This window comes from Lynx rufus, unplaced genomic scaffold (genome assembly GCF_022079265.1).
Source record: "Lynx rufus isolate CCGP_SWC_20201006 ecotype Redwood Valley unplaced genomic scaffold, mLynRuf1.p SCAF_16, whole genome shotgun sequence".
Lineage (NCBI taxonomy): Eukaryota > Metazoa > Chordata > Mammalia > Carnivora > Felidae > Lynx > Lynx rufus.
The window spans coordinates 57,890,240-57,962,328 of record NW_025814830.1 but is presented as its reverse complement, the minus strand read 5'-3'; the positions used below and the strand labels follow the sequence as shown (position 1 = coordinate 57,962,328).

The 72,089-nt window shown below is 44.1% G+C and overlaps 1 protein-coding gene and 1 non-coding gene across 2 annotated transcripts; one reads left to right on the top strand and one right to left on the bottom strand.

Annotated features, from left to right (window-relative positions):
- Positions 1–36,250: 36,250 nt before the first annotated feature.
- On the top strand, positions 36,251–70,821 carry PRDM7 (PR/SET domain 7). Its single transcript, XM_047077431.1, has 13 exons — positions 36,251–36,418; positions 54,756–54,809; positions 54,941–55,059; positions 55,963–56,116; positions 56,523–56,646; positions 56,965–57,072; positions 62,418–62,467; positions 65,398–65,554; positions 66,190–66,291; positions 66,506–66,777; positions 67,202–67,269; positions 68,458–68,725; positions 70,558–70,821. The coding sequence occupies exons 1-13, from the start codon at positions 36,251–36,253 to the stop codon at positions 70,819–70,821; spliced, it is 1,908 nt and encodes a 635-aa protein (XP_046933387.1).
- On the bottom strand, positions 53,829–53,934 carry LOC124511982 (U6 spliceosomal RNA). Its single transcript, XR_006962020.1, has one exon. It is a non-coding gene; the product is annotated as a U6 spliceosomal RNA (small nuclear RNA).
- Positions 70,822–72,089: the final 1,268 nt, after the last annotated feature.

Genomic DNA, 72,089 nt, shown 5'->3' with positions numbered 1-72,089 from the left:
TGGCAAGTCTTTGGCAACTCTGAGCTTCACTTCATAGCTCTCTATTCCTACTCATTTTTTTTTTAATTTTTTTTTCAATGTTTATTTATTTTTGACAGAGAGAGACAGAGCATGAACGGGGGAGGGGCAGAGAGAGAGGGAGACACAGAATCGGAAACAGGCTCCAGGCTCCGAGCCGTCAGCCCAGAGCCCGACGCGGGGCTCGAACTCACGGACCGCGAGATCGTGACCTGGCTGAAGTCGGACGCTTAACCGACTGCGCCACCCAGGCGCCCCTATTCCTACTCATTAATACAGCACATAAATATAAAAATCCCACACGAGATGAACTCAGACTCTTGTGATTGGGACTGCATAAGCGTATTTCTTTTCAGTGTACAAAGCCAAGCCTGATCAACTCATCACAACTAAACACATAAGGATGATGCAGGGGTTCCTGACTTGTCTGATTTCCCCCCAAGAGTCCTGAACTCTCAATCAAGGCTCGGGCCATGACATTGCCATAGACACATCTTTCTTGGACATGGTGTTATTAACACTGTACAATGACCTACTGGACATTTCTACACTTCACGAGGGAACTCCTGCCACCTGCGTCAAAAACACCAGTTGAGAAGAATGCAAAATACACTGATGAAAAGAAAATGATGTGAATTGCCCACCTTCAGAATATTGTCTCCTGGGAAAGGAATGCGGGGAAGGGATGGGAAGGGAAAAGAGGGAAAGGAAGGAAAACTGAGTTCACAGGATTCAGTAATGCCGGCACCCCTGATCTCCTGCCAGACATAAACTCCCATCTCATCTGCACCAAGATACCATCTCAGTACACCTGAATTCTCCTCCAAATATTTCCTACCCAATGTCTAGAGTTTAACCAAAAATATACATACATATGGCAGTCATGTCGCTATGATGGGACTGAAATGTAAAGGACAATGAAAATTAACCCTGAGGTTTCCACAAAGTGAAGGAAGGTGCAGATCACAGATATCGAAGCAGAAGGGAGAACACACAATTCTCTACTGATTACTATGGTAAAAGTATAGTTGGTGTTAAATGTGCTCAAAGAAAAATTATCCCCGCTGTCTGACGCATTCGTTCTTACAACAGCGTTTGTAACAATTAACTCCTGAAAGTCTTACTCTTCTGTGAGCTTCTGTGAGCTTCTTTGTCCACACATTCCATCACGAACGTCTACATTCTTCTTCAGCATGTCCCATCTGGCGTCCTTTGACCCTTTCGCACACCTAAGTGCATCACAGTTGTCCCCCAGTTCCTTTTTGCTGTCAAGCATAAAAAAGTTTACTTGAATGTGTGCACCTGTTCCCACGAGTCAGCCCAGGAGCAGGGAGAGGAGAAAGGACAGGTTTCCCAAGGCAGGAAGCCACTTTTTACTTTCCCAGACCAAACTCATTCTACCAAGTGAGGTTTTCTTCCAAGCAACACCTCTTCCAGGTTACATTTACGAGATGTCAAGATTCCCGGCATCGAATCCTTGATGCGTGTATTCGTATCTCCTGACTTTAAGACAGATTTGAGAAAGGTGGAATGACTATAGAAGGACGTGAATGTACTTAGCACTACTAAAATGTAAACTTAAGTGTTTATGCCAGGAAACTTTCTAATGCATGTATTTTACCACAGTTAAAGAAAAGAAACTCAAAAAGGAACTAATGATGTTCATTTCTGATTTATATAACATTTGGCAGTAATTTTTTTTTTATCTGATTCTTATGGATCTTAAGCTGAGCATTTTCTTTCTGCACAGGCTGTTTCTTCAGACTTCGATTTCACTTTGCTGGTATGAACTTTGTCAAGGGAGAGGTGAACCTGAGCAAAACATTCTCTTTAGTGACTTCTTCCCAAGAAGAAGATCACTCAGTAGATAACATATACATCGAATATTCTAAGACATGAAAGATTTGTTTTTCTTCAAAGCTAAAGTGTAGGGGCGCCTGGGTGGCGCAGTCGGTTAAGCGTCCGACTTCAGCCAGGTCACGATCTCGCGGTCCGTGAGTTCGAGCCCCGCATCAGGCTCTGGGCTGATGGCTCAGAGCCTGGAGCCTGTTTCCGATTCTGTGTCTCCCTCTCTCTGCCCCTCCCCCGTTCATGCTCTGTCTCTCTCTGTCCCAAAAATAAATAAACGTTGAAAAAAAAATTAAAAAAAAAAAAAAAAAAAAAAAAAAAAAAAGCTAAAGTGTACAATGGAAATCCTGCAGGAAACAGAGGGAATTTACTTCTGAAACTTCTGAAGTGTTTACTAAAATAGCACCTTTCAAGTTCTTTGTAGATTTTTCCTTTCCTCGATTTGCAAGTAGGATAGAAACAAAACGTGTACTATGCTTTCCAAACAAACACTGGACAATGTGTCACAAAGAAGCATTGTCAACAGAACATACCCCAGAGCCAGTCCCTGTATCATTAAAAACAGTCAATCCAGTTTAGGCCAAAGAGAAAAGCCAGACACATAAAGAAATGAAGGATGAAGAGAACAGTGGAAGGTGTAAATGTTTCAGAGCAACTATCTTGGTTTCCAGACAATGGAACTGTGACTGGATGACAATGAAAAAGCGAAGAAAGTGTAAAATCTTTCAAGCCAAACAGCTCCAATGAACGACTTTTCTCTATGGAAGAGAAATATTGTCACCAGATTCTCTTTCAAAATTCTCTGCATTAAGAGGAACAGAACTGTTCAACAGGGCAAGAAACCTCTAGTGTTCTCTCCTGGCAGCACTGAATGATATAAAAATTAAGCCAGGGTTATGAAAACAAATTCTGCCTAACTTTACCAAATAAAAGAGGTACTGTGGTGTTATTGCTGGAAACAGCAGTGAACAGCATGGAAGGTTGAGCGGTTCAATTCACCCAATGACCAAAAGGGCACAAACATCAAATTATGCTCACTCAGGAAGCCCCGATTCTTGACATTCTGATTTCTCTCAGATTGCAACGAAGCGTGTACACTTGGAATGATGTCATTAAAAAATTCATTAGTGCGCTCAAGTGTCTCACCATTATTCTTCAACAAAACACATAGTCATCAGGAACACTTACTCCTTACTTTTACTTCCATTTTTAAAGGACAAAGAAGGAATTTTAACACTTTTTTTAAAATGTATTTTTTGAGAGAGAGACAGAGCGAGTGAGCAGAGGAAGGGCAGAGAAAGACAGAGGGAGAGAATCCCAAACAGGCTCCCCACCGTCAGCACGAAGCCTGATGCAGAGCTCAAACTCACGAACCATGAGACCATGACCTGAGCTGAAACCAAGAGTTGGATGTTTAAGCGACTGAGCCAACCAGGAGCCCAGGACAAAGAAGGGATTTTTATCTTACATCTTTGTGCTTCGTAAGAGGGAAGCTTATTTTGCCACATAGTTTCTTGAGCACATTTCTTTGCTCCACTGATCTACACAAATATGTAATAAAGGATTCAGAATTCAAAAATATTAATTACGCTGACATAAAAACCTATCTCTGGTGGGTAAGTCATTACAGAAATAAAGAATGTGGTATTTTGCATATGTGATAATTGCTTTGAATTTAGCCTGGTATAAAATGGAATGAAATGGGACATCAGGATGAAAGAGGAGATGGCAAAATCAGGGAACCAGGAGTGAACACAATTCCAGGTGAAATCATGAAAATGAAAAAAAGGGTGGGGGGATGGTTATACCTGCTGTTCACAAAAGGGTATTTTTTTTCTGCATGTTTTGCATTTCCTTTCATGTAGTACTTAATCTTCTCAGAAATTTGATCTAAATTAACCAAAAAGGTAAAACAGCAATCTCTTAAGATTAGTACCAAAACCAGTAAAATCAAATTACCCATTGTGTCAACAGCAAAGGTGCATGATCTGGCACTGTGGTCACATATAACATTTTGGCATTACTGTCATCCCTGAAGAAAGCAAGTTTTAGTTAGTGGCATTTTATTTTTCTTTGTCTCAGTCTCTCCTTCTTCCTCTCTCTCTCTCTCTCTCTCTCTCTCCTCTTTCTTTTTTTTTTTTTTTTTAGAGAGAGAGAAAACAGAGTGGGTGAAGGGTAGGGAGAGAGAGAGAATCTTAAGCATATTCCAAGCTCAATGCAGAGTCCGAGGCAGGACTCGATCCCATGACCCTGCTATCATTTCCTGAGCCAAAATCAAAAGTCAGATACACAACTGACTGAACCACCCAGGGATCCCCTAATATCCCATCATTAAGCAACATTCTTCTTAGAATATATGAACAGTTCAAATTGCTCTGACATCACCAGAGGAGAAATGGAGAAAAATCAAGTATCCTACATACTTATGTTCTGTCCTTCATGATCAAATAAACAAATCAGTACAATTACTTTAAAAACAAAAGTCAAAAAGAAAAAATAACCTACCTAATTTCATCCAGGTTTTCCCCCACTTCCACTCACACTTTAAAAATAAAGAAAGGGACTCCTGGGTGGCTCAGTCAGTTGAGATCCAACTTTAGCACAGGTCATCATCTTACCACTCACGAGTTCAAGCCCCATATCGGGCTCACTGCTGTCAACACAGAGCCTGTTTCAGATCTTCTGTCCCCCTCTCCCTCTGCCCCCTCCTCACTTGCACTCTCACTCTCTCTCAAGAATAAACAAATCCTTCAAATAGATAAATAAATAAATAAATAAATAAATAAATAAATAAATAACAATAACAATCAGAGGCGGGCGCCTAGGCGCCTCATCAGTTGATTTTGGCTCAGGTCATGATCTCACGGTTGGTGAGATTGAGCCCTATGTGAGGCTCTGTACTGAAAGCGTGGAGGCTGCTTGGGATTCTCTCTCTCCCTCTCTCTCTGCCCCTCCACCACTCATACACACACTCTCTCTCTCAAAATAAGTAAATAAACATTTAAACAACTACTGAGAGAGAAATTATTCTAAATGTCACTTGTTTGGCCCTCAGAGGCCTCCAATGTCTTTCTGCTGCTCCACAAGGTCCCGTCCCTGAGAACCAGGGTGGGATGCTCACTCAGGTGCATATGGCCTTGGAATCAAACACACTTGGGTAAAATCTCAGCTTTACCCCTTAGTAACTAGAACCCTGGATAACTCCCCAAATCACAAGATGGCAAAAGCCCAAGATACAAATGTTACCACCTGCATCACTGGTAAACACCATGCAGGAAACACTCAACTTACACGTGGCTAGCACATGGACAGCACCTAGAACAGGGCCCAGTACTCCGGAATCTTCTGACAGGCATTGAATTCTATTGTTCGGTCCCGAGCTGCAAGCTTACCTTCTATTTGTACAATGTGAGAGCTCTGCTGCCCTGAGGTTACCCTTCTCTATACCAGCAGTGCTGTATTCCCCATAGCAACACCAGCATTTGAGGACCCACTATGTGCCAAGTCACTTAATCAGCACAGTCCGTGAAGCCCATACACAATCCATTAGCCCCATTTTGCATCTTGTTCACTTCAACTCAGCCTCCACTGGCATTAGAGGCTCTCTCCACCCAGGACTCCTAACACATGTTTTAAACCTCTCTAGTGACACACTCTTGGCCTGGCAGTATCTGACCTCTTCTCTAAGGCTTGAGCTTCTTGACAGGCTCAGACAGTGCCTTAATCTGTACATTTCCCCCAGTAGTCAGGTCACACCAAAATACTCCTGCCACTGGATTCTTAAACATTTCTGACCAGAGTTAAACGCATCCACTTCTAATTGTCTATTTTTTTCCTCTACTTCATCACCTCAATTGGTGGCAACTCAATCTGTGTTATCACATAGGATGCAAACAAGGAAAAGTCACTGTAAAGAGTTAAGGGGCTAACTAGACCTGATAAGTCAATGTCTTTACTTCTAGCTGAATGAGAAACCACAGTGAACAGCTGTATTAAGAAGATATTAAAGGGCACCTGGGTGGCTCAGTCACTTGAACATCCAACTCTTGATTGTGGCTCAGGTCATGATCTCATGGTTTGTCAGATCGAGCCCCACGTCAGGCTTTTGAATCTTTTAAAAAGAGATTTAAAAAACAATAGATTACAAGGAAAATAGAAGCCTGAAATCTTACCTTCATATACTCGACTCTACCTAGAAGAGGGATAAAGAAAATTAAATTGATGTAGAAACATTATTTTTTTATAAAAGTATAGTTCGTGAAAAAAAAAGTCAAAATCATAATCCAATGTGGTATTATAATAAAGGTGTGGCTCAGCAAAATAAATTATTTTTTAAGTGTTGCAATTCTAGTATAGTTAATATACAGTGTTATGTTCAATTCGGGTGCACATATCGGGATTCAACAATGCTGTACATTACTCAGGGCTCATCATGGTAAGTGGACTCTTTAATCCCCATCACCGATTTCTCCCATCCCCCCACCCACTTCCCCTCTGGTAACCATCACTTTGTTCTCTAAAGTTAGGAATCTGTTTCTTGGTTCATCTCTTTTTTCCCCCTTTGCTCATTTGTTCTGTTTCTTAAATTCCACAAATGAGTGAAATCATATGGTATTTATCTTTCACTTAGCATTATATCCTCTATATCAATCCATGTTGTTGCACATGGCAAGAGTTCATTCCTTTTTATGGCTAATATTCTAGTGTGTGCGTGTGTGTGTGTGTGCCTGTGTGTGTGTGCGTGTGTGTGTGTGTGTGAATGTATATACCACCTCTTCTTCATCCATTTATCTATGGATGGACACTTGGGCTGCTGCCACAATTTGGCTATTGTAAATAGCGCTGCAGTAAACATAGGGGTGCGTCGTAGACTCTAAGTCTAAAGTTCTCTTTTGGCCAGCAAAAGAGCGGACGCAGGATTCAAACGAGACATGGCTAATGTCCAGGAAAAAGACAAGAGCCCCGAATAAGGGTCCTTGACCCGTATTTATTCAGATCAGAAGGCTTGCAAACATGATGGGAGTGTACAAAGAGACAAAGAAACAAGGAACATTAACTTGTGGATGTGAGGGGGAAAGGGGGATTTTGAAGATATACAGTGTTTGGGGTTTGGGTCAATATAAAACAAAATCCAGGTGCCGGGCAGATGGTTGTTAACAGCAGACAGGGGGCGCCATGCCTGTTTATCTTTGCCAGCCTAGGGGATGAGACAGATAGGGGGAATAACCTCGGGGTTAATAAGCCACCTTTTCTTTTGTTAACCATCTCTGCTCTGGCTGCTTTGCCTGCAGCGCAGTGGTCCAAAGTCCAGTTCACCAACTTACCTAACCTGGCCCTATTCTCCTATGAAAGCAGCTTTCTGCTATAGTACTAAATTTGGGGTGTTTCGCTCTGAATATCTAATCTTGTTATTCCTGTGTATTGGGCACCTTTGCGCCATTTCTATTTCAGGCCTTTGCCTCTCTCTATTTTTGGGGGATCAGCACCCCTTCCCTATTGTGGGGTGCCTTTGCACCTCCTTATTCCTGGCACCATTGTGCCTCCCTATTCTCGGGGTGTCTTTGCACAAACCCCTATTCTTGGAGTGCCAACCTGGTTTACCGAAACTCGGGTGTAAGCATTTTATTGACTTTGTATTTCTTTGTGCCTTGTTAACCCACTGGCATAAGCCCGGGGGATTCCTGAGCTTATCCCCCACAGTGCAGCATGGTGACAATGGTTAACGATACTGTGTACTTAAAAGTTGCCAATAGAGTTAAGTATTTTTACCACCCCACACCCCACATACACAAACAGGTAACAATGTGAGGTGTTGGATGTGTTGACCAAACTTACTACGGTAATTATTTCACAATATATATGTGTACCAAATCATCACATTGTACATCTTGAACTTACATAATGTTATTTTTCAATTATAGCTCAATAAAGCAAGAAAAAAATCAAGTCAAGCATCTACTTGCTTATACAGCCTTTCTGGGACACTTTTCCCATTCAGTGAGAGTTGACTCAGTTCTTCTGTTCCAACCACACTACGGAATAATAATAATAACACTAATAATATGTTCTAATAATAACACTAATCACATTTTATTACACTTATTTACCTATATGCCTATCACCCACTAAGAGATTATAAGCTCTTTGAGGACTATTTTATTCATCTTTACACCTTTTGTGACTAAAACACAGCTTGACATAATTAGATTATAAAAGGGGAAAAATAGGTTACAAATGGGAAATGAATAAATAAACTTTGCTTCTCCAATAAAAATTCAAACTGGAAAAAAATTGATGTGGGAAATTTGGCTCAAACTTCTCAAGCATGCCTTAAAAATTGTATTTGAGGGGCGCCTGGGTGGCTCAGTCAGTTAGGCATCAGACTTCGGCTCAAGTCGTGATCTAGCGGTTCGTGGACCAAGCCCTGCGTCAGGCTCTGTGCTGACAGCTCGGAGCCTGGAGCCTGCTTCAGATTCTGTGTCTCCCTCTCTCTCTCTTCCCCTTCCCTGCTTGTGCTCTGTCTCTCAAAAATAAATAAACATTAAAAAAACAATTAAAAATTCTATTTGAGCTGACAACAAGGTATAACTTTTTTAAAAACCAAGAGGGAGACAAGAGGTTGTAACATATCCTGAGGTCACTATGCCTACATACGTAATGCTCTTAAAGTCTGAGGCAATGAACACAATAAAAAAATAAAATCTGTTTATTCTCTCGGGAAAAATAACTTTTTACACAAATGACTGATATCTTTTACATGGGAATAACTCCTCACTTGTCAGGAATTTTCTATTTGGTAGGGTGCTTGTTAAAAACGCAGATTCCTAAAGCCCATGCCAAACAAGCTCTATTGGATCTGAGTCTCTGAGCAGGTGCAACTGTTGCAAGGTTCCCAGATGTTTCCCGACATTTGAGCATGGCTTCTCTACCTGTGGTTTATTGTCAGAGTCCCAGTTCTACTCCTGGGGGGCTGGGGTTGTTTTCCCCTCTTTCCTGACAGTTCTTAGAACTGGAGATTTTCTTGTCTGATGCAAACCTAATGGCCCAATTATACACGACTTTCTATCCCCAAATCTTATTACTGCAAAGCACATGTTTGCTTTGAAAATTACTTCCAAGTGAGAGATAACCCAAACATTCCCTGGTTTATCCGATTAAGACTCTAAGCCCTTCTGATTACATCACACCTGTCCTCTTCCCTCTGCACTAGCAGCATCCAATTTGCTTCAGGGCACAGGTCTATGGGCTTGAATCTGTTCAAACCTAACAGCAGAGCTGCAGAAAATATACATATATGTCATTATGTGGTCATTAATATCAGTAAGTGAATCAATATAAGATTTTGTGGTAGCAAATTATATGCAGTACCTATTGGACCTAAGTGGTAGAATTTTTCTTATCAATCAAAGCAATACTATTATGGTATTTTCAGCAAACTTATAACAATGTAGAGGTTAATTAACAAACAGTGATCCTCATAGATGTCAGTTCACCACGATATTATTTTATTCTCTTAGCAATGGAGGTATAAAGCCCTCCAAATCAGACAATAGATTATGTTACAATTTTATTGCTGGTCTCATGGAACTTTTCCAACAATCTATAAGGTTTTCTGAAGGTGTTAGAATTGCATCCATTTGAACAACAGGAAGTATATGGGTTTCTATTTATATCTATCATGAGTCAAATGTTAAAACAATAGCTTTTTCTGAGATGAGTGCCACAACTGCAAAATAATCCATATCCAATGGAGCCTAACAGAGAGAATTCCTTACATTCTTTTCTTATCAGAGAAGTAATCTCTGCTTTGAGGGGGCTGGGTGTTTTTATCTACCTTTTCACTAATTTTACTAGGAAACAAATGCATAGATTACTTCCACATATATATTCACAAAGCTATAGAACAAAAGAGCCAGAAGGGACTTTAGAGGTCAACCTCCTTGTTCAAGGTCAGTGGCAAAAATGGGACTATAACCAGATCGGCTCTTTCTACTCTTCCATAAATTCAGTTCCCTTGGTTTAACATGTGTATATTAGATACCAGATTTGTATAAAGGAAACATCTTTTGAAGCATAATGTTTATAAAGAACAACTGTCCCAAAATATCTGCCACAAATCCTTCCTTCAATATGACACCATCTCTTGATAAAGTTTTTGTTAAAACAAAATGTATACCCAGTAGCAATAACATAATCTGAAAAGAGAAATTCTTTGTCCACCCATGACTCATTCATTTGTCCAGTCAATTATCAAGCATATAGTAAGAGTCTTACCATGTCAGGCACAACTAAGTCTAAGGGTAAGTAGATCAACCAGAGTTGGTTCCTATCCTTGAGGAATTTACTGACTAGTGGGGACAGACAGAGATATCAACTAATGACTAACAGCATACAAATTATGATCAAGACAAGGAAATGTTGAAACAGTGGTTTAACATTTGCCTGAAGGAAGTCAATAAGATAACATTTGTGATGGATTTGGAAGTACACTTGGTCATCTTTCTTTAAGGTTTGAGCGCAATTAATGGGACACTATCTCTGCTATGCTTGGAGTTACCAACTATCAGGTACTGTAACAGAAAGTTCACTCATTCAGAATCTCTCAGATTCTCTTCTCTTTCATACATCAAAACAGCAGTGGTTTCAGTTTTGCCCTAACCCAGTTTGATAACTGGAGATTTAAAACCTGGCATCAGCAGGCTGTGTTGGAAACATGGTACTGGAGGGTTCAGAAGTGATCTCAAGGAGTAAGGCAACATCTATTCACAGCCGTAAAGATTCTGAGGATGGAAGAACGCACTCCCCAGCATTATGCTCACAGAAGAGGCCAGGACTCTGAGGATCAATGCTCTGTCATTCCCTCGCCTATGCATATTCGTAAGGCAGAAGGCAGCCCCAGAGTGGTGAGGTCAAGTCAGGTTTTTAGAGACTGCCTGTCACCTCAAGGGTTAGTGATTATGGAGTTCAGGCTGTGAGAGGAAACTTTTTAGGAATAATTGCAAGAACTGAACAGAAGACTGTAGGTGGCTGTGTTCCTACAGAGAAAACTTTTCCCAAAGGCCCTATGAGAACAGCTATAGGGTTCGGTTGAGATGATGTCTTGCCTTAATGGGCCCAGTTTTCAAGGCTTCCCTGAGTCCGTTTTTCAGTTTACCAGCCCACTTGCTTACAGGAGAGCTATCTGGCTGGGTTGGGACTAGTTCCAGGGTTTGCCGCATCATAGAAACAGAGCGCTCTCTTTGCTTCTTGCCACAACTCGGAACTATTTGTGATCCCATGTCTCACCATGAAGATAAGAGTTTTCAACTTCCCCGACACTGCTATGCACCAGAAATGAAATCATAACTCAACCTTTCTTCCTGAAATATCCACAGACTCCTTTATGCAAATTTATCCATCCTTTTCGAGAATACTTGGACGCCATCACTAAGAGGAACTGGCTTCCATAAGTCAAATGGAAGTCTCTATTCACCTTTTCTGCAGACCTCCTTAACACAACCTCTATCTCTAAGCAGCATAACACAATGGTTGAAAGCACAGCCTTTACAGCCATATTCCTTGAGTTTAAAATATCCTAGCTCCACCACTTACTACCTGTGTGAATTTAAATGTCCTGTGTCAACTCATCTGTAAAATAGATGTTACAATAGCTCTTACTTCATGGGGCTGTTATGGTACCTATAAAATAGATAAAGCATTTAGATCAGAGTCAGCATAATATAACTGCTAGTGATTATTATTATTTTAGTAAAAGCAACTAGGAGCTGTTTTCATAAGAGAGGATCTCTGACAGGATGCTGTATTACAAAAAGATTTAAAAATTGCAAAACAAACAGCGTTCAGGACAGCTCAGAGGAAAGAGTTAATATAAAGATATGAAGGTATTCAATCTTCAAACATATATTTATTGAAGCCCTGTTCAAAGCAATAGGGATACAGGCATTCACAAAACAGACCACAGTCTCTGTTCTCTTGGAGCTAATACTCAATAGGGGAATTGGGGAACAGATAATTTACCAAAAACATAAGCAAAATGATATAATGTATGAGCTCAGGATGAGTATTGTAGAAGAAAATAAATGGGCATGAGAATTCAAAGTTGGGAAAGAAGGTGTGATTTAGTTAGGGTGGTTAAGAAAGCTTTATTGACAAGATAGCATTTGCTCCAGGGCCAGAAAGAGGGAAGGCTGCAATCCATGTGTATAGTTGAGGAAATACTTTCCAAGTTTCTTGCAAAGTTTCTGAGATAAAAATTTGGTGCTGTTTGAAAAACAGCAAAGAGGTCAATATAGGTGGAGCAGAGTAAGGGAAGGAGAGACTGGTAGAAGATAAGGTCAAAGACTAGCAAGCATGGGGGCAGATAATATAAGATCTCGTAAGCCACAGGGTAATGACTTTGGGTTTTACTCCAAGAGAGCTGAAAGACAATGCAGAATTGTGAGTGGAAGAGTCACATAGTCATACTTCAGTTTTTAAAGGACCATTTTGGCTTCTGTGTTAAAATAATAATAATAATAATAATAATAATAATAATAATATTATGTATCAAAAAGGGAGAAAGCAGGATACCAATGAGAAGGTGGCTATAATGTTCTAGATGAAGAATGATGGTAGCTTGGACCAGGGTGGTAATTTCAGAGAGGATGAAAAGGAGTCTGATTTAGATATATTTTAAACGTAAGGCCAACAGTACCTGATGACAGAATGGATATGAAGGTAGGGTATAAAACAAAGTGGGGAGTCAAAAAAAATTCCAAGATATTAAAACCCAACACCTGGAAAAATAGAATTTATATTTACTATGGGAAGAGAACTGTGGAATGAGAAGGTTGTAAGAGGATCACGATTTTTGTTTTGAATGTAATGTGTTTGAGATGTTTGTCAGACATACAAGCAAGGACATCAAGTAGAGAAATAGGAGACAGGAGTTCACGGGGAGGTCTGGGCTGGTGATTTAAATTTGAGGATCATCAGGGGGAAAGGTATTTAGGAGAGTGAAAACAGTGAAAAAAAAGGGATGTAAGGATTGAGACATGCAGCCTCCAATATTTAGGGTTTGGGGTGACAACAGGAACCAGCAAAAAGAACACTGAGGAAGAAGAGACTTGATCGATATGGTATACTGCAAGCTAAGTGATGAAGCTGTATCAAGGAGAGTGTCTTAGTCAGTTATGATTAATATAATAGAATACCACACATGGATGGCTTAAAAACAGTACAAAGTTATTTCTCAAAGTTCTGGAGTCTAGAAGTCCAAGATCAAGGAGCATCATTGTCAGGTTCTGGTGAGACCTCTCTTCTGGGGTGTAGATTTCTCTTTTATCCTCATGTGGCAGAAGCAGAGAAAGGAGGCAGGCTCTCTCATGACTCATTACAAGGGCACTAGTCCCATCCCTAAGGACATCATCCTCATGACCCCATCTAATCCTAATTACTTCCCAAATGTCCCACCTCCTAATACCATCATGTTGGGGAGTAGAGCTTAACATATAAATTAGGGTAGGACATAAACATTCAGTCCCTAATAGTGAACATTTGCATGGATCTAATATTATTGATAGGTCAAATAAGATGAAGACTAAGAATAAAGAAAGAAGTCTAGTATTGCCCAAGGGACTTAGCAATATGGAGGTCTTTGGTGACCTTGAAAAAAAGAAGCCTGATTTGAGTAGCTTCTAGAGGTCATGGATGAGAGAAACTGGAAAAAATGAATGTATCTCCAATTTCGACCAAGGGGAACAGAAACATGGAATGGTATCTAAAAATGACCAATGGGATCAGGAGAGGAATATTTTTCTTAGGGGAAAAGCAATAACATGTTTATATGCTTTGGGGGATGATGCAGTCAAGAGGGGGAAATTGACATGCCAAGGAGTTGAGATTGCCAACATCCTAAGGAAGGGGGAATGAATTGAATGTAGTGAATCTAATGGGATCTAATGTAAGGCTAGAGGGGCTGGCCTCGGGCAGGAGGATGGACAATTCCTCTCTAGGAGCAGCAAGATATATCTCCTAACTAATTCTGCTTTTTCAGTGGAATAGAGAACAAAGAAATCAGCTGAGATGAACGATCAAGACTGATGTATTAGAGGGGCGCCTGGGTGGCTCAGTCGGTTAAGCATCCGACTTCGCCTCAGGTCATGATCTCACGGTCTGTGGGTTCGAGCCCTGTGTCAGGTTCTGTGCTGACAGCTCAGAGCCTGGAGCCTGCTTCAAATTCTGTGTCTTCCTCTCTCTCTGCCCCTCTCCTACTTGTGCTCTCTCTCTCTCTCCCTCAAAAATAATGAATAAACATTAAAAATTTTTAATGATGATTAATGATGTATTAGAGATTGGAGGAGTGAAGGAAAGCTATGGAACAGTCATGTAGGTGAGTGGACCAGAGAAATGCAGTAGGATGGCAGGGTGGCACCACCACCCAATTAATATTAGCACTTAGGAATTTCAATGAAACCAAGCAGCTGGAAAAAGCAGGGACGGAAGAGGCGAGACTGAAGAGTTGGAGGTTTCATGAACAGTATAAAAACTAACACAGTAGGGGAGGAGCCAAGATGGCGGAACAGCATGGAAGTTTTTTTTTGCGTCTTGCATCCATGAAATACAGCCAGATCAACAATGAACCATCCTGCACACCTAGAAAACTTATTTGAAGATTAGCACAACAATCTGCACAACCTGAACCACAGAACTCAGCAGGTACACAGTGTGGAGAGGTGAATGGGGGAAAGACAAGCCACAGAGGGCTGGGAGCTGTTTTGGCTTGCAGAGAGAGGATGGAGACAGGGGCAGAGAGAATATGGGAAAAACACCCCCTCAACAGCAGCTGGAGAGAAGATGAAAAAGTGGAAACAGCTACAGGGACTGAACTAAAAAGGGAGAAAGGAGAAAGGAGAAAGGAGAAAGGAAAAAGGAGAGGGTTTAAATTCCATTAACACTCTATAAACAGGGAGAGTGCAGAGTCTAAAACTCCACATCTCAATACCTGGCGGTGCTCTGGTGGGAAAGGAGAATCCCAGAGCAGAGTGGGGTCTGAGAGGTCCTCAGACCACCCAGGGAGCAGTTCCACTGCTGGAAGGACATTTGGTAGAGGCTGTGTGGCCACCTCGTCGCAGCAGACCCCAGCAAACAACCACATCTTCTGGTACTGGAACAGGGTCATTGAGGGTGAAGTCTGGTGCCAGATGTGTGTTGTGATTTGCCATAATCCCTGAAATGCTGCTGCTACAGGATTGCATGAACTTTTTCTGAGGCGGGCTGGCACCCGGCCACAGTCTCTGGGCATCAGAAGCAACATGATCCTCGGTGCGGCTGGCACCTGGCCATTGCTCAGTAAGATCCTCCTCCAGAGGATCTGAGCAGGTCAAAGCCACAGTCCCTCAGAAGTGAGAGGTCAGGAAACACAGCCTCATCTGAGATAAAACTCAGGAGGGAGGTGCACCTGGCAACTTGACGGCTTGGTCGCAGAGAGTGTTAAAGCAGGGAGTGGACAGAAACCAGAAACAAAGAACGGGTGTGTGGTTTCTGGTCAGGGAGAGCAGAGTTCCAATACTAGAGACTGGGTTGCTGGGTGATGCCATTTTCACCATTCCTGTGCATGCACACACACACCTACGAGCACCACAACAACCCACCCTCGTAAGCTAGACAGCACCATCTGGTGGAGAACAGATCCATTACACTAAGCCCCGCCTGACTGGGCCAAACTCACTATTCAGGAACACCACAAATCTCTCTGCCTGCTTAGTTTACAGACTACAAAGTGCTTCATAGTTTGACTTGTAGGGGAAAGTGGTGTAATTTCAATCGTATTTCAGTCTGTTTGCTGGTCCATCTATTCAACTTACTTATTTTTATTTCTTTTCTTTTTCTTCTTTTTTTTAAATTTTTTTATGTTTATTCATTTTTTGAAAGACAGAGAGAGACAGAGCACAAGCAGGAGTGGGGCGGAGAGAGAGGGGGACACAGAATCTGAAGCAGGCTCCAGGCTCCGAGCTGTCAGCACAGAGCCGGAGGTGGGGCTTGAACCCACGGACAGTGAGATCATGACCTGAGCCAAAGTTGGACACTCAACCAAATGAGCCACCCAGGCACCCCTCTTTTCTTTTTCTTGAATACATAAAGGGAAAATTTTATTTTTATTGTCACTTCTTATTAAAAATATTTTCTTTCTTTTTTCTCCTATATTTTTTACTTTTTTGTAATTTTTTAAAATTCTATTTTACATCCATCATTTCATTTTATTCTATTTAATTATATTCATTTTCTCAAATTTTCAAACGTTTTCCTTTCTTCCCCCCTTTTTTTATCTAATCTATCAAGCTCCTTTCAATAGCCAGAAAAAAACACACCTAGGATCTAGCATCATTTATTTGATTTGTGTGTGTGTTGTTTTTAATTTTTTAATTTTAATTTTTTTTACCTTATTAATTCCTTTTCTTCCTTCAAAATGATGAAACAGGAATTCACCCCAAAAGAAACAGCAGGAACCAACGACAGCCAGGGACATAATCAACACAGATACAACCAAGATGTCTGACCCAGAATTTAGAGTCATGATAATAAGAATACTAGCTGGGGTCAAAAATAGGTTAGAATCCCTCTCTGCAGAGATAAAAGAAGTAAAAGCTAGTCAGAATAAAATTTTAAAAATGCTATAACTGAGCTGCAATCTCGAATGGATGCCACAGTGGTAAGGATGGATAAGGCAGAGCAGGAAATCAGCGATAGAGAGGACAAACATATGGAAAATACTGAAGCAGAAAAAGAGAAGGATACTAAGGCCAAAGAGCACCATTTAAGAATTAGAGAATCAGTGACTCATTAAAAAAGAACATCAGAAACATGGGGGTTCCCAGAAGATGAAGAGAGAGAGAAAGGGATAGAAGGGTTGTATGAGCAAATCATAATGGATAACTTTCCTAACCTGGGGAAAGACACAGACATCAAAATCCAGGAAGCACAGAGGACTCCCATAAGATTCAACAAAAACTGACTGTCAACAAAGCATATCATAGTCAAATTCACAAAATACTTAGGCAAGGAAAGAATCATGAAAGCAGCAAGGGAAGTAAAAGTCCTTAACCTACAAGGGAAGACATATCAGGTTTGCAGCAGACCTATCCACAGAAATTTGACAGGCCAGAAAGGAGTGGCAAGATATATTCAATGTGCTGAACCAAAAAATATGCAGCCAAGAATTCCTTATCCAGCAAGGCTGTCATTCAAAATAGAAGAAAAGATTAAAAGTTTCCCAAACAAAACTTAAAGGAGTTCATGACCACTAAATGAGCCCTCAAGAAATTTTCAGGGGGACTCTCTGAGGGGATAAAATATGAAAAAAAGAAAAAACAAAAGACCAAAAGCAACAAAGACTAGAAAGCACCAGAAAACACCACCAGAAACTCCAACTCTACAAGAAACATCCTATCTTTTGTTTGTTTGGCAACAAACTCCTATCTTTCAGTACTCACTCTAAACGTCAATGGACTAAATGCTCCAATCAAAAGACATAGGGTAATAAAATGGAAAAGAAAACAAGATCCATCTATATGCTGTTTACCAGAGACCCACATTAGCCCTAAACACACCTTCAGATTGAAAGTTAGAGGACGGAGAACCGTCTATCATACTAATGATTGCCAAAAGAAAGCCGGAGTACCCATACTCATATCAGACAATCTAGATTTTAAAATAAAGACTGTAACAAGAGATGAAGAAGAATGTTATATCATAATTAAGGGGGTCTATCCACCAAGAAGACCTAACAATTGTAAACATTTATGTGCCAAATGTGGTACACTCAAATATATAAATCAATTAATCACAAACATAAACTCATTTATACTAATATCATAATAGTAGGGGACTCCAACACCTCACTTATAACAATGGAAAGATCAACTAAACAGAAAATCAACAAGGAAACAATGGCTTTAAATGACACACTGGACCATATGGACTTAACAGATATATTCATAACATTTCATCCTAAGCAACAGACTATACATTCTTCTCCCATGTACATGGAACGTTCTACAGAATAGATCATACACTAGGACGCAAATCAGCCCTCAACAAGCATAAAAAGATCGAGATCATACCGTGCATATTTTCAGACCACAACACTATGAAACTCAAAATCAACCACAAGAAAAATTTTGGAAAGATAATAAATACTTGGACTCTAAAGAACATCCTACTAAAGAATGAATGGGCTAACCAAGAAGTTAAAGAGGAAATTAAAAAGTACATGGAAGCCAATGAAAATGATAACACCACAGCCCAAAACCTCTGCTACGCAGCAAAGGTAGTCATAAGAGGGAAGTATAAAGCATTCAAGCCTTCCTAAAGAAGAAAGGTCTTAGATACACAACCTAACCTTACACCTTAAAAATCTGGGAAAAGAAGAGCAAATAAAACCCAAAACCAGCAGAAGACAAGAAATGATAAATATTAGAGCAAAAATCAATGCTATCAAAAAAAAAAAAAACCAGTAGAATAAATCAATGAAACCAAAAGCTGGTTCTTTGAAAGAATTAACAAAATTGATAAACCACTAGCCAGTTTGATCAAAAAGAAAAAGGAAAGGACCCAAATAAATAAAACAAAGAACGAAAGAGGAGAGATCACAACCAACACAGCAGAAATAAAAACAATAAGAAGGGAATATTATGAGCAACTATATGCCAATAAAATGGGCAATCTGGAAGAAATGGACAGTTTCCTAGAAATATATAAGCTACTAAAACTGACACAGGAAGAAGTAGGAAATTTGAACAGACCCATAACCAGTAAAGAAATCGAATTAGTAAGCAAAAATCTCCCAAAGAACAAGAGCCCAGGGCCGGATGGCTTTCCAGGGGAAATTCCAGGGGAATTCTAACAAACATTTAAGGAAGAGTTAACGCCTATTCTCTTGAAGCTGTTCCAAAGAATAGAAATGGAAGGAAAACTTCCAAACTCTTTCTATAAAGCCAGCATTACCTTGATTCCAAAACCAGACAGAGACCCCACAAAAGAGGAGAACTATAGACCAATTTCCCTGATGAATCTGGACACAAAAATCTTCCACAAGATATTAGCCAACCAGATCCAACAATACATTAAAAATATTATTCACCATGAACAAGTGGGATTTATACCTGGGATGCAGGGCTGGTTCAATATCCGCACAACAATCAATGTGATTGATCACATCAATAAAAGAAAGGACAAGAACCACATGATCCTCTCAATAGATGCAGAGAAAGCATTTGACAAAATACAGCATCCTTTCTTGATAAAAACCCTCAAGAAAGTAGGGATAGAAGGATCATACCTCGAGATCATAAAAGCTATATATGAACGACCCAACACTAACATCATCCTCAATGGGGAAAAACTGAGAGCTTTCCCCCTAAAGTCAGGAATAAGACAGGGATGTCCACTCTCGCCACTGTTATTCAACATAGTATTGGAAGTCCTAGCCTCTGCAATCAGAAAACACAAAGAAATAAAAGGCATCCAAATTGGCCAGGCAGAGGTCAAACTTTCACTCTTCGCAGATGACATGGTACTCTATATGGAAAGCCCTAAAGATTCCAACAAAAAACTGCTAGAGGTGATGCATGAATTCAGCAAAGTGACAGGATATAAAATCAACACAGAGAAATCGGTTGCTTTCCTATTCACCAACAATGAAGCAACAGAAAGAGAAATCAAGGAACTGATCCCATGTACAATTGCACCAAAACCATAAAATACCTAGGAATAAATCTAACCAAAGAGGTGAAAAATCTATACACTGAAAACTATAGAAAGCTTATAAAAGAAATTGAAGATGACACACACAAAAAGAAAAATATTCCATGCTTCTGGATAGGAAGAACAAATATTGTCAAAATGTCAATAGTACCCAAAGCAATCTACATATTCAATGCAATCCCTATCAAAATAACACCAGCATTCTTCACAGAGCTACAACAAATAATCCTACAATGTGTATAAAAGCAGAAAAGACCCTGAATAGCCAAAGCAATCTTGAAAAAGAAAACCAAAGCAGGAGGCATCACAATCCTGGACTTCAAGCTGTATTTCAAAGCTGTAATCATCAAGACAGTATGGTAATGGCACAAGAACAGACTTTGAACAGAACACAACTATACTTTGACAAAGCAGAAAAGAATATCCAATGGAATAAAGACAGTCTCCTCAGCAAGTGGTGCTGTGAAAACTGGACAGCAACATGCAGAAAAATGAACCTGGACCACTTTCTTACACCATACACAAAAATAAACTCAAAATGGATGAAAGACCTCAAAGTAAGACAGGAAACCATCAAAATCCTCGAGGAGAAAGCAGGCAAAAAACTCTTTGATCTTGGCCACAGCAACTTCTTACTCAACATGTCTCCAGAGGCAAGGGAAGCAAAAGCAAAAGTGAACTACTGGGACTTCATCAAAATAAAAAGTTTCTGCACAGCAAAGGAAACAATCAGCAAAACTAATAGGCAACCGATGGAATGGGAGAAGATATTTGCAAATGACATATCAGGTAAAGGGTTAGTATCCAAAATCTATAAAGAACTTATCATACTCAATACCCAAAAAAACAAATAATCCAGTGAAGAAATGGGCAAAAGACATGAACAGGCACTTCTTCAAGGAAGACAACCAGATGGCCAACTGACACATGAAAAAATGTTCATCACTCATCATCAGGTAAATACAAATCAAAACCACAATGAGATACCACCTTACACCAGTCAGAATGGCTAACATTAACAACTCAGGCAATAATAGATGTTGGCAAGGATGTGGAGAAAGAGGATCTCTTTTGCACTGTTGGTGGGAATGCAAGCTGGTGCAGCCACTCTGGAAAACAGTATGGAGATTCCTCGAAAAATTAAAATAGAACTACCCTACAACCCAGCAATTGCACTACTAGGTATTTATCCAAGGGATATAGGTTGCCGTTTCGAAGGGACATATGCACCCCAATGTTTATAGCAGCACAATCGACAATAGCCAAAGTATGGAAAGAGCCCAAGTGTCCATCAATGGATGAATGGATAAAGAAGATGTGGTTTACATATACAATGGAGTATTACTCGGCAATCAAAAAGAATGAAATCTTGCCATTTGCAACTACATGGATGGATCTGGAGGGTATTATGGAGGGTATTATGCTAAATTAGTCACTCAGAGAAAGACAAATACCATATGACCTCACTCATATGAGGACTTTAAGAGACAAAACAGATGAACATAAGGGAAGGGAAACAAAAATAATATAAAAACAGAGGGGGGGGAACATAAGAAACTCATAAATATGGAGAACAAACAGAGGGTTACTAGAGGGGTTGTGGGAGGGGGGATGGGCTAAATGGGTAAGGAGCATTAAGAATAAATGTTTTTAGCTTCATTTCTTTTTTGAGAGAGAGAGAGAGAACACAAGTGGGAAGGGTGCAGAGAGAGAGAGACACAGTATCTGAAGGAGGCTCCACGTTCAGAGCCTTCAGCACAAAGGCTGACCCAGGGTTCATACCCACAAACCGTGAGACCATGACCTGAGCCGAAGTGGGACACTTAACCCACTGAGTGACCGAGGCACCACAAAAAACGTCTGACCTAAAAGGAACATCATTGCTACATAGCCAATGAAGAGATGCAGAAGGGGCACAAGCGTGACCCCCTCCTGCCATGAGGTGGGGCAGAGCACATGAGTGACATGCTTCTTTGCCATGGCGACCACGCAACCGTGACCCCCCCCATGACCCTCTCCCCCCCCCCCCGCCCCACCGCTCCTCGGGTAGGGGAGCAAGGCACAGGCGAGATCCCCTCTTTCACCAAACCGGGGGTGCCTAACACTTACCCTAACACTTACCTTAACAGTTGCCTGCTCCTTTAGCTATGAAAGTGAAAAGAGCCATTCAGGAAACGTCATATTTAATAGTAGCATCATTACTCCCTCGCCGATAGCGGGAGGGGGGGAGGTGCAAGCATGATACCCCTCCCTTGCTGATGTACGTGTTTCGAGGCTGGCCTAGAAGGGCAAAAAATATGATTTGTGTACTGTAGGCAGCTGTTAGGGATGTGGCAATAAGCATTCATAGTAGGCCTCAGGCATTGGCATATGATCTTAAGATCTGAATACCAAAAATAAACAACCAACTCCTAAGTTAAGACTGGGTAAATTTCACAATAGAAGCAATGCTAGTATGTGCAACAAGAAATATTTGTCCTTGCATCAGCTTATATCAGAGTGAATAACCACGGATAGTTAACAATGAGATAAAAATAACCTAACTGTAAGTCAATATCAAACCAATTGTTGGCCCAAAATAGATAGGCAATCAAGGAAAGATGAAAAGAAGTAAAAGGAACTCAGCAAACACAAACGCCGCCTGTTTACCAATAAAATCACCTCTAGCATTTCTAGTTTTAGAGGCCCTGCCTGCCCAGGGACATTCGTAAAATGGCCGTGGTATCCTAACCGTGCAAAGGCAGCAAAATCACTTCTTCCCTAAACAGTGACTCATATGAATGGCCACAGGAGGGTTTAACAGTCTGTTCAAATCGGTGAAATGGACCTTCCCGTGAAGAGGCAGGAATAGGACAAGAAACAAGAAGACTACGGACCTGATTTAAAATGTTTTCAGCTTCAATTTTTTTTTTCAGAGAGAGAGACAGAAACAGAACAAAAGTGGGGAGGGGGCAGAGAGAAAAGGAGACACAGTATCTGAAGAAGGCTACAAGGTCAGAGCCGTCAGCACAGAGGCTGATCCAGAGATCAAACCCACAAACAGTGAGACCATGACCTGAGCCAAAGTAGGACGCTTAACCCAATGAGCGACTGAGACACCGCAAAAAACGTCTGACATAAAAGGAACATCATTGCTATATCACCAATGAAGGGACACAGGAGGAGTACCTGGGTGATCCCCTCCTACGTGAGGTGTGACAGAGCATGTGAGTGACACCACTCCCTCCCAAAGCGACGGCCCAATCGTGACCACCGACCTTGGCGGGGGGGGGGGGGGGGGGGGGCACACGCCGAACCCACTCCTGTGCAGTGGGAGGCGGGTGGAGGGAGCACCAAACCTGGAAACATTCCGTGCCCAGGGGGGAGGAAGAATAACCCGAGTCTTACCCTTGCCCTGATGCTAATGATCACCCTAAACCTTCACTTTAATCGCTAACTGTAAACACTAAACCAAACTCCTAAATCGGACCCTTAACCACTAACCCTAACCCTTAACACCTAACTTCTAACCCCTAACCGCCTAACCCTAACCCCTAACACTAAAACCTAACCCCAACCCTCTAATCCTAACTCTAACCCCCAACCCCTAATGCCCTAACCCTCCAATGCTAACCCTAACCCCCTAACCCTAACCCACTAACCCTAAAACTTAACCCTGACCCTGACCACTAACCACTAACCACTAACCCTAACCCCAACCCCTAGCCCCAACCCTAACCCTAACCCCCAACCCTAACCCCTAGCCCTAACCCCTAACCTGAACCCCAAACCCTGAACCCTAACCCCAACCCCCCATCCTTAAATCCAACCTTCCCTAACCCTAACCCTAAACCCTAACCCTTAAACGCTCACCCTGATCCTGACCCTTTACCCTGACTTTATACCCTGACTTTCACCTTGATTCTCAATTTACTCACCTCTTCTTAAGCCTGATTCTGACCCTTAATCCCTACCTTTATCTTTTACTTTGACCATAACCCTGAATGTCACTGTAAGCTTTACCCATCCTCATCCCATCCCCATAACTTATTCTGGACACAGCCATAGTTCTTTAAACCCTAATACCTTTCCCAGTCATATAACATCAATACAACACAAAACCAGGAAAAAAAACATATTTGTATCCTTTTAAATACAGATCTAACAATCCTCCAGAGAATACAGTGATATAAAAAACCAAAGCACATAAAAGAATCACGCACCATAAGCAAGTGTACCCCAGACATTTAAGGGTTATTCAACACGCTGAAACCAAGCATTGTTATGAATTGTTAATTGGTTGTTAATCAATTGTTAATTGATACAGATAAAGCTCTAAACAAAATCCAATGCTAGTTCATGACATAGACACAAAAAAGTCAGAATAAAGAGTAATTTGTTTAAAAACGTATAGCAAACATCATTCTCAATTTTGAAGACTGTAAGGTTTCCTCTGATACCGGGAACAAGGCCAAGATGCAGGCTTTTCACCCATTCCTCAGTACTGTACTGAAAGTTCTACCCAGAGCGATGAGGAAAGAAAAAAGGCATCCACATGTGAAAGGAAAAGGTAGAACTACATCTATTCAGAAACCAGAGAGGACATCATCTTATATCAAGAACTTCCCCAAAAATCAACAAAAATTATTGGAGTTAGTCACCTAATTCAGGAAAGTCACACAGCAAAAATTTTGATGCACAAATATCTCACTTATTTGTATACACTAACAATGAACCTTATGAAGAAGAATTTAAGAAAACAATTCCATTTTGGGTAACATCAACATCAATAAAATACTTGGGAATAGATGTAAAAAACATTACTGAAAGAAATTAAAGACAATCTGAAATGTACTATTGCTAAATGGCGATAGTACACAATGCAACGTGTAGATTCAATGTGATTCCGAGGAAAATTTACAAAGGCCTCTGGGAAGAAATGCACAAGCTAATCCTGACAGTCATATGGAAAATCAAGGGACTACAAAATAAACAAAACAATCGAGAAAATCAAAGGTAGAAGCTCATACTTGCCAATTTCAAATCTTCAAACAAAGCAACAGTAAATAAACATTGTGATACTCTCATAAAGATATACATACAGATCAGTGGGATTTAATTGAAAACCCAGAAATACACCCTTTCATCTATGGCCAACTGAATTTTGACAAGGGTGGACAACATACGATTGTGGAAACAATGGTCTTTTCAACAAATGGTGCTTGACCACTGACTATCACACACACAGAGGAACGAAACTGGACCCTTACCCTCACACCACATACAAACATTAACTCAAAGTAGATCAAAAGTTTGAATGTAAGAGGCAAACTTATAAACTCTAGAAGAAATAAATGGAGATAAATCGTCATGAGCATTGAGTTTAACAATGCTCTTAGAGCTGATACCAAAGTGCAAGCAAGGGGAAAAAATAGATAAATTTCGTTTCCTCAACATTAAAAACCTTTGTAGATCAAATGGTGGTATCCCAAAAGAGAAAAGGCAATGCCTAGAATGGAAGAAAGTATCTGCACATTATTTGTCTTGTTATACATTATTCTGTTATACAGAATATATAAAGAGCTTGTACAACTCATCATCATCAACAACAACAAACACGTTTTAAAATGGAGGACTCAGATACACCTTTCCCCGGGGAGATCATACCAATGGTGAATAGACGTGTAAAAATGTTAAACGTCATTAGTCCTTATGGAAATGAAGATGTAAACCACAGTTAGATACCCTTTTACACACACTAAAATTGCCGTCATCAAGAAAACTACAAAATAACAAATGTTGGCAAAGATGTTGACAAATTGGAACCCTTAAACGTGCTTGTGGAAATGTAAAGTGGTGCAGCCTGTGTGTAAAACAGTTTGGCATTTCCTCAAAAAGATAAAAACACAGAATTACCATATGGCTCAGCAACTCTACTCCGAGATGGGTATCCGGATGAATTGAAAACAGTAGTTGAAAAAAAGAGCACGTGCACAAACATACACAGCAGCCCTGCTCACAATAGTCAAATGGTAGAAACTATGCAAATGGCCCGCGGTGGGTGAACGGATGAACAAACTGGGGCAGACCCGTGAAAGGCAATAGTATTCCGTCCCCTAAAGGAATGAAGTAACACGGCGCGGCCGCAGGGAACAGTACGTGGCTCCTCAGGAAGCTGACACAGACGCCACCTCTGCACACACGCCCGGAAATTGAAAGCGAAGCCTTGAGCCCACATTTCCTGTTCCCGGGTTCAGAGCAGCCTCTTCCCAGGAGCCCAAACGTGGAAGCAACCCGAGCGACCGCGGCCAGACGAATAAATAAACAGGGTGCGCTCTCTGCGCGACGGAATGGGCTCGGCCTCACCAAGGGCGGGACTTCTGACACCTGCCGCGACACGGGCTGAGGCTTGCAGTCGTCGTGCGGAGGGAAATACGCCAGTCACAGGAGGACGAATACTCTCTTCCTGCCAAACACACCCGTTTTGCTGCTGAGAACCGGCGGCGCTCTATTTAAGGTAAACAGAACTAATAAGTAAGCGCACCCGCAGGCTACGAGATCAACACACAAACACCACGTGCACGTCTACACACTCCCGACCACCCGCCGGAAAGAGACGGTCCCACGTACAACCGCAACGACGTGCCCGGGAGGAAATCTAAGCCAGGAGGCGACAGGCCTGCTCTCTGAGGACAGGACACTGGGGACAGAAACGGAGGAAGTCGCTCAGGGATGCAAAGCCACCACTCTGTGCCCCTGGACGCGGAGGAACCGACCCCAGTGACCACGTCCGTCCTGCCCGGGGCGACCTGCAGATGCGGGGCCGTCGCACCGAATTCCCCACGACGCCGTCGCGGACACGGGACGGACACCCCGACCCGCGCGCGGAGGCGGGAGGGACCCCGTGGGACCAGAGCGGCGGGAGCGCGAGCACCGCCCGGGCACCTGCTCCCGGACCGCGAACCGCGCGAGGACGCTGCGGGAACCGAGTCGGCGCGGAGCAGGAACACGGACGCGCGGCCCCGCGGCCCCGGAGCCCGAAGCGGGAAGACCCGACGGCCGCGCGCACAGCCCCCTCGGGGACACAGTGTCACCGCGCACGATGCCGCGCCGGGCCCCTCCCCCTCCGGGTCCCCTGAACACCAACCCCCCTCAGCGTCCCCGCTCCGGAAGCTCCTCCTCCCCCGGCCTCGCTTTCTCCTCCTGCTCCTCCTGCAGCGGATCCTGAGGAGACGGGTTCTTGTCGGAGTGGACGCCGCCCCACGTCCTCCTCAATCCCCCCACATCGGGTCCTGAGGAGACCGTGTTCTTGGACGCGGCCCCACCTCCTTTGGAATCCCCCACAGCGGGTCCTGAGGAGGCGGGGCTTCTGACAGTGTAGACGCGGCCCACATCTTCCGAAGCCCCCACGGCGGGTCCTCAGGAGACCCGGTTCCTGTCCCTGCAGCGGCGGCCCCACATCCCCCCGAATACCCCCCCAGCGCGGGTCCTGAGGAAGTCAGGAGGCGGGCTGAATGCGCGTGCGGGCGCCGGCGTCGGGGAGCGGGGCTCAGGCGCCCCCTGCAGGCGGTGGCGGTAGTGCAGGACACGCTGGGCTCGCAGGTCCGTGAAGGCAGCGCCCCCTCCTGGCCGCCCGCTGAATCCATGACATCTTGGAAATTGAAAATTAAGTGGAGCCCACTATCCCCCGACTCCGCCAAAAATAGTTAAGGAAGAATTAATTGGAAACCATATGAAGTGAAATGTACACACAAACTTTACAACCTACACCAAAATCCACTGGAAACTGTAGATAAATTTAAAATGCAAACACAAGGGGCAGCCCTTCCTGCCCACGGATCCTGTCCCTGTGCTTTTTTTTTTTTTTTTCAACGTTTATTTATTTTTTTTGGGACAGAAAGAGACAGAGCATGAACGGGGGAGGGGCAGAGAGAGAGAGAGACACAGACTCGGAAACAGGCTCCAGGCTCCGAGCCATCAGCCCAGAGCCCGACGCGGGGCTCGAACTCCCGGACCGCGAGATCGTGACCTGGCTGAAGTCGGACGCTTAACCGACTGCGCCACCCAGGCGCCCCCCTGTCCCTGTGATTTAATAAAATCACCTTTTTGCACCAAAGACGTCTTCAAGAATTCTTTCTTGGCATGGGTTCCAGACCCTGCGAACCCCACTATCACCCCAAAAACTTCATCATTTATGTGGCACCCATGATGTGGGGCAATGAGTCTTTTCATCTGGATTCTGGGCTGGTGCAAACTTGATGCATACTCTTTCCTTCCTTTACCCTCATTTCAGGGCCTTTTGAGAAGTATGGTGTTATTGCAACACTTTCATGTTGATCACTCAGGCTGCTATCCCCTCAACCGTGGCTACTCTACGGGGAGGAGAAAGCCTGCCCTACGGCTGGAAGTTAGTACCCTGGCCAGAATGGTAACATCGTTAAGAAACTAAGATTGACTATGAAGCATGATGCCGATAAGGCCCCTTGGAAATGTTGGCCTGATACCTTGCTTACAGAGTTCCCAGCAGCCTTATCAGGTGAGTAAAGAAGTCACTTCCTGGCAGGTGCAGGAATCTCAGGATACTGTGGGGACCTCATGAAGAGGAATCTACCCAAAGCTGAGGTTTTGCAGGCAGGTCTGACGGCAAGTACTTGACTTGGCTTCTGGCCTAGAGAGGCTACTAGAATTTCAATCTAAAGGTTCCTTCTGAAAGAGGTTCCAGCAAAGCAAATTTTCAAAGATCTATATGATCAATCACTAGTCTTGCTGAGCTTATGTAAATAATGAGGCCAAGTTTGTGAAAACTGGACTTGTTTTACAAATGAATTAGTCTTGATTTGGCTTCTTCTGGAAATGAGGGTTTTGAAAGAGAAAAACTATGTTTCAATAATGCACCTTCGTGGATGTAAAATTCTAGTTCTGATAGTCTACAAATACTGTTTGCCTAAGCTGGACAACTTGAGATAAACTCGAAAAAAAAATTGTCACAATAGCACAGGTATGGACAGTCTTCTTGCTTGTTATTCTGTGCAGATAGTAACAGGACCTCATGGGCATATGATTGCTTAAACAACTAAAAATGGGATGGACTCCTCCAATAGTTGCATATGGAAAGTCTTTTCTCACTGTAGACCTATAAATAGTCTACACTATAAATATAAATACAAACTATAAATATAGTGCTTTATTTAATTATTCACTTGAGGCCAGGTTAACTGATACATATCTAAATGAATATGCAAGTCATAGCCTTCCTGATCCTGATCTGACAGTTACCAGAAACCCACCCCATATAAACGCAGGAGACATGATATATTTAAAGGATTGGAAGTCCAATACAGCAGGGGTTTTAACTCCAAAACGGAAGGTGCCCTTACTGGGTTATATTATGTACTTCCACTATAGTAAAATTAGAAGGCCATTCTTCATGGACTCACATATCGAGAATTAAACCTGGACCTTCCTCACAGGAATCTAGTATGCATGCTGACACGCATTCTAATTCCTGTGAACCAGTGGAAGACCTCAAATCTCTCTTCAAATGACAGTAATGGACTGAAGGAAAATTACCGAAGTTTTTTGTTTTTGTTTTTGTTTTATGTTTAGCTTCTCTTTCCTATAACATGAACCTTATTTTGTTGTCTTTTCCTGTGTCTTCCTGGCTGGTGCTGTTACAGAACCAGGCTGGAACGCTGGCAGAAAAACCAAGCGGCACTAGGAGATCTTGGTGGGTTGGAGATTTATTTAACACTGGCAGGCTCAGAGGAGACCGTTTCTCCAGAGATCTGAGCCCTGAATGAAGGGGGGAAGGGGAATTTATAGTTGTCAGCTTCCATATCTGTGACGGGTTTTTGCGCCCCCAGCAAACAGGGCAAGAAGAACCCGGAAGAGGGGTCTCCGAGCTAGAGACCAGAGCTTGTTTTAGTCCCATTGGCCATCTTATGGTGTAAAACTTTATTCATTTTCCCAACATTCTGCCCTTTAACGCCTTCTTAAAAATCTTTTATTAGGCATCACTTTTTGCTCTAGGGGTTGGTACCCTCTGAAGGCTAAGATACGTGCTACAGTTTGGCGAGAAACAGTGTTTTCAATAAAACGTACCAGGGTATTTAGTTTACAGGGGCCAATGGTCACAAGATTGATTCCTCAAGCTTCTGCCGTGTGCAGGCCAGCCAGCTTCTGGGGTGTGGCTGGAGCAGGGCTGGAGATGTCAGGGGCCAGTGTCTTTTTGAGGGTCAGTTTAAGCGGGTTGACTGGATCTGGATCACTTCACCAGGTTGAGGGTTCCTCTGAGTTGGCCTTCTTAGCTCTGGAGTGATGGACCCATGGGTTGATACCTGAAACTGAATCCTCTATTTGGTTGTATGTCTGTAAACCTCCAAGTCTTCAAAAGGGGCGGGTTTCTGGGAACTGTCAGATCAGGTTTAGGGAAGATATGGTTTGCATATTTAGAGATCCATCCTGTTTTCCAGTTGTTTAAATAATCATATGCCCATGGGGTCTTATTATTATCCCCACAGAATAACAAGCACAGAAGATTGTCTATATGTGAAATACTGTGACAATTTTTCTGAAGTTTACCTCAAGTTGTCTCGTTTAGGCAAACAACAAACATTTAAAGGCAAACAGAACTAGAATTTAACATCCATAACTGTGCGTTGTTGAAACATAGTTTTCCCTCTAAACGCCCCCCCCCCTTCCAAAGATAGCCAAATTGAGACCAATGCATTTGTAGAACAAGTCCAGTCTTAACAAATCTGGCCTAATTGTTTACATAAGCTCAGCAGGAATAGCGACTGATCATGAGGATCTTTTAAAGTTTGCTTTGTTGGAACCTTTTATAAGGAATCTCCGGGTTGAACTTTTAGTAGCCTCTCCAGGCCAGAAGCCAAGCCAAATACTTGCTATCAGACAGGCCTGCAATACCTGTAGAATTGAGCGAATTCCTCTTCATGAGGTCCCCAAGATATCCTGAGGTTCCTGCCCCTGCCAGGAAGTGACCTTCTTTACTCACCTGGTGAGCCTGCTGGGAACTCTGTAAGCAAAGTATCAGGCCAACATTTCCAAGGGGCTTTATGGCTCCATGTTTCACAAAGCCAACCTGGAGCCTGCTTCAGATTCTGTCTCTCTCTCTCTGCCCTTCCACTGCTCATTCTCTCTCTCTCTCTCTCTCTCTCTCTCAAAAATAAATAAACATTTTAAAAACTTTACAAAAAATCTTCTAAATGGTTACTATTATGTTTTGTAAATTGAACCATAAAGTCATGACTGAAGTACTAAAACATATCATGACATGAAAGAAAATGGAAAACATACTAAATTACAGAAGCCACACAGAAAAGCCTGCCCAGATTGGAGCCCTCTGTGATCTTTAAATCCATCATGGTTGTGAAGTGAGTGAAAGTCTCAAGAACAGTAAAGTGGGTCACAACAGGAAGAGTCATTGTCACAGAGTTTGGGCAGGTGATGACAGTTGAAGTTGCCTCTGGATTAGATTACAATGAAGAAACCATAATGATTTCCCTGTGTGGGAGTTCTATGACAGTTCCTGGGGAAGGTGTCATGTTTTGAGTAAAAAACAAAGAAGTATGTCATAAGAAGTAGCAACTGTGTAAAAAGACAGCTGGTGAAGCCGAGTGTAGAGATAAAGAGTATTTCTACTGCTATGACAGACTTTCTATATGTTGGAAATTCATGGAAACTACACTACTTCTCAAAACAACTGGTATATTAATCTGGTATATTAGTAACATACCAGAAAAGTGTAGAACACATCAAATTTCATGATGGAGGCCAAACCCTACCTGGACACAGTTCACAAGATGCAACACATTACTAAAGGACACCGTGGTAGAATTATATTAGTGGCCACTATGCTGTGGATGTTGTGAATGACCTAGGATATGGTAGAAACATGCCATTTTGAGTTCCCATCTTCCACCACATCACTCCACCAAAAAAAAAAAAAAAAAAAAAAGTTAAAACAAATAAACAAACTCAGTGAAATTGTAGTATACAAAATCAAGATACAAAAATCATTACATTGGACAAACTCATAATGAACCATCAAAAGAAGTTAAGAAAACGGTTAGGAAAAAACTTAACCACAGACATGAAAAACGTATACCATGAAAATGGTAAGACATAGATGAAGAAATGGAAAGATATTATGTGTTCCTGGATTATAAAAATGAATATTATAGAATTGTCATTTTATCCAAAGTGATGTACAGATGCAATGTAATCCCTCCTGATCAACATTCTAGTACCATTTTGCACAGAACTAGAAAAATCCTAAAACGTGTATGAAACCACAGAGGACCATAAATAGCCAAAGTATCTGTATAAAGAAGAACCAACCGGGAGGCATCACATTCCCTGATCTGAAGCTATATTACAAAGCTACAGTAACCAACAGTATGTTATGGGCTAAGAGACAACCAATGGAACAGAATGCAGAGCCCAGAAGCAAATCCACACATATGTGGTCAATTAATTCCCCCAAAAAGAACCAACAATACACAATGGTGAAAAGACAGTCTCTTCAATGAATGGTGCTGGGAAAACTGGACAGCCCCAAGCATAACACCAGACCCCTATCTTTCACACCACACAACAACTAACTAAAAACCCACAACAGTTAAGAGGAAGGAGGAGCACCAGTACGGAGGGCAGGGCTGTCCTGAAGTCAATGAGTCCTGATGTCCTGATGGTGGTATTCATTCCAGTGAGGACATTGGCGGGACCTGCAGTGGTTCTGATTGCCTCTTGAGCTCCCCTGATTAAGTATCAGCAAAGACAACACTGGACTCAGCTGTCTCCTGGTGATGTTTCCAACTCTGAAACAATGATTTTACAAAGGAACAAGAGAATGTGCTTCAGAACTTTCCTCAATGAGGGAAGGAAGAGGGAAATTGAAAGGGATGAACCCTAAGAAGCTTTTCCTGCAAGGGCCCCTGTGGGGAGAGGCAAGGACCAGAGAGCGGGGAAGTGATGGACAACATACCAAGTGCCTCCCTCGCACGTGGGAAAGGCCCTGTTCTGAGGGCATGAGGACCAAGCACCCACTTCCGTGCCAGGGGGCTCCTCTCTCAGTCCTGCCTGAGGATGTTATCCTGGAGAGGGGTGTTCCAAGTTTGCACATGCATCTCATGGTTTAGGGACAGAATCCTGATTGGGAACCCCTTGCCAAAGTATGTGATCCAGGTGACACCTTGGTCATCAGACGTATCAGAGGTTACCTACAACGGGGCCCTCCCATGAAGGCTTCCGAGAGGTGGGTCAGAGAGGGATAAAATGGGCTGGGAGGGAAGGTGCACGCCTTACCCATGAACACCATCTCTGGGCCCCTCCAAGTATCAGAGTCTTGGGGGATTCCAGCCATTGAATCCGATCCCTTCCCCTACTCACTCTGACCCACCCCCCACCCCAACAACTGTCTCCTCACCCTTCACATTGGGATCAGACAAGTTCCTTAACACATCAGGCATTCAAGGAATTCTTGTTGACCACCAATGGGCACAGCTTCTGCCCAGGCACTGGTCCTCCAGATACATCATGCCAAGCAGGCATCAAGGGAGATACCAGAGCGGCTTGGGTAGGCGGGAGCAGCGTACTGGGCTGGACTAGTTCTAATATTCTATTTTTAACACCTCCTAAGTGCCTACCTTGGCACAGGCCCCAGCCAGTCACTGGGGTTACAGAAACAGAAAAGCCCCACTCTGTGCAGGAAGGGCATTGCAGGGGGCCCACTGAACCCAGGCCCACCACTGACCACACAGCCCTGAGCATTGCCATGACCTCTGAACACACCTACAGCCTGCCCATCCCCAGAGCACCCAGGCCCGGGGTCTTAACCATGCGGCATCTTTCCTCAAAAACACGGGCCTAAAATGCCCCCACCACCCACTACAGCCCTCAAGTTTCCGGAAAGCCCACATATTCTGTTGGATATCTGCGGGCTAGAGGGGGATAAGCCAAGAAAGTGACACCCCTGTGGAGTCAATGCTGAGGAGACTGTCTTACTCAACCCCATGAGTCCTTCCCTCTGGACCCTTGGACCCCTGGACCTCAGGGCTGGAGAGCAGGGCTGGGCTGAGAGGCTCTCTTTGCATTGTTGCCGATCTTTCCTTCCTCAGATGTGGTTTGGAACCCTGGAAATAAATGCTGAGATTGACTTTTTCAAGCGTTTTCCTGAAACAGTGGTTGAGGCCAAAGATGCCTTGATGCTGCCATGGATGGGCCCACAGTGGGGAGCAGTCAGAGCTGGGGACAACTTGCTGCCCTCCACATCCCTGAGCAGATGTCCCTCACTGACCTGGAATGGAATTTCTCAGTATCTGCTGGTGGCAGGAGGAGGTGGGATCAGGGTGTCCAGGGGTTGTTCCAAAACCATGGACATCTCTCTACACCAGCCCCGTGTAACTTGTGGCTCTGCTCTGCACCCTGGATCCCCTTAGAAATTACATCTGGGATCAGATTCTGTTAGTTCCCGGTTCCAGACTCCATGCCAGCAGTCCATCTGCTTGTGCTGAGGCCGAGTACAATGTCATGGACAGGAGGCCAGCCCTGGGGCTGATCCCCGCTTGGCAGCAGCAGGAGACCTGACACAAGCCATGGGAGGGGAGCTTATAGGAAGGGTCTCAACTACAAGACAAATCTTTGAGTTGCTGCTTCATGAATCAGGGCTCGTTTTCTGGAAAAGCCTTCTCGGTCAACTCAGATTTTCAGAAGTATCTCATTGGATTTGATGTCAACTAACGTATTATGAAAGGACCTTATTCGATCCTATTAACTTCGATGCAGCTGAATTAACAAACATGGGCCCTATTTACAAAATTCACCAGGTTGCCAATGAATAGACATCTTGAAGTCAGAAAGTACTGCATCAAGAATCCAGGTCCCCAGTGTCACTCCCTGGCAAACTGTGATGTTTGCAAACTTGTGAAGACATAGGATGTACTTAGCAAGGACCACTGATACCCTTGATCCTCTGAAGGTGAGAAGGACACAAGCTTGAGTTATGGCTGGTGAGCACACGGTAGAGATGCCTGGGCAATCCCAGGTCCCACTGGGGCTTTGGCACACATGTCTGGAAGGCCAAGCCATGGCTCATTGAACAGTAAAGCAATGAGGTTCCCCAGGAAGCAGCCCTGACACCCCCTTACCCATCTACTGGCTTTTTTATTTCTTGGATCTGCTGCTCACGGTTTCCCCATCTCTTGCTCGTGTCACTGCGGCCAGCATGCCTCTCCTCAAGAGCAACCACCTCCTACCTTCCATGGTGTAGGTTCCAGCCATCCTGCAGCTTCACTTTTTAGAACACAGCAGAGAAGAGAGCAAGCAGTCAGGAGGCGGTGCCTGAGGACTGCACCTGCCTGCAAAGTCATGCCATCACGGTGACTGTCTGGACGTCGTGTGGCTACTTAGGGCCTCAGGATGTCTGGGTTATCCACAAACATGTCACATGGTCACATGCACATATGTGACCAACTGGCTGTGCCAAACTCTTGTTACCCAAAATGCTTGATCTTACAGAGGCTACAGCCCTACACGCCAGGTGACATTTAATCTCCTGAGGTTGATGACCCTGAGGAACAGTTGTTTCTGGGCCAGCCCAGACCTTGTGTCCCGCTCACAGAAGGAGAACACAGGGTTTGTTTTCTGGGGCCAGTTGCCTCCATAATTGCACGGTCCCTCGAAGGCAGGCAGGAAGTCTCCTTCCACCTCTGGAGCACCGGGAGGAGATGCAGCTGGAGGAGGTGGTGAAGACACCGCTTTGTCTCCTCCAGGTGCATTGCCGGACAAGCTACCCCAGAGGTCATGGACCACAAAGGCTCATCGACCAAACTAGTATGCTGGAATCACAAGGCTCTTTAAGTAAATTTGAATGGCACAGTGAGAAGCAGGGGGGGATGAGACAGAGGAGCACATTACCTGAATCCAGGGGTGCAAACATTAACATGCCCAGTCTCACTCTGTCACATTAGCCTTTCCTGCTTATGGGGACCAGAGCTCAAGTCTGAGCAGAAGTCCCACAACCGGAAGGGCCCGGGGCAAATGGCACACACTGGCTCCATCACTCAGGCATGGGGACAAGGGTTCCCGGTCACAGCATACCTGCACAGCCCTGAGTGCTCAGATGAACACCTGGCCCACATTGCACCCGAAATATATGCCAATGCAGCAGCTTGACCCCCAACAGAGAGGCTACGAGGAAGGTTGCGGCTTTGAAGACATGACTGCAGGGAACAGAGGACAAGTTCATCTGGGACTTCCGAAGGCAGTGTCTGTGGAAGGTGGAGACCCCTTCATGAGACAGCTGGGAGTGAGGCTGGAGATGCCATACCTCTATGGTCTGAATGGTCATGTGCCCCCCAAGCTCGTGTTAGAATCCCAGCACCCAAGATGATGGGGTTAGGAGAGGGGCCTGTGGGAGGTGCTTAGTTGAGGAGGATGGATCCTCCATGGATGGGAGTGGGGCCCTTCCAAGAGACCCCACAAAGCTCGCTCACCTCTCCACCAAGTGAGGACACGGCAAAGAGGTGCTGTCTGGGAGCCAGGAAACATGCTCTCACAGACACCTGATCTGTGGGCATCTTGAACTTGGGCTCACTACTCACTGAGGGTAGAGGAGGTGCAGAAATAAATGCCCCCTGTCCCCATGAGGAGAAGACTGAGGGGTTCATGCAGCCCCTTGGGCAAGGCTCTGCACCGCCTGGACTCGGGGTCAGGCCCCAGCCTAAGCCAGACCCTGCTCTCTACTGTCCTGGGGTGTGTCACCCAGAGCCAGGATGCCCCCTACACCAACATCCCACAGAACATGCAGATGGTGAGGCAGGGGTTGGGGGGGGTGGTCTCCAGGGCCCAGGCCAAATGGCATGGTGGTGCGGCTCCCCTCCCCGACCCGGTCTGGGCAAAATCCTCAAACTTCCTGGATGTGGGCAGCATGCAGGGCTCAAGCATCACAGGCAGCACGGCATGCGTGGAAGGGCAGGTGCCACTGCCTGAGGACTCTGAGCTTCGCAAGGTGCTCCCACAGTGCAGTCCTGAGAGATTCTCCAGGGGCCCGGATGCCCTTGAGAAGCAGCGAAACAAGAGAGGGTGTGTGCCCTATGCAGAAGTGGAAGGGGGTCTACGTGGTGATGTTTCTTCCCAGTGGGCACAAGGCTGCGTGAATGTTCGGTCTCCCACTGTGAAGGCACAGGGAGGAGACTGAGGCTTTCAGAACTAGCTTCCTTCTCTCATGCTGCAAGCCCCCGTCCCATGCTCTGCAAGAGCACTTCCCAGCGAGCCTGTGAGCCCTGCCCCCTGCGCCACAGCAGAGGGGAGGGAGGCCTGGAGGCTGCTCTGGTCGGGGCCCCACCGGCCCCTTCTGGACACAGTGCCACACTGCCCCGCCTCTGTTCCTGTGCGTCCGCACGAGGCTCCTGGCGGCCTCCTCTGGGGGCCTCTGGCTTCACTGTGCACACGGCGTCCAGCGCAGGCACACAGCGAGGCGGGGCTCCAGAGAAACAGCACTCTGCTTCAGGGAGGACAGATAATTATCTCACGTTGGCAGAACAGTCAATTTTCTGGGTCTGAAGTTTACAGACAAAATCCCTGTCTTTGAGAAGGCGGTTTAGCAACGGAATACCTTCCACACGGCTATCTGTGTAAATGATTTGTCCTAAAATCAATCTCTCTGTGTGCCAAGCAGCATTCTAGGTGCAACTGTGAGGTGCTTCTGGGTGAGGTTCACACCTGAATCTGCCCTCCCTAGTGAGGGTGGGCCTCGTCCAGTGCACTGAGGCCTGAATACAGCAGAAAGGGGAGTAAACCCCTCTCCGCCTGGCTGCTGAGCAGGACCCGGGCTTCTCTGCCTCTGGACCAGAATGTGCACCTGCTCTGCTTGTGCTCCTGGGCTTCCTGGCTCAGGCTCTGACCCCCCCCCCCACCAGCTCCCGGGTCTGCAGCAGCTGCAGGTCAGGGGGCTCCCAGCCTCCATAAGTGTGTGAGCCAATTCCTTATAGTACACACACAGGTATACACACACAGATACACCACGCACACACACACACACATACACACACGCACACCACACACATCACCAGCTCCCGGGTCTGCAGTGGGCTGGCTGCAGGTCAGGGGGCTCCCAGCCTCCATAACTGTATGAGCCAATTCCTTTTAATAAATGTTATACGTTATGCTTCCCCGGAAAACCCACACTAAGACACTCATGTTCATTATAAAAGACAAGAACAGGGGCGCCTGGGTGGCGCAGTCGGTTAAGCGTCCGACTTCGGCCAGGTCACGATCTCGCGGTCCGTGAGTTCGAGCCCCGCGTCAGGCTCTGGGCTGATGGCTCGGAGCCTGGGGCCTGTTTCCGATTCTGTGTCTCCCTCTCTCTGCCCCTCCCCCGTTCATGCTCTGTCTCTCTCTGTCCCCAAAATAAATAAAAAACGTTGAAAAAAAATAAAATAAAAATAAAATAAAAGACAAGAACAAAATTACATTTGCATTACTTTCCCAATTATCACGATTTTATGTACATACACACACATGGCACAGTTTGGGAAGAAACACAGCAAAATAGCCTGGTGGTTACAACTGAGTAGTGGGACTCTGAAGAAATATTGCTTCTTTATCCTTTATTCAAATATCTATGTGTGGTATGAGCATAATTTACTTTCTTATAATAATAAACATCCGTTTTTTCTAAACTCATACTATCCACTGTTAAAGGCATTTATTTACAACCATCACAAACATGGAAACCACTCAGTGTCCATCCACTAGTAAATGAATAAACAAGAGGTAGGACCGTGCATACGAGAGACCACATGGACACGAGCAAATTGCTGGTGCACATCCCCCACGTCACAGTGAGGTTCAGATGTCCTGTAGAGAGAGACTGTCCTGTCTCATGACCCCAAGGTCAGAGAACAGGGAAAGCAGGTGGACAGGGAGGGAAGGCAGATGCATATTTGTCTGGCAAATGGCAGGCAGGGGGTGGGGTTTACTTTGAATGGATGTGAGGGGACTCTGGGGGTGAAGGAAATATCCTGGATCATGGAGATGGTCTCACAGGTGTGTACATTTGCCAAAACTTACACAAAAGACACAAGAACAGTAACCGTCTGCCTCATGTCAACATCAGGCAGGATTACATGTCAGCAGGGCATCTCATGCTAATGCCTATTCACTCACTGGTTTGGCAGGTTTGGGGCCTTTTCTACTAAATACCCTCATCTAATTTTATTCCTTCCAAAAATGATGGTCTGTAACATGTACCAATGTTGATGTGTTCTCAAACAACGTGAGGGTTAGGGCAACAACCCCCCATGAAGTAAAAAATCCATGAATAACTCTGACTTTCCCAAACCTAACCACTAACCACTTCTGCTGAGCAGAAGCCTTACTGATACAGTGCATTAGTACATATTGTGCATGTTGTTTGTATCATATGCTGAAATCTTACGAAAAAGTAACCCAGAGAAAAGAAAATGTCGTTGAGGAAATCACAGGAAGAGACGGTATATTTACGGGACTGTACGGTATGATTTTTCAAAAATTCACACACAGAAAACTTTTGAATCCACATATAAGTGGACCACCCATCCATTTTACCTCCAAAGTCTCTCCAGATTAAGAATTACTATTTTATGGGTGCCTGGGTGGCTCAGTTGGTTAAGCGTCTGACTCTTGATCTTGGCTCAGGTGGCGATCCCGGGGTCATGGGATTGAGCCCTGAATCGGGCTATGCACTGAGCATAGAGCATGCTTGGGATTCTTTCCCTCCCTCTGCCCCTCTCCCCTACTTACGCCCTCTCTCAAAATAAGTAAATAAACATTAACAAGAAACAATTATCATTTTAAAGGTGTCTCCAGACTTTACCACTTAACACAATACTTACATAAAATCGCTCCCAAACATGTTTATTTTATTATTAGTGAAGGAGATGGGACTTTTAGTTGCAAGTGGCAGCAGTTCAGCTCACAGTCTTGGATCACTTACATCTAAAGGTGCTGCTCATCCAGGAGCTGAGACACCATTGTTGGGCTTCCTCCTGTCCTCTATCTGATTGTCTCTGGTTCTGCTGGAGTGTTGGTTTCCCTCTCCCGCCACAATCCACAGTAATGACAAAGACTCTCTCACCATACTGAGAGTCTAATGGGAGGACTACAGTTGGGTCTCATGCCCAACCCATGAAACTATAACCCCAAACAGGATGGGGACCCATGACCAGTTAGACTGGGGCCACCTGCCTACGCCCAGGCAGGGTGGGCCCATCATCTCAGAGAACCTCGGGGCTGGGTGGGAATGGCACCCTGGCGAAAGGATGGGGCTGAACAGACAGAATCAGCACAGGTGTCGCTGTGTTAGAGCCACAGGTGAACGTGCAATCACAGTGCATCCTTTGGGCGCATGGCTTGCTGCCGTAATAAAGAGACCTGAAATGCAGTGGCTTAACGAAGGTGGACACCTATTTACTTCTAGCATAACATTGCCAGAGGTGGACAGGCCGACCCTGGGCAGCATGGCATCTGCGGGGAGGAAGGGCATGCTCACAGATTCAGTGGGACTGGAAGTGGCACGCATCAGCTCTGTCACATATCATTGACCAGAACTTAGTCACGGGGCGCTTGCAGCTGCAAGGGAAGCTGGGACATGCAGTCGCCAGCTGAGTGACCCCAGGCCCAGCTATAAGTGTACTACATTAAGGAAGGGGAAATAGATAGGAGTGCCAAGTTAGGAACTCCCCCCAACACTCTAGTGTAATTGGCGCTGTAATAAACGTACGTGGAAAACTACTCACCCGCCAGAATTCTAGAGTTGACAATACCGCGTGCTGGGGAGGATGTGGAGCAGCTGGCGGGGGCATGAAACGGTACGGCTGCTTTGGAAATCGGTTCAGCAGCACCACTCAAGGCAGACAGGCACACGCTCTCTAACCTGCCAGTCCCTCTTCTGGGTGTAGACCCCTCAAAATCAGGGCACATGTTCAACCAAAGGCATGTACAAGAATGCTCCTAGCAGCTTTATTATAACGTCAAATTAAGAACCATCCAAGTGGACAAAGGTAGAAAGGCAAAGGAATCCCGGTGCATTCGTGGTAGAACACCACTCAGCAGCAGAAAAGGAAGGGTCCACGCCAGGAAACAGATGAATCTCTGAGACAGGGTTCTGAGTGTCGGGAGTCCCACAAAAAAGCACGCAGTCTGTATGTTCTGTTTATCAAGTCTGGTTAGAGACCCTACCCTGCTTGGAGCATTCCTGGTGGGCAGAGGTGGCTGGCAGCCGGTGCTGTGCCCCTGACACCCCAGGGCTCGGGTTTCCCCACTACCAACATGCAGGCAGGGTGTCCTGGCCTCCTTGTCCAGACAGGTGATTGTCCAAACAGGGGCAGGTGAACTTTGGCAAGGGGTGGGGGACCCCTATTTTCATGTGTCCTGGCTAATAGGGCAGGTTAGCACTTCCCTCCAGGGGAAGCTGCCAGATGCTTGACGGGTAGCCCCACCACTTACACTCATATCTGCACTAGGCTTCTGCTGCTGGGTCCTGGCCAGTGTGCTGGGGCTGAAGCCCAAGGAGATGCTCCTGGCATTTCCCAAATGTATATGGTGACAGAAGATTTCACAATTCTGGTGGGAGAAACATACCAGCCTGGGAGACCCTGTTGACAGGTGCAGCTGAGTCTCAGACACATTGGCACAGTGTTCTGATCCAGATTAGCTGGAAGTCCCAAGTGCGGGCTGATCCCCATTTGGGGGAGCTCCCGGAGAAGCTGTCCTTGCAGCTGGCCCTGCCTGCATGCACCTGGCCTCATCTTATCTGCTGCAGAGGGTCTACAAGACCACTGATGCCTCAGCAGGATTTTGTTGGGTGGAGACTGGGCACGAACTCCTTGAATCGCTTTTGTTTCCAAGACAAAGTGGGGGACACATGATTCAAATAATGGACTACCGTTGGCTTTGTTGCCCACATTTTCATGTTCTTCCTCTCTAATCCAAAAAGAATCGAGATTTAACCTTATTTAGGAGCTCTGAACATAACATTCCTTGCCTGAAATAAGAAGGCATATCTGGTACCCTCCCCACCCAACTCTACACTCATGGAAGACACCGCCCTCTTCCTACTCACTGTCTCCTCACTTAGTTACCTGACAAAAGAACACAATTCTGCATTTAGGTAGCAGGCAGAGAGCCCATGAGCTCCGAGGAGAGAAGGGTCCCACAGCCCTTGGTCTAAACTACTTACAGCAATAATGACCATTTCCTATGTCATCGATTATTCAAGGGGGTTAATGGGACCCTGCAATGCAAAATATGATAATATAATAATAATAAGCTGGAGACCATATAGGCTTTTCCCCACGCCCCTTCCTTCCAGCACAGGAAGTAGGTGTCCTATCTGTATCTCCGGTGGATATTTCATAAATAGGAGGCGTCCACATGAGGTTTCAGGGTCTTCATGTTGGGAATGGGATTGGAAGGTCAGGATGTGACTGGCTAGGGAGCATCGTTTAGCTACTATCCCAGGTCCAAATACGTCTTCGGTGACACCACTAAGTGCACTTACAGTAAGAGTCCCTCTGGCATAGACTTTCTCATAAACTTTACAGGAACCCGAACCCTCAAACCTAAATATTAACCCTAACCATACATATAGCCCTAACACTAACACTAATCCTAACTTTACGGCTTTACACCTAGCCGTAACCCTAAACCTAAAAGCCTTCTGAAATCCCAAACCCTAACGTTAACCCTACTGTAACTCTATGTCTAACCCTAACACTAACCCTAACCCCGACCCCGAACCCAAACCTGACCCTGACCTGACCTTAACCCTAACCCCTAACCCTAATCCTAAACCTAACCCTAAACCTAACTAGAGATGATAAAAGGATCAGGGTTGGGTGGTTGAAGTATTTGATGATATTCGAGTGATTTTTACCTGCCAAAATGCATTTGTCAAAACCCAAACATTTTTACATCACAAAGGGTAAACCATAATCCACTAAACTTAAGTTATTTAGAATGTAGTATTGTCACAGGATGTTAGGGCCCAAGGGCAGTCTGCCCCAAATGTGCCACTTTGGCACATAGATCATTTCAATAAAAGTTACTTAAGAGATAGCCAACGTAAGAGGAACACTCAGACCCCATCTGTCCCCCTGGAAGCATGACATCACTCTCCATGTGAAGATCTCCCTGTACCAGGTGGTAAAGAGATTCCCACATCACCAGAGATGGGAAATTTAGAGCCCAGAAAGCTGTATAAACAACCCTTGTTACTTTTTACTAAGTTACTACCACAGCCCAATTTCTGTTTAGAGTTCCTTACTCTCTCTCAAGGTTAAGTTTTCTTTGTCCTGTGAATTCATCACAGGTTTACTTTCTCTTTGTCCACAAAGTATAAAAACTGCCTGCCTTTGTTATTTCTTTGGGTCTAAATTTCATTATGGGACCCCCATGTGCACCTTGATTTTTTTCCCCTTTCCATCTGTCTCATGTCAATATAATTCTTAGTCCAGCTGGAAGAATCTTGCAGGAGGAAAATTTCTTCCTCCCCTTCAATGGAGTACAGAATGTGACAATTAATCTAACTGTATTAGGAACGTATAAAAAAAAAACTGTAGTTTTGCTCATGGTTACGTAGCAAAACGTGCTGACCTAAGTAACTTTGGAAGTGAATGGAATCTGTGAACAAAAGGAAAAATGTACTGTACATAAGCAGTGGACTCTATTTCATAAAGTTCTTTCCCTCGGGGTGGCAGCTAACAGTTCTGAAAACACCACATCTGCGATCTGGAATGGAGCGATGAATTACATAAATGGCAGATGATGGGAGCCAGGTTTCTCACTACTGGAGTGGGAAGTTACAGACCAGCAAAGGGAGAAGATCACAATGTGCATGTGATGAGATATGGTTAGAGACATCACCAGACATCACCAGGTTAGAGACATCAGTGAAAACTGATCTTTAGCTTAATATAGATACAGACAGTTCCACATAGAAACGTTTATAATTAGGTATATACACATAGGTTGGAATATATGCATATATTTCCTTGCATTGTCCACTGAGCACATTTAGATCCCATATTTAAGTTTTTTAATACATTCTCTAATGAAAGGAACCAGGGCTCCTTGAAGAAACTGCTGACACCAGGACTAAGACATTAAATATAGGAGCCAGTATCAGAAGGTAAGAAAGTACCAAGAAAAACCCCACATGAAATATGTCAAAGGAAAACAGAAGCCAATGGAAAGTACTCTCAAAGGCCAAGGAGAAATGAACCAGCCACCAAACACTGTAGTGCTAGAGTATAACCAACAGCCTAAAATGACTACCCAGCTGTCCTCACTGTAAAAAATAAATAGATGATATATAGACAGATAGATAGATAGTTAAAAATGAAACTGCGGTCCCAAAAGTGGAGTCACTTATGTTCAGAGACCCAGCAAAGCAAGACTTACTACCTAACCTAACTGCAGTTTCACACACACACACGCCCCAGATAACCTTTAACCAGTCAACCTGGAAAATGTACTGAATGGCCCCTTCTGGTCCCCTTGGAAGAGTGACCTTGCCTAAAACAATGCATCTTCTGCTAGTAATTTCCTTTTTTTCAATTCCCTCTCTGCCTTTAAAAACCTTTCCTTCCTTACAGCTCAAAGAGCTCCTTTCTGTTTACTAGACGGGACGCTGCCTGCTTCATTAATTGTTCCAGTGGGATCTTTTAAATTACTTGGTTACATTTTTAACAGATTACATAGTTTTTTTTAAAAAAATGGGTTGAATAAGAGACTCTTAAAAACTGAGAATAAACTGAGGGTTGATGGCGGGGTGGGAGGGAGGGAGGGTGGGTGATGGGTATTGAGGAGGGCACCTGTTGGGATGAACAGTGGGTGTTGTATAGAAACCAATTTGACAATACATTTCATTTTTTTAAAAAATGGGTTGAATAGACCTCTCCTATCAAATTCCACATAATAGATGTAGACACTCAGCCATCCATCAAGGAGGTGGAGCTAACTCCCCTCTCCTACACTGTGGGCTCCGCATAGTGTATTCCTGCTCAAGAAGACACATCATACGCACATGGGAAAGAGTAATTCACAGTGGGGAAGCATGACAAGCACTGCCTCAGCCAGGCGACCAAAGTGAACACAGAAAGTGATAAGCAGCCTCCAGAGCATGTTCCTTTAATATGCAGTGATGACAGAGCACTTTACCTCTGTGATCTGCTTCCTCAAAACCCATAACCCCAATCTAATCATGAGGCAAACACCCAGTAAATCCCACTGAGGATTACCTGACCAGTCCTCCTCGACACTGCCAAGGTCATTGAAGCAAGACAAGTCTGAGGGACTGTCGCAGCCATGTGAGCCATGAAGAGCCTCAAGGGATGTGGGGGATACATGTCATGTGGTGCCCAGCAGGCAACACTGGAGCAGGAAAAAGTAGAACAGAGGGAACCTGAATAAAGTATGAGTTTTAGTAAATAACAACCTATCAAAGCACCTGGGTGGCTCAGTTGGTTAAGCATCTGACTCTTGGTCATGATCTCATGGTTAGTGGGTTTGAGCCCCGTTGTCGGGCTATGCACTGGCAGCTGAGAGCCTCCTTGGGACTCTCTCTCTCCCTCTCCCCTCCCCCATGATCTCTCTGTCTCTTTCTCTCAAAAATAAACCTTATAACATATTAATATTTGTTCATTAATTGTGACAATTCTGTAGAAAAATAGAAAAAGTCAAAACTAAAGATCAAATAAGAGAAACCTACTGCATCAGACTGGAAAGCTAGAGATGAGTGTCTTCCTAGTAAAAACACACATCAACAAAATGTACCCTAAAATAAGGAAAATAAAAACAGACCGATTGCTCATCCAGAGCCTCCTCCCCCTGATGGTTCTCCTCTCATTGTTCTGGGGGTTCTCCTTTCCCAGGACAGAGAACGAACAGGGATAAAGAGCTGTTCTGGAGCTCCCCTGAGACCTGACCCCACCCACTGTCTTTGTCTCCCCCAACCATGGCCCGCCCAGTGAGGATACCATGCACAGGGAGTCTCCGGAATTATTGGTTCTGATGAGTCAGCCAGCACTTTTTAGATGGCAAGGGACTGGACACACTTACTAAAGTAAAACAAGTTAATATTTTCCAATGGTAGAAATAAATGAATACTTGCAAGAAGCAAGTTAAGAGTGGGTTTGAACCTGACTGGTCCAGGGGCTCGTACTCTCCCAGTGTGACCTGGACCCTCTCCAATACTCCATCCTGCTAAGTGCCTTTGGGGCAGCCCCACTCACAGGCACAGTCTCTCTCACTGTATCTGGGGCCTCCAGCAACTCCAGGCTGACACCCACTCACTGTCCATTCTCCTGGGAAAAGTTTCTCTTTCTCTTGGGTTCCATGAAAAGTCATGGCTTTAAGTGCCTTTGGCCTGGCTTGGGTCACATTCTCATCCTTGGAGCCATCAGAGGGTAGAGCACGGGGTTGGCTGGATTGGTTGTATGCCCGTCTTTGAGGTACGCGGGGTGTGGGATCTGCCCTCTGGAGCGGTTTGGATGGGAAGTGAGTGAAATGCAGTTCCCAAAGGAAAGCTGAGGTGCTGAACCTGGGCATGAGAACAGATGAAGGGTTCAGAAAGCAGCAGATTCCGCATCACTGATGGCCGAATGCGCAGCGGTGGAACCCGCCGTGCCCAGGGAAGGAAGGGGTTCACTCAGGGCTGGGGCTGCAGCTGCCCGTCCAGTGCTCTTGCTGTCCCCTTTCACCTGCTGAAAAAGCAACCTTGCTGTTGGTGGGAAACCCAAGGCTCCTGTATTGGGCATTGGATCCTTGTGCTCAGAGACCGGAGGGCACACAGACCTCACTCGTGTCCCTGGGAGGAGGGAGACCAGGAGTCACACCTGCCTCCCGGCCACATTAATTACCCAACCCCAAAGAACAAACTAGCTCCTTTTCCAGTCTCTTCTCTCTCCTTTACAAAGAGCAGAGACCAAATGTGAAGATGGTAAGGAAATTATTGCTCAGGGAAACAATGAGAGGCTCAAGAATTATTCCACAACATGGAATCCACCCTTTGCAGGCTTTCTGGAGGCCACAGTCCCTGGGTCGTGCATGTGGCTCTCTGAGACCATGCAGCTTCAGTGAGAGACACAGTTGGTCCTATATCCTTGACTCCTAATGAGTATGCATGTCAAAGGTTTACATTACAACTGGGAGGCCAAAGGACCGCAGGGCCAGTCTGCTGTGTGGCTGTAGTGGCCAAGCCACATTCACATTTGGAGGGTTATTATCTTTCTTGGGAGACTAGAAGTGAGGGAGGAGGCACTTGTTTCAACCACACAAATGCTGGAAATGAAAACATCTAGTGGGACTGTCTACACTGCCCGTGGACTGTTCAATTGCCAGGAACACAGTCCGGGGTTGTCAACACCCAGGCTGGTCTGAGCTTGAAGACTACAGATGCCTGCCTGGGTGGTCAGAGGCCAAGGGTTGCTCTGTCTGAGACCTGACAGTCTACTGCTGATCGCTTGGATAGGACAAAGGACCCAGCCAGTGCTAGGAGGGCCCCACCAGCCTGAAAGAAGGCTGCACATAGGGGTTGGTAGACCACTGCACCCAGTGCTATATAAATCCACACCTGTCTCCCATGTATCCTCGTGGGTCACACCTATGCTGGAACCTGGAACTGCCCACACAGATTGGGGCCAGCAGCACCCTTCCCAGGGAAGGAGGGCAGAAGGAACCTGCATGAGTTCTGAGGCCCTCCATGCTCTTGACTGAGTTTGGGCTGGATTTGAAACAGACCGTAACCAGCAGACATTTCATTCTTCTATTAGAGCCCAGGATGGGGGTGGGGAGAGTAGAAAACCCATGGTCCAGCTTGATCTCTGCCTCACGGGTGACCCTGGGCAAGTCCTGTGCATCCTGGAGAGATGATGAGGAACAGGAAGGGGACAAGTTATGTTTAACCCTGACCCTAACCCTTAGCCACTAGACCCAGACCCCAACCTTGACCCCTAAACTCCAAACCCTGACCCTAACCCTCTCTGTTTATCTTTACATTCATCTCACCTTAGTAAACATGTTGAAGCTTCTACACGCATTACCATGCTGTGACCACCATGCGATACATTTAAAACAGAATTTAAATATACAATAGTTGTTTCTACGAGTGCTATTCGCGTACAAACTTCAGAGCTGTTATTTTAATAAATTCACCATGTAACGAAAATAAAACCATGCTAAATGCACATTTGAAAATGTTTTTGTGGAGGCGCCTGGGTGGCGCAGTCGGTTAAGCGTCCGACTTCAGCCAGGTCGCGATCTCGCGGTCCGTGAGTTCGAGCCCCGCGTCAGGCTCTGGGCTGATGGCTCGGAGCCTGGAGCCTGTTTCCGATTCTGTGTCTCCCTCTCTCTCTGCCCCTCCCCCGTTCATGCTCTGTCTCTCTCTGTCCCAAAAATTAATAAACGTTGAAAAAAAAATTAAAAAAAAAAAAGAAAAGAAAATGTTTTTGTGCATGCTGCTTGCATGTAATTTGACAGGAGACATGTTTCATTGAATGAATGCTTGACCACAATGTAGTAGAATTAATACAGTATTTAAAGGCACATATGTAAAAAGCAAAACAAAACAAAACAAACTTCAAAACTGCTGCTTTCTGGGAATGTGACAACATTGTTATCACAATGAATGGATGTGTTACCCAAAATGTAACTAATGTACCCCAGTGCATAAGGCTGTGCAAAATTAAATGTTTCCAACACTACTTTCTTATAATCAGGTTTACTAGAGATTTTGTACTATTTGTCAGGTGAAGTTCAGAAAAATTGAGTGACTTTTCAAGGACATGCATCTAATATTCTTGAAAATGGTGACAGAGGCTTTCATTTTCTCTTGGGTGTATTTCCATTATGAACAAAGTCTCTCCTTTAGCTACAACATTTCTGGGGAATCTAAAATTTAACAACAGGGCTGGGACCAGGTATCTCTGGAGAAGAACAGTAACCCAGTGACACAGTATAACATTTTGACCTATGAGAATTTACCTGCTAGGCTGAAGCTTTGGGAGACAAGTGGACACTTTGACCTCACATTCTGGCTGATCAACACGTTTCATTTACATAGGGAAAGCAAGTATGCCATATATATAGCCCAATACTTTTCATTTATTCTTTTTTTTTTTAATTTTTTTTCAACATTTATTTATTTTTGGGACAGAGAGAGACAGAGCACGAACGGGGGAGGGGCAGAGAGAGAGGGAGACACAGAATCGGAAGCAGGCTCCAGGCTCCGAGCCATCAGCCCAGAGCCCGACGCGGGGCTCGAACTCACGGACCGCGAGATCGTGACCTGGGCTGAAGTCGGACGCTTAACCGACTGCGCCACCCAGGCGCCCCTCATTTATTCTTTTAGTAAGTTATTTACAGTAAATGTTTGTATATTTTTAAGTAAAAAAAAATAAAAAAGAAAACACAACATTCCAAATGACACAAAAGAAAAACAAGGCAATGCAGACAGTGCAGAGCCTACTTGGGATGCTCTCTCCCCTCTCTCCCTGCCCCTATCCCTCTTGCACTCTCTCTCTTTCAAAATAAATCAATAAACTTTAAAGAAAAAATTTAGAAATTAGTCCGAGTTAAAAATTCACTTGAACCATCTCATTAGGTTTCCATTTTTTTATTGAAATATAATACACCCTCATGCATTTTTGAAGTTTTATAATATTCCACTACGGAATAGTTAACTGTAATTTAACAAACTGTCTTCTGCTGAACACTTTCTTTCTCAATAAAATCTCTTGCTATTGTAAAAAGCGTGGGTAAAAAAATTTTTTAACATACTTCATCTCATAAAAGGGAAGCACAACTATGGTGTAAATCTTGAAAAGTAGAGTTTCTGGATCAAAAATTATGTAGATATTACATCTTGATGGCTATTGTCAAAATGATCTTCGTAGAGATTATACCAATACATGCCTTCTCCCAGCTTGCTTCCCCAAACCGCCAATAGTGTTATCTTTTCCAAAATATTTTGAAATTTAGGGGCAGCTGGGTGGCTCAGTCAGTTGATCGGCTCAGGTAATGATCTCACTGTTGGTGAGTTCAAGTCCCACGTTAAGCTCTGTGCTGACAGCTGGGAGCCTGGAGCCTGCTTCGGAGTCTGTGTCTCCCTCTCTCTCTGCTCCTCCCCGTTTGCACTCTGTCTCTCTCACTCAAAAATAAACATTAAAAAAAAAATTTTACTTCCCTTAATCATCATTTCACTGAATACTTGTGGGCCCAAATTCATCACGATTCTCCAGAAAAATAGAACCACTACTACGGATATATGTATATAAGACACATTATTATTACTGTTATTGGCTGTGAGAGCGTCTGGAATTTAATCTCACATTGCGACGGCCAAGAAAAAGGGTTTCGCTCACTTAGGCGCCCCGTGCTGGGCCCTGATTCACAGTGGAGGCCCCAGGGACAGCTAGGACAGCTCTTGGGAGGCCAGGTAGGCGGCCAGGGTCACCCAGGCAGTCTCATATGGGGCCACGCCCAGCCCTATGGCAAGGACCTCCAGCAGGAATGATGGGGTTTGGGAATGATGGGGGTTCAGAGCTGATGGCCAAGAAAGAATTCTTGAGACGTCTTTGATGCAAAAAGGTGATCTTATTAAAGCACCGGGACAGGACCGTGGGCAGAGAGAGCTTCACTAGGATTGTGAAGAGTGACTGTTACATACTATGGAGTCGGGGAAGGTAAAGACCCAAGGGAGGCCTCCAGAAGACTTTCATATGCTAAAGAGGACTCCAAAGACACCTGAGGCCTTGCTATTGTCAAGCTAAGGTTGTTTTCCCTCTAAGCTAAGACCTAAGTAGGGAGTGCCTGGAGAAATGTTATACTCTGTATCAGCCTCAAGTATTTGTCAATGGACTGAAGGTTATAAAGAAATTTAGTTTTAACTTCAATTTCCTTCTTGCCTTTGTCCCCCACATCACTATGGAGGAGAGGGTGAAGTTGGAGCTCCAAGAGACTGAGTCTACAGGTTTCTGAAGATTAAGCTACCGATAAGATTGCCTTTTTCTTGTAATTCACTAAGACGTCTAAACTGATGGAGGCTCGGGTCCCACCTGACTCTGATCTTTTATCAGTCAACCACTTGTTTGCCCCTTTCCTGGGTTCTTGGGCAGTCAGAAGTGCCTGAGGAATGTCACACAGATCCCACGGGGGGGGGGGGGGGTTGTGGGGTGCCAGACTGCCTTATTGTCCCTCATCACACTGACGACACCCAACCCTGCAGTTGCCAGGTGGCAGAACTCAGGGAGCTCCAAATTGCCCCAGGACCTGGGCCAGGGGCCACAGGGTCTGCACCTTCCGCTCTGCTCCCCCTATACAATACATAAAATGAACCGCCCCAGACCTACTTCTAGATTTTATTTAAATCATATTAATATGACTGTATCCTCACTTGCCAAACTGGACAGTTTTAATATGAGTATTTATAAGAAATGTTAATACCTACCCCCGATACGGCAGAAGACACCAGGACAGACGCAGACAGCCATTTTGTGAATGGATTGTTTAATAACAGCACGTTACTGTGGAGGAAGAATTGTTAAAAAAAAAAAAAAAAAAAAGGCTTTCTTAGCTTTTTAATTGTTGATTCTTTTATTTGTTTCGTTTTTTTTTTTTTTAACATTTATTTATTTTTGAGACAGACAGAGACAGAGCATGAACGGGGGAGGGGCAGAGAGAGAGGGAGACACAGAATCGGAAGCAGGCTCCAGGCTCCGAGCCATCAGCCCAGAGCCCGACGCGGGGCTCGAACTCACGGACCGCGAGATCGTGACCTGAGCTGAAGTCGGACGCTCAACCGACTGAGCCACCCAGGCGCCCCTTGTTTTGTTTTTTAATGCTTAGTTATTTTTGAGAGACAGAAAAGCACAAGTGGAGGGGCAGAAAGAGGGGGACAGAGGATCCGAAGCAGGCTCCATGCTGACGTGGGGCTCAATTCCACAAACCATGAGATCATGAACCCAGACAAAGTCGGAGGCGCTACCGACTGAACCACCCAGGTGCCCCGAATTGTTATTTCTTTCTTGTGGTTTTGTAAGAATGTAGAAGCATTCCTTCTTCGATAATGTTAAATTTGTAAGTCTCAGATGACACGTGAAACCTTTTTTAAGATTTTTCTCCAAGTTTTGAAAAGCTATTACCCAGGATCATGGTGTAGTAAGACATATTTTTCCTTTAAAAAAACTTGAGTGTGTAAAGAAGCTGTTGTACACCTATGATTTAATAAAATAATTCGAAAGGAAAAAAAGAAATATTAACATCTGACAGGCTAGCCCACCCACTACTTTTAATTATTTTCAAGTTTCCTTGCTATTCGAGTTTATTTTTACACATAACTATTTCATGAGCTTGGAAAATTCCATAAATTACATTGTTATTTTATTGGAATAACATTAAAATTTACATTAACATATGGAGACCTGACATATTTATAACACTCCGTATTTCTGTTCAAGAACACGGGGCGCCTGGGTGGCTCAGTCAGTTAAGCGTACAGCTTCGGCCCAGGTCATGATATCCCCTTTCGTGGATTCGATCCCTGAGTCAGGCTCTGTGCTAACAGCTCAAAACCTGGAACCTGCTTGGGATTCTGTGTCTCCCTCTCTCTCTGTCCCTCCCCCACTTGTGCTGACTCTGTCTCTCTCAAAATAAATAAATAAACTTCAAAATTTTTAATACAATAAAAATTAAAAAAAAACAAAGTCTCCTGTTTCGCCTGGGTAGCTCAGTTGGTAAAGCTTCCGAATCTTGATTTCAGCTCAGGTCATGATCTCATAGTTCCCTGGGTTGGAACCCCACCCCCACTCCCAACAGGCTCTGGGCTGCCAGCCCTGAGCCTGCTTAGGATTCTCTCTCTCTCTCTCTCTCTCTCTCTCTCTCTTTCTGCCCCTCCCCCCTCATTCTCACTTCTCTCTCTCAAAATAAATGTTTAAAAAAAAAAAAGTCTCGGGGCGCCTGGGTGGCGCAGTCGGTTAAGATTCCGACTTCGGCTCAGGTCATGATCTCTCAGTCCGTGAGTTCGAGCCCCGCATGGGGCTCTGTGCTGACAGCTCAGAGCCCGGAGCCTGTTTCAGATTCTGTGTCTCCCTCTCTCTGACCCTCCCCTGTTCATGCTCTGTCTCTCTCTGTCTCAAAAATAAATAAACGTTAAAAAAATTTTTTTTTTAAAGTCTCATGTTTCTTTGAACAGCAAAGCCAACAACAGGGACCACATAGATGCTCCTGCACAAGATCTGCTAGCAACTCACAGCTGACCAGTCAGGGTAGCAGCAACTCCCAAAACATCTGCAAACACAGAGATGGTCTCCCAGTTTCTAAAAACTCCCCGCTCTTTCACTGTTGCCTCTACTTCCAGCACCATTCTTGCAGGAACCTGAGAGGTCTGTGGGTCCTTAAAGTTCTGGTCTGCCATTACCTTCATGACAGCAGAGGGAGCAGTCCACTTGCCCGGGTGACCTTGCCTGGAGTCTTACATTCCTTCCTTGGAAAGAAGGCCTACTTCATGTACAAGGAAATCATGTTATGTTTCTGTGATCAAAACTTAGTAAGGGTCAGGGATGCCTGGGTGGCTCAGTCGGTGAAGCGTCTGACTTCAGCTCAGGTCATGGTCCCGCCAACTGTGAGTTCAAGCCCCGGGTCGGACTTTGTGCCAAAAGCTGGGAGCCTGGAGCCTGTTTCAGATTCTGTGTCTCCCTCTCTCTCTGCCCCTCCCGCATTGATGCTCTGTCAAAAAGAAATAAACATTAAAAAAAAATTAAAAAAAAAAAAACAAACAGCTTGGTAAGGGTCAGAAACACTCTTCCCTTTTTATCTTCTGAAAGCCAGTGCCCCCCCCCCCCCCGTGGACTCATTGTCCTGTATTTGATGCCTTATTTTTATGCAAAATACTCGAATTTTTTTCATTTTTTTCTTTGATTTTACTTACGTCTTCTTACTTCTCTTGACTTTTTTTTTTAATTTTTTTTTTCAACGTTTATTTATTTTTGGGACAGAGAGAGACAGAGCATGAATGGGGGAGGGGCAGAGAGAGAGGGAGACACAGAATCGGAAACAGGCTCCAGGCTCTGAGCCATCAGCCCAGAGCCTGACGCGGGGCTCGAACTCCCGGACCGCGAGATCGTGACCTGGCTGAAGTCGGACGCTTAACCGACTGCGCCACCCAGGCGCCCCAATTGACTTTTTTAAATATAGAATGCTTCAAAGTTTTGTGTATCATCCTTGCACAGGGGCCATGCTAATCTTCTCTATATTGTTCCAATTGTAGTCTACGTGCTGCCAAGCGAGCACTACTTCTGATGACTTTTGGACCTGCATTATCTAAACACGCCTATTACTCACGAATGCCACTTCTACTTTTCATTAGGAATCCGACCCCCGAGTTGTTTTCTAATATACTTACTATTCCATTTGTTGGGTTTAAATCTTTGAGCCATAGAGATTTTATTTGGTGTCTCTACACACCGTCTCACCAGACAATACTTAATTACATAGTTGTCCCCTGCATGTAATACGATATTCACTATATACTAACGGGTCATACAGCTCTCGCTAAAAGTGGATTTTACAAGGACGGGGACAGATGGGCCTAGGAGACCCTTCCAGAGCCTGATAAAAGTCTGGTAGAGAAAGAATCTTTTCAGAACACAGGATGCCTATGTCCACCCTAAAGCCCTGCCGTCAGCTCAACGCTCCAAACTCAGCCTGCGCTGCAGGACGCCCTGCGCAGTCTCCGGCCCTGCGCGTCCTTCACCAACGTGGGGGGGGGGGGGGGCGCGGGTACGGAAGGGAAGTGATGAAAACTACCAGAATGCCCGGGGTGGGGGGGGGGAGGCGGGGTGGGGGGGGCGGGGGGAGCCTTCTTGAGAGACACGCGCTGGACTCAGAGCAGCCAATCGCCGCGGGGTGGGGCGGGAGCATCCGCGGGGGTGGCGTTCGGCCAATGACTGACACACACGGCTCGCCCTACGCTCCGCCCCATCAGGCCCCTCCTGACCGCCAATTGGAGGGACCGCTTCGATTGCAGCGCTGATTGGTGGCTCCTGCCTGACAGGGCGGTATAAGCGGGTATCTCGCCCTCCGCTGTGTCTTGACTCTCTCCCGGCACACAGCGCTCCGGGGCTCAGGAGCGGGCGCAGATCCGGGTGGGCAACGAGAGAGGCCCGGTAGACTGACGAAAACACCGAGGACTTTGCCGTGCCGTGTGAACCCCTTGTAAACCCTGATCCTGAGCCCTTCAAAGCCCTCCTGGGAGACCCTAGATCCCCTCACCCTGAAAGGCTCCAAATCCCCTCAGCCTCAAGGGACACCCAATCCCGCCGCCGTCAGGGAACCCAAATCCGCTAACTTCGTGGAACTTCACGTCTCCTCAGCATTGGACCCCAAAGCAGCTCGGCTGCAGAAACCTCATATCGCGTCACCCAGAGAAACGCTAACCCCCCCAATTCTTAGACCCCCAAATGTCCTCAGCCCGAGGAGCCTGAAATGTAACACCCACAGAGAGAACAAATTTCCCCAGTGTCAGAGACCCTGAACAGCCCCTGCCTGTGAACTCTTCAATCCTTTCAGCTTCAAAGACCCCAAATAACCTCAATGTCAGAAAACCTAAAGCCCATTAATGAGAGAGTCCAAATCTCCTCAGAATATGACTTAACATTTCCTCAGTCTCAAAGATCCCAAATCCTCTCAACCTGAGCATTCTAAACCTCTTCAGCCAGAAAGACCCAAATCTCGTCCTGAGAGACTGCCAGTATCATCAGCCTGAGGAACCCTAAGTGTCCTCATCTTGAGGCCCCAAATCCCCTTGACTTAAGAAACCCCAATTCCCTCAGCCTGCGAGAGACCAAATCTCCTCACCCTGAGACATCTCTGTCCCTTAGAGACTGAGCCTGTTTATACCAGATTTTTCCAGAATCCCCAGGTGCACATCCCAAGAAGCGCTTCTTTGAGAAATATTCACTTACTCTCCCCGGAACGGGCCGGCACTCAGGGGCCTCCAGGCCTCCTTGGTACTCCTCTGGCCTTGCACCTCAGGACTCTAACCAAACGCCCACAGCCACATCCCTTTGCGACCTTTCCTCATATGGGCCGAGCTGCAGTAGAATAAAAGAAACAAAATCTAGCTCACGTTAGATTGGCCTGTCATTGCCAGTAGAGGTTCTCCATCCCATCACTACCCGCAGGTTTCCCCTGCATCTTCTAATCCTCCCTGGGCTGCCCACATCTTTTCTGGATACCCCACCCAGATGGAGAAAACAGACATGGCTCTGGGCAGTGGTCTGCGCTGTCACCCCCTGTCAGCACCTTCTCCTTCCACAGGTGCCTCGGCCTTAGGACAAAGAGACTCATGGAGCCATTGCCAGCCTCAGAGTCGGAGCGGGGCCAGCCGGGAGGTCCCGGCACCACGAGCCCCCTCAGATTCCCGGAGCAGTCCGCTGAGAGAAGCTCAAGGAAAGCAAGATGGAAGCCCACGGTGAGAGGTGTGGGAGAAGCTGGGCTCCAGACTTCTTGGAGAGGATGAAGAGAGGGGCCTGGTGACCAGGAGCTGGTCCTTGGAGGACCACAGGCTCCTGGCCTACACCAGTGAATGTACACAGGATAAAGGGCACTCACTCCTTTACAGGACGTGGGTGGGGGAGGAAGTTACACGGGATAGTAGCATCAGCGATTTCCCTTTGCCAAGAGAGAGCTAGTAAAATGCTTAGTGTTTGTTCAATTGATCAGGACACCATCAAGAAGGACAGAAACGCTTTACCCTGGCTTAACAGAGAGCACCCAGGAAGCAGGGTACACACTACATACAAGGTGGAGGAGAAGGCCCGGCTCTAAGTTCTGACTTGCATTAGTAAGTCACTGATGGGTTCTCTTATTTTCTCTAGGCCAAAGATGCTTTCAAAGACATTTCCATATACTTCTCCAAGGAAGAATGGACAGAGATGGGAGACTGGGAGAAAATCCGATACAGGAATGTGAAAAGGAACTATGAAGTGCTGATGACTATAGGTAACCAGAAGTGCTGGGTGCTGAGGAGCCTGGGAAACATGAATCAGGCCTTCAGTCCCTATATTAGTTTGCCTCTCGGGTGGCTCTGTCTGATCACAGTTCCCTTCTGTGTGAAGACAAATCTGGAATGAAATTTTGTTCTCTTCTATCAGTGTAGGGCTTGCACTGGCAATGCACAGCTCATCTCTTGCCTTGTTCTAGACTCTCCCAGCCCATACAACTGAGTCGCACTGACTAGGAGATGTGCTCCATTGCTACCGTGCTTTGTTCCTCCTTCTAGATCTTCCCTCTTAGGACAAGGATTTTGCTTCTTTCCAGGTCTCAGAGCCCCTCGACCAGCTTTCATGTGTCACCGCAGGCAGGCCATCAAACCCCAAGTAGATGACACTGAGGATTCCGATGAAGAATGGACACCAAGGCAGCAAGGTGAGGGGCCAGGAAGATTTAGAGATTTCCTCCTGGAACCCAAAGTTTAGGTCTCAGCTGCATCTCAGGAGTTAAAAAAGGAAACTCTTTCCGCAGAAACATAAATATAAGTAGACGCAAAACAGCATATCACACAGTAAGAGGCTATTCATATAAAATTTTAAAATGTGGATGATAATAATTATATTATTTATAAATACATTAAGAGTGGTAAATGTATCAAAATCTGAACATGAAAAAGAAATGCCAAATTCAGAACAGTTATCATAAGGGAAGAAGGAATGGGTGACAGGTGGCTTTGCTGTGTCTTGGATAGTTTTTTATTTGCTTTTATTGTTTTTGAATTTTAAAATAGAAATTAAAAGATATAAAGATAAAAATTAAAAGATATAAAGTTGTGGCAGAATGTAGAGATAAGGCTGAATGGTGGTGGATGTATAGGTTTTCCAATATAATTCTCCATACCTTTCTGTATGTTTAAGATTTATCATTCGTTTTTTTTTAAAAAAAGACTGTTTTTGCTAAACATTGCTAGTTAATGAAAGGGAAGATAAAGAAACCTTAATTAGACTGTACGTCCACCAGAGAGCTTTCTAAAAGTAATTGCAGTTATTCTCATTATCCAATTATTGGATTAAATTTCTTAAAAAGAGAAAATGATGAACATATTATGTAAAGATACAGTTTTTAGGTATATTTAATCACACACATGATCTTCTTACCCCAAAATGAACCAGATTCTTTGTCATAATTCTGCAAGAGGGTTTGAGGTAACTAGTCTCCCTGATCTTTCCCACCTATCACTCGCCAGAGACAGCATCAGGCAAACAACATGAAGTGTGATCGCTACAAAATAGAACTGAGAAACTCACTTCCTCTTTTGCTGTTCAAACAAAAGAGTTTGGAAGGGTTGATCTCCCTAAACTGGAGAAAGCAACTTGGGTTAGGTCTATGATTCTATCTACGGATTTCAGAGATTTGAAAACCCAGTGTGTGGTTGTCCACAAAGGTTTGACATGAAAAGAGTCTTCATATACCCCATGGTTTACCATACATCTACACAGCTTTATCTACCCTCAGCTAAAATTCCCACCCCAATTTTCTTTATTGTGGTTACAAAATATAATAACATAGATTTACCCTCTTAACAATGTTTAAGTATACAGCACAGTATTATTAGCTACATGCACATTATTGAACAACAGATTTTTAGATCTTTTTCATCTTGTATGACTGAAACTCTATACCCATGAACAACAACTTTCCATTTCCTCCCCTCCCCTTCCCCCGACAGGCCCTGGAAACAACCGTTCTATTTTCCATATCCATGAAATAGATAACTCATATATGTGGAATCATGCAGTATTTGTCTTTTGTGATATGTTTATATCAATTAGCATAATGTCCTCAAAGTCCATCCATGATGTAACATATGACAAGACATCCTTCATTTGTAAGGCTGAATAATATTCCCGTGTGTGTGTGTGTGTGTGTGTGTGTGTAATTTCCTTTATCCATTTATTTGTCGATGCACATTTAGGTTGCTTCCACATCTTAGCTATTATGAATAAGGCTGCAATGACCTTGAATGTACAAATATTTATTCAAGATCCTGTTTCCAATTTTTATACACATACCCAGAAATTTGACTTCTAAATCATATGACAATTCTTTTTAATTTATTGAGCATCCTTCATGCTGTTTTTCATAATGCCTGCAACATTTCACATTCCCACAAATAGTGTGTAAGGGTTCCAATTTCTCCACATCTTTGCCAACACTTGTTATTGTCTGGTGGTTTTTTTTTTTCATACTGATTATACTAATGGGTATGAGATAATATCTCATTGCAGTTCTAATTTGCACTTCCCTGAGGATTAGTGACAATGGACCATCTTTTCTTTTTTTTTTAATTTTTTAAGTTTATTTATTTTGAGAGACAGAGAGAGTGAGCACAAGCCGGGGAGAGGCAGAGAGGGAGAGAATCCCAAGCAGGCTCAGAGCCTCAGCACAGAGCCCAATGTGGGACTCAAACCAACAAACCACGAGATCGTGACCTGAGCCGAAATCAAGAGTTGGACGCTCAACCAAATGAGCCACCCAGGCTCCCCTGGAACATCTTTTCATGTGCATTTTAGCCACTTGTATATATCTTCTTTGGAAAAAAATGTCTTTTCAAGTCCTTTTGCCATTGTATTAAAACCTCAGGCTGCCATAATAAAGTACCATAGACTAGGTGGCATGAACCACAGAAATTTGTTTTCTCACAGTTCTAGAGGCTGGAAGTCTGAGATCAGGATGCCATCATAGTCCAGTTCTATTCTTGCCTTGTAGGCAACCTCCATCTTACTGTGTGCTAGCATGACCTCTCATTTATATGTGCATACTCTTGGAGAAAGAGAGAGATTTCTCTTCTTAAGGGCACTAATCCAATCATGAGGAGCATACTCTCATGACCTTATCTAAATCTAATTACCTTCCAAAGACCCCATCTCCAAATACAATCACATTGGAGGTTAGGGTTTCACACAGGGACCTTTTGGAGACATAATTCTTTTCATAGCACCCAATTTTTAATAAGGTTACTTGGTTTTTTACTATTGAGTTTCAGCAGTTCTTTGTGTAGTCTGGATATTAACCCCTTATCAAATGTATATTTTACAATTATTTTTTCCCATTGCCTTTAAAAAAAATTTTTTTATTCTTTATTTATTTTTGAGAGAGAGACAGCGAGACAGAGTGTGAGAGGGGAAGGAACAGAGAGAGAGACAGAGAGAGAGAGAGAGAGAGACAGAATCTGAAGTGGGATCCAGGCTCTGAGCTGTCAGCACAGAGCCCAACACGGGGCTTGAATTCATGAAACGTGAGATCATAACCTGAGCTGAAGTTGGACGCTTAACCGACTGAGCCACCCAGGTGCCCCTCCCATTGCCTTTTCACTCTGTTGACTGTGTCCTTTGCTGCACAGTTTTTTAGGTTTAGTATGGTCCCATTTGTCTATTTCTGCTTTTGTTGCTTGTGCTTTTGGTTTCATATACAAGAAATTGTTCCCCATTCAATGTCATGAGGCTTTTCCCCTTGTTTTCTTCTAAGAGCTTTATACTTTCTGGTCATACATTTAGGTCTACGGTCCTTTCAGAGTTGGTTTTTGTATATGATGTAAGATGAAGATCCATCTTCATTCCCTTTTTAAAGTTTTTATTTTAATTCCAGTTAGTTAACATATAGTGTTACTATATTAGTTTCAGGTGTACAATACAGTAAACTACCACTTTCATACAGCACCCTGTGCTCACCATAAGTACACTCCTTAATCTCCAGCACCCATTTAACCCATTCCCCCACTTACCTCCCCTCAGGTAACCATCAGTGTGCTATCTATAGTTAAGAATTTGTTTCTTGGTTTGCCTTTTTTTTTCCCCTTTGCTCATTTGTTTTGTTTCTTCCACACATGAATGAAATGTACGGTATTTGTCTTTCTCTGACTTATTTTGCTTAGCATAATACTCTCTAGCTCCCATCCACGTCATTGCAAATGTTAAGATTTCATCTTTTTTTATGGCTAATATTCCATTGTGCCTGTGTGTGTGTGTGTGTGTGTGTGTATTTGTATATATATGTATATCAAATAAAGAATGCCAAGACTACATCATGGGGAAAGGACAATATTTCAACAAATGGTGTTGGGAAAATAGAATATCCATATGCAAAAGAATGAAAATGTCTTGAAAAAGAAAAACAAAGCTGGAGGCATCACATTTCTGGACTTCAAGTTATATGTCAAAGCTGTAGTGATTCAAACAGTATGGTACTGGTACGAAAGACACATAGATCAATGAAACAGAATAGAAAACCCAGAAATGGGGGCACCTGGGTGGTTCAGTCAGTTAAGCGTCTGATTTCGTCTCAGGTCATGATTTCACAGTTCATGGGTTCAAGCCCCGCATTGGGCTTTTCACTGACAGTGCAGAGCCTGCTTGGGATCCTCTGTCTCCCCTCTCTCTCTCTCTGCCCCTACCCCACTCACACTGTTTCTTTCAAAATAAATAAACTTAAAAAAAAAAAAAAAGACTCCCAATCCATGAATATGGGATGTGCTTCTATTTACTTGTGCCTTCTTTCATTTCTTTCAGCAATGTTTTGTAGTTTTCAGTGTTCAAATGTTATACATCCTTAAGTTTGCTCCTAATTATTTCATTCCTTTGGTGCTATTATAAATAAGACTGTTTTCTTAATTTCCTTTTTGGATTGTTCATTGTTAGTACATACAAACGCAACTAATTTTTTAGTGTTAATTTTGTATCCTGCAACTTTGCTGAATTTGTTAGTTCTGACAGATATTGTGTGGAATCTTTAGGACTTTCTACATATAAGACCATGTCATGTGTGAACAATGATTTTACTTCTTGCTTTCCAAATTAGATGCACTTTATTTACTTACTTACATACTTACTTATTATTTTTCTCCAATGCCCTGGCTAGGACTTCGGGTACTATGTTGAAGAGAAGTAGTGAAGTGGGCATCCTTGCCTTAGTCTTGATCTTAGAGAAAAAGCTTTCAGTTTTAAACTGCAGAGTATGATGTTGGAGATAGACTTTTCATATATGGCCATTATTAGAGTGAGGTAATTTTTTCTATTCACAGCTTATTGAGATTTTTTTGTCATAGAAGGTCAGTATATAGGGGCGCCTGGGTGGCGCAGTCGGTTGAGCGTCCGACTTCAGCCAGGTCACGATCTCGCGGTCCATGAGTTCGAGCCCCGCGTCAGGCTCTGGGCGGATGGCTCAGAGCCTGGAGCCTGTTTCCGATTCTGTGTCTCCCTCTCTCTCTGCCCCTCCCCGTTCATGCTCTGTCTCTCTCTGTCCCAAAAATAAATAAACGTTGGAAAAAAAAAAAAAAAGATTTAAAAAAAAAAAAAGGTCAGTATATATATATATATATATAGTTATATATATATAGTTATATATATATAGTTATATATATATAGTTATATATATAGTTATATAGTTATATATATAGTTATATAGTTATATATAGTTATATATAGTTACATATATAGTTATATAGTAGTTATATATATATAACTATATGTAATAGATAAGTTATGAACATAGGATGAAGCTTAAATGAGGTTTTGTCTATTTTTTTAACATTTTCAGAAAATTAGTTCATGTCACCAGTAGCAGCATAGACTTTGATAATATTTCAAAAACCACTTTCCAATCACCTTTTGGTAGTCCTTGTACTTGCCACTCCTTAGTCAAGAGTTCTGTGTCTCTAGTGAGAGTCTCTGGAGCTTAGAAACATTTGCCAACCAAAACACTGATTTCTCATCACTTTATAGTCAAACCTTCTTGGGTGGCATCCAGAGTGGATCAGAATAAACAACACAAGGTGAGTATTTCCCAGATCCTGATGACAAGAAAATCTTTCTCATGGATTTAAACACAGGTAAGAGTAGAAGAATTCAGAGTATCCTAAAAACTGCTGCCTTCCTTTACTGATCTCTTTAGCACAATATCCGAGATCATCATCGCTGTAATAGTTAACAAGAACAGCAACAATATTAGCTATCACTTGTTTTATTTTCACCGTACTTCAGACTTTATTTTAAGCATTTACACAAATAAACTCACTTAAACCTTACAACAACCCTATGGGGGGGGTACTATAAATATCACCATTTATAGGTGAGATTGAGACAAAGACATGTTTGCTTATATACCTGACATCACAGTGCTAGTGGTAGTGCAGTCTAATCTCAAGCTCCTTTTCTAAACCACTTAAAAGCTCATTAAGACTTTCATAGTTTTATAAAATTTACATTATTCATTTGATTCATTTCAACCCAGTTCTTTTCTAGTATGCTGAAGTGAGAGATGAGCTAAGACCCCCTAAGTAAGAGAAGCTGACAAATAATACCAGCAATTTGTACACTCGATCGTCCCAGATGAAAGAGATAGCATCCCCGCCATCAGAGCCTCCCATTCGATTTATTTGTTAATTTATTTATTTAGAGAGCAGAGAGGGGCAGAGGGAGAGAGAATCTTTTTTTTTTTAATTTTTTTAACGTTTTATTTATTTTTGAGACAGGGAGAGACAGAGCATGAACGGGAGAGGGTCAGAGAGAGAGGGAGACACAGAATCCGAAACAGGCTCCAGGCTTTGAGCTGTCAACACAGAGCCCGACGTGGGGCTCGAACTCACGGACAGTGAGATCGTGACCTGAGCCAAAGTCAGACGCCCAACCGACCAAGCCACCCAGGCGCCCCAGAGGGAGAGAGAATCTTAAGCAGGATCCACTTCCAGCATGGAGCCTGTCTTGGGGCTCAGTCTCACAACCCTGAGATCATGACCTGAGCTGAAATCAAGATTCAGATGCTTAGGGGCGCCTGGGTGGCGCAGTCGGTTAAGCGTCCGACTTCAGCCAGGTCACGATCTCGCGGTCTGGGAGTTCGAGCCCCGCGTCAGGCTCTGGGCTGATGGCTCGGAGCCTGGAGCCTGTTTCCGATTCTGTGTCTCCCTCTCTCTCTGCCCCTCCCCCGTTCATGCTCTGTCTCTCTCTGTCCCAAAAATAAATAAACGTTGAAAAAAAAAATTAAAAAAAAAAAAAAAAGATTCAGATGCTTAAATAACTGAGTCACCCAGCCCCCCCCTTTTTTAATGTTTATTTATTTTGAGAGACAGAGAGAGAGAGAGAGAGAGAAGAGACTCTCAAGCAGGCTCCACACCCAGCACAGAGCCCACCACAGGGCTCAATCCCAGGACTGCAAGATCATGACCTTGAGCCAAAATCGAGAGTCGGTCGCTCAACTGACTGAGCCACCCAGATGCCCCCAGAGCCTCCCATTCTAATAAGAGGAAGCATCTGAAGCCCTGAGTACCTTCAGGTTTGATGACTGAGAAACAACATATAAAATGACTTAAAGACTTCATATACGTTACATAATATTCTTTAGAAACTCACCTATCTGTGGAGCACCTGGGTGACTCACTCAGTTAAGCGTCAGACTCTCAATTTAATGGTTCGTGAAATCTCATCACTGTCAGTGCAGAGCCTGCTTGAAATTCTCTCTCCCTCCCTCTCTCTCTGCCCCTTCCCTGCTCCCTCTCTCCCTCTCTCTCTCTCTCAAAAATGAATAAACTTAAGAAGAAAAAAAGAAACTTACTTAACGAACTGATTTAAAATGTTCATACTTGTAGGAAGAAGCAACAGCTCCTTCCTCTGAGCTCTCATTAGGCAACTCTCATGTTGTTCAGAATCGTTTGTGTAGCCTGCTTCTGCCCTGCAGGCTCTTTCTTCTCAGAAGTCCCAGGCCCCACAGGGCCCCTGAATGTTTTCTGAACAAGTAATTCCACGTTTACAGATTACATTAGAAATAAAAGGGCCAAAGAATGCTGAATATAAGATCTGTGATTTAGATTTTGAATATGGAGACAATTGAGAACCCTTTAAATTGACAGCAGAACTGTAATCTCACATTCATACTGTATCAAATAGCTCATGAGACAATTTGATGATCATTATAATATTTCCTGTTTACTATAACATTAAGAAATAGCATGTATACAGGGCACCTGGATGGCTCAGTTGAAAGAGCATGGGACTTTTGGTCTCAGGGTCATGAGTTCAAGCCCCATGTGGGATGTAAATATTACTTAAATAAATAAAACTTTTTTAAAAATTAGCATGTATACCATTTTATGGATCAGGAAAACTGAAGAGAGCTAGCTGCTGGTACAACCTTATTCAAACAGAATTGACATGAACCAGCTAATTTAATTCCAAATATTCTTTCCTGGATATGGCAAGCGACAAATTTAGCATCCTTTTTTTTCCCCCCAGTGTTTAGATACATTTCCTCCAACGCTTTATCATCTTTCCCCTCTCTCTGCTCTGTCACCTCATTTTCCAGACGTGTGCAGTCCCTTCCACTTGTCTACATTTCCTCCTCCATTAAATGTCCACTAGTTTATAGATGATCCCCTCTTTTTATCTACAAGTCCTCACCACTTTCTTTCACAGACCTTCTTGATTCTCCAGCCAGTTTTCCCAAGTGTTCTCCCTGCCTCCTTCTCACTTTTATGGAGAAATTTGAGAAAATTTAAAGAGAAAGAGTCTTAAGCCATGGGTTATAGTTTTGAATTCAATATCCACATATTCCCTTTCTTTTCCCTCTAGTATTCGGAATCCCCAGGTATTTCCAAGTGTTGTTGAAGTATTAACCAAAGCAATTCATGTGAAAACACATCATAAGCCTTACAGGACTAAAAAAAAAAAAAAAATGCCTGTTGTCTTTTAACATGTGACTCTCACATTGAAGGGAACCCACAGAGTGCCATTAAGTAAGGAATCTAGTTTGAAGGAATTCTCAGAAACAGCAAAGTTGCTGAACACAAGTGGCTCAGAGCAGGGCCAGAAACCAGTGTCCCTTCCTGGAGAAGCAAGTACCTCTGGACATCACTCTAGACGAAAATTGGGTAAGAGAAAGAATAATATGGGAACTTTGGTCCCTCTAAGTCCTCCAGAAAGTTTGATGAATACAACCTAGGTATGTGGAGTGGACTTTGGCTAGGCCTAGGTTAAAGCTAGACTAACCTGAGACCTGTAGTTACCGTTGAGGTCTTGGATAAATCTTATAAATTCTCTGAGCTCCTGAATGCTAATCTGTAAACTGAAGATAAGAATGCATAGCTCATATACTGTTTGAAAGCATTAAACATTTAAGAATTGACACATGCAAGTTGTCCAATAAATCCCTCAGTGATAATAAAGACCATACTTTCTTGGTGTTGAATGCCCAGGCTCTTGCTCGATGCCTAACATGTAATGTGCCCTCAACAAATATTTTCTGAATGAAGAAATGCATGAATGAACCATTTTCTAAGAAGAAATATTGTAAAGTAAGCCTGATAATGGGAAGAAACTAACATTGAATTAGCCATCTACAGTCAGTATGGAGTCTTACTCTCTGAAGTAAGAGTTTGGACAGTGGGGAGAGAGTATATAGAAGGATAAGTAATAATTTATTAGAGGAGATTTTGCATTTTCTGACAAAACGGGACTAACACTCCAGACCCCACCAACCTCACTCATGTACTCTTTTCCAACTCAGAGCTCAGGAGAAAGGAGATTGGAGTGAAGATGTATAGTCTACGAGAAAGAAAGGGCTTTGCATACCAAGAGGTCAGCGAGCCCCAGGATGATGACTACCTCTGTAAGTGACCATCTTGGCCCACTCTCAGAGAAAGCTGTTCTCTCCTGGTACAATAACTTCATTATGTCATAGGGACCCCAAATCATTCTCCTCCCCTAGTAACCAGGAGTATAGGATAGAGGCTAAATGATGTGTGTTGGGCTAATTCTGAAGCTACTTAAGTGCAGGAACATGCACTAACCCTTTTCCTAACCCCTGTTGCTCTCACTTCCAGATTGTGAGAAGTGTCAGAATTTCTTCATTGACAGTTGCGCTGTTCATGGGCCCCCTACGTTCGTAAAGGACAATGCAGTGGGCAAGGGGCATCCCAACCGCTCAGCCCTCACTCTGCCCCCTGGTCTGAGAATCAGACCATCGAGCATCCCTGAGGCTGGGCTTGGAGTATGGAATGAAGCATCTGATCTGCCACTGGGTACACACTTTGGCCCCTATGAGGGCCAGATCACCGAAGACGAAGAGGCAGCCAACAGTGGATACTCCTGGCTGGTGAGAATCATCTACCTCTTCCCCTGTCCTCTGGTTTCCCACATCTCTGCCGTGGATTGGTAGGACATCACCTTCTACATGGATGAGAATAACATGGTTAGTTCTGTGTACTGAGTGGACTTTGCATGAACCTGGTGTTCCTACTTAAAGATCAGGGGGTAAGAGGGAGCATAGTGGTACAGACACAAACAGGAAGCTCCTCCCTTGCGGGACCTGAGCTCTGAGTTGACAAAGCGACCCAGCTGTGTAGACAACGACTAAGGAGTACATCATGTGGTCACACTGGGGACTGATTCCATACAGGCTGAAAGACCACTGACCACAGGAGAGTAAAATAATCCCTCTATTACCTCCCCACCCCTCACACACCAAAAAACAAAAAAACAAAAAACAAAAAACTTTAATTTATCTTTCTCAAACTCAGATCACCAAAGGGAGAAACTGCTACGAGTATGTGGATGGAAAGGATAACTCTTGGGCCAACTGGATGAGGTAAGGCCAATAGAGTTCAGAGCTCCAGAGAGGACATTCACCTCTCACAAACCTACGTCCCTTTCCTTCTCATCATGTCTCCCTCAATGGTCTCCCTCAATCCTCTGTTCCTCTTTTTTCTCCATGTAATGCTCTTTTATTTCAAGAGAAATTAATGGGGGAAAGGAGATAAGAATATAGTATATGTCCTCAAAATATGCTAGACAAAATTTGGACACTGGCAAAAACCTGAGGAGCCTAGATTCATCAGGAACACTGGACTCACACTTCAATTTATCTGATCAATGTTTATAAGCATTTACTATGTTCCAGTTTAGACAATGGAGTTCATGAGTTAAACATATTATACAACCCATGTTTTATGGAAGATATATTGCAGACAGACAACAGACAATTGAGTTTAAGAATATTTAACTATCATTTCCCTGTTTTTCAAGAGGTATACGGTGGAGAGATAGCTTCAAACAAGTGACCTTTAATATGTGAGGGCAGTAGCTCTTCCTCGTCTCAGTTCTAATAGAACTGGGTTCTGAAGCCTGTATAAGAATGGGCTACAGTATGGCCACAGGCCTCTGTGCTTCATGACCCAGCCCCTTTCCTTGAGGGGCTCTCATTTTATCAGGGAATGCAGTATGTAAATAAAATATTGCTTTTCTGTGTCATTTTACTAAGACAAAGGAAGCTCCAAGTTTCTATGGGAACTCAGTGGAGGCAAGTGAATGGTACCTCAGACACAGTGTAGGGAGATTGAAGAAAGCCTTCTCAAAGGAAGATAGCCACACTTGGGCTGAGTGTGGAATGATGTGTGTTGATCTAGAAGCAGAGTCCATGGTCAAGCATCAAGTTCTGTGGTATAAAACAGAACTTAATTTAGAGTTTAGAGAAACAAAAGGTCACTGGGTTTTTGTGACCAATCAAGGTGGCAGTAAGTCTGGAATTGGGATTTAGAAAATGGTTAATCGAGCAAAGGGGAAAACATTAAAGGCAGGCTGTGGCCAGTAAGCAGAACTTAGAGATGGGAATCCATATGATGTTGTGAGGGAGACTTAAGTATGAACAGAAGGTTCCTGAGGAGTTGGGGAGTGGACAGCACCACAGCATAGAGGCCTTGAGCATCGGGGCAGATCTGACACATAATGGGAATTTATCTCCTATGGTTCTTTTTCCCTTTCCCTGCCTCAACCCCAGGTATGTGAACTGTGCCAGGGACGATGAGGAGCAGAACCTGGTGGCCTTTCAGTATCACAGGCAGATCTTCTACCGAACCTGCCGGGTCATCAGGCCAGGCTGTGAACTGCTAGTCTGGTACGGGGACGAGTACGGCCAGGAGCTGGGCATCAAGTGGGGAAGCAAGTGGAAGAGCGAGCTCTCAACAGGGAAAGGTGGGCACCAATGCTCTTCAAAACAGAAAGAAAAGAAAGAATTCTCCGTGGCAGTTTCCATGTCCAGCTCTCGAGTAGAGTAAAATCCTGTCTAAAATCAGTACGATTGCAATTCAGATGCTTCAGAAATAAGGATTCATTTCATATGCATTGGCCTCTTAGAAATAATTTTTAAGTTTTTCATTTTTGTTATGATTTTTTAAATACCTCGTGCATAAAATGTGTAACAGAACATAGTGATAAAAGACTTAGAGGCCAAAAAATTAAATTTTCAAGCACCTACCAGCTCCCTCACTAAGTCAGTTTCTTCTGCCCTTTTAGCTCGCTCTTCTTAATTTGCTCAGTATTTCTAAATGACATGTGTATGTTGGTGTGCGTTCACTCATAATTTAGTTAGCTGTCATGTGAGTTCCTACTCTGTTCCAGACAGCCTTCCAGGAACTGGAGGTGGAACAAGCTTCTCAGAATCACTGCTCTTGAGCACCTGATAAGTGAATGAGTAAGGGAAACACATGTACAGATGCATGTGTGTGCATAACATCACACAGCAAGTGGTGCTTTGAAAATAAAACTAGTCCTGGGAAAGTGCCTGGGGACCAGTGTGAGGAGAGGATGGGATGGGGCAGAGCTTGGACAGAGAAGGGCTCTCTCTGGACATGCGCAAACACCCAGGGGTAAAGGATTCCAGGAAGAGGGGGCCTGCTAGAAGAGAGGCCCTGAGGCACAAGAGAGGTGGGGCATGTGTGGTATGTGGCTGAGAATCCATAGATACGTAGACGCCCTAGAGCCTGTGGTCCACGCTGAGACACTGGGGTGTTTCCTGACTGAGACAGAACAATTGTGCAATTTTCGACTGGAGAGTGGCATGTTCTCTATTTTAAGATGATGTTTTGGTTAATTTTGGAGAGAGACTGCAGTGGGTAATCCCCTCCAAGATCACTTCATCTCTAAGTGAGAGAGGGTGGTGGGTTGGCAGAAGATGAATGGTGGTTGGGAGTGTGATATATATACCCATACTTGGTCGAGGAAATATTTTGAAAGGACTTCCCATTGTATTTGAGATGAGCTAAGACCGAATGAAATAAAGTATGAAGGATATATTTTCATGTTATGATTTGTAGAAAACTGAAAGAGAAGCAGTTTATAACCTAGTTGGAGCAGCAGGAACCAGAGTCCTTTAGTCCAGGAGACTGCACTGCTCTGTCTCGTCCAATCCAAATCCCACTTTCAGATAGAGATCCAGACACATATTGGTTGTCAATTAAATATGTCTTTTTAATGTTTCTATTTATTTCTGAGACAGAGAGACACAGAGCGTGAGCAGGGGAGGGGCAGAGAGAGGGGGAGACCCAGAATCCAAAGCAGGCTCCAGGCTCCGACCTGTCAGCACAGAGCCCGACATGGGGCTCAAACTCACAAACGGTGAAATCATGACCTGAGCCGAAGTCGGTCGTTCAACCGACTGAGCCACCCAGGTGCCCCTAAATATGTTTTTTTAAATGGGGAGACTCAAGTTCATATTTAATGACACATTCTAAGTCATCAAAAGGGCTGTTGCCTCTCAATAGAATAAAATCACTGTAGACACTGTCACAGAGTCACATGACTTAGAAGGTGTTTGTATGTGGAGAAAGGTCATTGTAGTTCCATTCCTATAAGGAGGGAAGCTTCCTCTGATGCTGCTTGAAGGTACCTAGTCTGGGCAATACATAAAAAAGACCCTTGAAATGGGCTTTCTGGATTTACTCAATGTAGTAAGTGAAAATGGAATGGAAAAATCAAGGAAAACTTGGTGGGAGACAGATCTTGCATTGTCAACACAATAAAAATGAGTAGTGGGGCAGGCCTTACCAGGAGACAAAGCATACAACGCAACATCTACCTGACCAAAAATTTCCTCTTTCAGCAGAACCACAGCCAGACATCCATCGATGTTCCTCCTGCTCGCTGGCCTTCTCCAGTCAGAAATTCCTCAGCCAACATGTGGAATGCAAACACTCTTCTCAGAGCCTCCCACAAATATCTGCAAGAAAACATTTCCAACCAGAGAATCCCTGCCCAGGTGATCAGAATCAGCAGCAGCAGCAACATTCTGATCCACACAGCTGGAATGACAAAGCAAAATGTCAAGAGGTCAAAGAAAGGTCCAGACCTTTGCTTAAAAGTATAAAGCAGAGGAGAATTTCAAGGGCATTTTCCACCCCATGCAAAGGACAAATGGGGAGTTCTAGAGTGTGTGAGGGAATGGTGGAAGAAGGGCCCAGCACAGGCCAGAATTTGAATTCAGAGGATACAGAAAAATTATTCATGGGGGTAGGAATGTCAAGAATTGTAAGAATCAAAAACAGAGGCTGTGAGCAAGGGTTCAATGACAGATCACACTTCAGCAGACACCAACGAACACACAAAGAGGAAAAGCCCTCCGTTTGCAATGAGTTTAGAAGAGACTTCAGTCATAAGTCAGCTCTTATTACACACCAGAGGACACACACAGGGGAGAAGCCCTATGTTTGCAGGGAGTGTGGGCGAGGCTTTACACGGAGGTCAAATCTCTTCACACACCAGAGGACACACACAGGGGAGAAGCCCTATGTTTGCAGGGAGTGTGGGCGAGGATTTACATGGAAGTCAAATCTCTTCACACACCAGAGGACACACACAGGGGAGAAGCCCTATGTTTGCAGGGAGTGTGGGCGAGGATTTACATGGAAGTCAAATCTCTTCAGACACCAGAGGACACACACAGGGGAGAAGCCCTATGTTTGCAGGGAGTGCGGGCGAGGCTTTACACAGAGGTCAGATCTCTTCAGACACCAGAGGACACACACAGGGGAGAAGCCCTATGTTTGCAGGGAGTGCGGGCGAGGATTTACACGGAAGTCAAATCTCTTCAGACACCAGAGGACACACACAGGGGAGAAGCCCTATGTTTGCAGGGAGTGCGGGCGAGGCTTTACACACAGGTCAAATCTCTTCAGACACCAGAGGACACACACAGGGGAGAAGCCCTATGTTTGCAGGGAGTGCGGGCGAGGATTTACACAGAAGTCAAATCTCTTCACACACCAGAGGACACACACAGGGGAGAAGCCCTATGTTTGCAGGAAGGATGGACAAGGCTTTACCAATAAATTGCATCTCAGCTACCAGAGAACAAATGTAGCCACCACACACTCCATACCCCAGCTCTGAGGGAGGTTCAGAAGAAGCCTACTGACCCCTTACACTCCCCAAGAATATAATGAGAGCAGATATAACAGGTTAAACAAATCCTCTACTTTCAGGGCAAGAGATGAGGTATACAAACGGGGGAAGGTTCCTTGAGTGTTTCTGGGTTATGTTGACGCCAATCCCCTCCATGGTTTTTTGGCCTCCTGTTCTAATAAATTTTGTGTGCATTCAAATCCAAACTCCACAGCATGTACCTCTTCCCCCCTT

Coding starts and splice junctions, on each gene's coding strand:
- PRDM7 (XM_047077431.1), top strand. CDS start 36,251: ATGAGGAGAAGACTGAGGGGTTCATGCAGCCCCTTGGGCAAGGCTCTG. Junction 62,468..65,397: donor ATCAGAATAAACAACACAAG/GTGAGTATTTCC, acceptor CTCACATTGAAG/GGAACCCACAGAGTGCCATT. Junction 67,270..68,457: donor TCTTGGGCCAACTGGATGAG/GTAAGGCCAATA, acceptor CCTCAACCCCAG/GTATGTGAACTGTGCCAGGG.